Source organism: Kogia breviceps, chromosome 5, assembly GCF_026419965.1.
Source record: "Kogia breviceps isolate mKogBre1 chromosome 5, mKogBre1 haplotype 1, whole genome shotgun sequence".
NCBI classification, from domain to species: domain Eukaryota; kingdom Metazoa; phylum Chordata; class Mammalia; order Artiodactyla; family Physeteridae; genus Kogia; species Kogia breviceps.
In genome coordinates, this window is record NC_081314.1 from 23630500 (window position 1) to 23700919 (window position 70420).

Genomic DNA, 70420 nt, shown 5'->3' on the forward strand with positions numbered 1-70420 from the left:
TCCGTTTGAGAAACCAAGAGCCCGTTTCCTGCAGGGAAAAATGTCCGTTTTCCGTTCTTCATTGGCACACGGTGATGTGCCTTCAGGGCTGGTGTTAGCCCTTTACCCACTTGAGGGAGGGCAGCTTCCCATTCACTTTGGAGATGGCACTCCTGCAGCGCTGTGGGCCATGACTGTGCTTCGCAGACTGCAAACTACCCTCTTCATTCGAAGAGAACTCGCACGGATTGGGAAGTCTCTGTTCTCTGGGAGTTGTGTGTGGTGCTACTGCCCCGGTGTATGGGGTGGTTCACTGGCCACTAGCAATGTTTCTGCTCGCCACTTTGGGGCAAACGTTGTGCAGCTAAGCTCACTTGGGAAGTACAAGTGCCAGAGTTCCTTTCTGGGGCACCATCAAGAGATCACATTCGTAGCATGCGGGTACTGCTTTCCTCCTAAGCTGTGCATTCGCAGCCAGCGTCAAGGTGTTCCTTTTGTGGATAGACTCTGGTGGAGAGGCCGCTGGAGAAGGCTTCTGCTTCCATGCCCTTTGAGAAGGCTGCTTTGAGGAACCGCTTACACTAGCCTCTGCCAAGTACAGCCTTCTGCCTCTCTCCAATACTGACTTACTTCTGACAGCTTTTCTTTCCATTTGAGAAACCAAGAGCCCTTTTCCTGCAGGGTAAAATGTCCGTGTTCTGTTCTTCATTTGCACACGGTGACGTGCCTTCAGGGCTGTTGTTAGGACTTTACCCACTCAGGGAGGGCAGCTTCCCATTCACTTTGGAGATGGCACTCCTGCAGCGCTGTGGGTCATGACTGTGCCTCGCAGACTGCAAACTACCCTCTCCATTGGAAGAGAACACCCACGGATTGGGAAGTCTCTGTTCTCTGGGAGATGTGTGTGGTGCTACTGCCCCGGTGTATGCCGTGGCTCAATGACCACTAGCAATGTTTCTGCTCGCCACTGTGGGGCAAACTGTGTGCAGCTAAGCTCACTTGGGAAGTACAAGTGCCAGAGTTCCTTTCTGGGGCACCATCAAGAGATAAAATTCGTAGCATGCGGGTACTGTTTTCCTCCTAAGCTGTGCACTCGCAGTCAGCTTCAAGGTGTTCCTTTTGTGTATAGACCCTGGTGGAGAGGCCGCTGGAGAAGGCCTCTGCTTCTATGCCCTTTGAGAAGGCTGCTTTGAGGAACCTCTTACCCTAGCCTCTGCCAAGGCCAGCCTTCTGCCTCTCTCCAATACTGACTTACGTCTGACAGCTTGTCTTTCCGTTTGAGAAAGCAAGAGCCCTTTTCCTGCAGGGAAAATTGTCCGTTTTCTCTTCTTTTTTTGCACACGGTGACGTGCCTTCAGGGCTGGTGTTAGGCTTTTACCCACTCGAGGGAGGACAGCTTCCCATTCACTTTGGAGTTGGCACTCCTGCAGCGCTGTGGGCCATGACTGTGCTTCGCAGACTGCAAACTACCCTCTCCATTCGAAGAGAACACGCACGGATTGGGAAGTCTGTGTTCTCTGGGAGATGTGTGTGGTGCTACTGCCCTGGTGTATGGGGTGGCTCACTGGCCACTAGCAATGTTTCTGCTCGCCACTGTGTGTCAAACTTTGCGCAGCTAAGCTCACTTGGGAAATACAAGTGCCAGAGTTCCTTTCTGGGGCACCATCAAGAGATAAAATTCGTAGCATGCGGGTACTGCTTTCCTCCTAAGCTGTGCATTCGCAGCCAGCTTCAAGGTGTTCCTTTTGTGGATAGACTGTGTTGCAGAAGCCCCTGGAGAAGGCCTCTGCTACTATTCCCTTTGAGAAGGCTGCTTTGAAAAACCTCTTACACTAGCCTCTGCCAAGTACAGCCTTCTGCCTCTCTCCAATACTGACTTAATTCTGACAGCTTGTCTTTCCGTTTGAGAAACCGAGAGCCCTTTCCCTGCAGGGAAAAATGTTCGTTTTCTGTTCTTCTTTTGCACACGGTGACGTGCCATCAGGGCTGGTGTTAGGCCTTTACCCACTCGAGGGACGGCAGCTTCCCATTCACTTTGGAGATGGCACTCCTGCAGCGCTGTGGGTCATGACTGTGCCTCGCAGACTGCAAACTACCCTCTCCATTCGAAGAGAACACGCACGGATTGGGAAGTCTGTGTTCTCTGGGAGATGTGTGTGGTGCTACTGCCCCGGTGTATGGGGTGGCTCACTGGCCACTAGCAATGTTTCTGCTCGCCACTGTGTGTCAAACTTTGTGCAGCTAAGCTCACTTGGCAAGTACAAGTGCCAGAGTTCCTTTCCTGGGCACCATCAAGAGATCGCATTTGTAGCATGCGGGTACTGCTTTCCTCCTAACCTGTGCATTCGCAGCCAGATTCAAGGTGTTCTTTTTTGGATAAACTCTGGTGGAGAGGCCGCTGGAGAAGGCCTCTGTTTCTATGCCCTTTGAGAAGGCTGCTTTGAGGAACCTCTTACCCCAGACTCTGCCAAGTAGAGCCTTCTGCCTCTCTCCAATACTGACTTACTTCTGACAGCTTGTCTTTCCGTTTGAGAAACCAAGAGCCCGTTTCCTGCAGGGAAAAATGTCCGTTTTCCGTTCTTCATTGGCAGACGGTGATGTGCCTTCAGGGCTGGTGTTAGCCCTTTACCGACTCGAGGGAGGGCAGCTTCCCATTCACTTTGGAGATGGCACTCCTGCAGCGCTGTGGGCCATGACTGTGCTTCGCAGACTGCAAACTACACTCTTCATTCGAAGAGAACACGCACGGATTGGGAAGTCTCTGTTCTCTGGGAGTTGTGTGTGGTGCTACTGCCCCGGTGTATGGGGTGGTTCACTGGCCACTAGCAATGTTTTTGCTCGCCACTTTGGGCAAACGTTGTGCAGCTAAGCTCACTTGGGAAGTACAAGTGCCAGAGTTCCTTTCTGGGGCACCATCAAGAGATCACATTCGTAGCATGCGGGTACTGTTTTCCTCCTAAGCTGTGCATTCGCAGCCAGCTTCAAGGTGTTCGTTTTGTGGATAGACACTGGTGGAGAGGCCGCTGGAGAAGGCTTCTGCTTCCATGCACTTTGAGAAGGCTGCTTTGCGGAAGCTCTTACCCTAGCCTCTGCCAAGTACAGCCTTCTGACTCTCTCCAATACTGACTTACTTCAGACAGCTTGTCTTTCCATTTGAGAAACCAAGAGCCCTTTTCCTGCAGGGTAAAATGTCCGTGTTCTGTTCTTCATTTGCACAACGTGACGTGCCTTCAGGGCTGTTGTTAGGACTTTACCCACTCAGGGACGGCAGCTTCCCATTCACTTTGGAGATGGCACTCCTGCAGCGCTCTGGGTCATGACTGTGCCTCGCAGACTGCAAACTACCCTCTCCATTGGAAGAGAACACGCACGGATTGGGAAGTCTCTGTTCTCTGGGAGATGTGTGTGGTGCTACTGCCCCGGTGTATGGCGTGGCTCACTGATCACTAGCAATGTTTCTGCTCACCTTTGTGGGGCAAACTGTGTGCAGCTAAGCTCACTTGGGAAGTACAAGTGCCAGAGTTCCTTTCTGGGGCACCATCAAGAGATCACATTCGTAGCATGCGGGTACTGCTCTCCTCTTAACCTGTGCATTCGCAGCCAACTTCAAGGTGTTCTTTTTGTGGATAGATTCTCGTGGAGAGGCCGCTGGAAAAGGCCTCTGCTTCTATGCCCTTTGAGAAGGCTGCTTTGAGGAACCTCTTACCCCAGCCTCTGCCAAGTACAGCCTTCTGCCTCTCTCCAATACTGACTTACTTCTGACAGCTTGTCTTTCCGTTTGAGAAACCATGAGCCCTTTTCTTGCAGGGAAAATTGTCCGTTTACTGTTCTTCTTTTGCACACGGTAAAGTGCCTTCACGGCTGGTGTTAGGCCTTTACCCACTCTAGGGAGGGAAGCTTCCCATTCACTTTGGAGATGGCACTCCTGCAGTGCTGTGGGCCATGACTGAGCTTCGCAGACTGCAAACTACCCTCTCCATTCGAAGAGAACACGCACGGATTGGGAAGTCACTGTTCTCTGGGAGATGTGTGTGGTGCTACTGCCCCGGTGTATGGCGTGGCTCACTGGCCACTAGCAATGTTTCTGCTCGCCACTGTTGGGCAAACGTTATGCAGCTAAGCTCACTTGGGAAGTACAAGTGCCAGAGTTCCTTTCTGGGGCACCATCAAAAGATCACATTCGTGGCATGCGGGTACTGCTTTCCTCCTAACCTGTGCATTCGCAGCCAGCTTCAAGGTGCTCCTTTTGTTTATAGACCCTGGTGGAGAGGCCGCTGGAGAAGGCCTCTGCTTCTATGCCCTTTGAGAAGGCTGCTTTGAGGAACCTCTTACCCTAGCCTCTGCCAAGTACAGCCTTCTGCCTCTCTCCAATACTGACTTACGTCTGACAGCTTGTCTTTCCGTTTGAGAAACCAAGAGCCCTTTTCCTACAGGGAAAATTGTCCGTTTTCTGTTCTTCTTTTGAACACGGTGGCGTGCCTTCAGGGCTGGTGTTAGGCTTTTACACACTCGAGGGAGGGCAGCTTCCCTTTCACTTTGGAGATGGCCCTCCTGCAGCGCTGTGGGCCATGACTGAGCTTCGCAGACTGCAAACTACCCTCTCCATTCGAAGAGAACACGCACGGATTGGGAGGTCTCTGTTCTCTCGGAGATGTGTGTGGTGCTACTGCCACGGTGTATGGCGTGGCTCACTGGCCACTAGCAATGTTTCTGCTCGCCACTGTGTGGCAAACGTTGTGCAGGTAAGCTCACTCGGGAAGTACATCTTCCAGAGTTCCTTTCTGGGGCACCATCAAGAGATCACATTCGTAGCATGCGGGTACTGCTTTCCTCCTAAGCTGTGCATTCGCAGCCGGCTTCAAGGTTTTCCTTTTGTGGACAGACTCTGGGGGAGAGGACGCTGGAGAAGCCTCTGCTTCTATGCCCTTTGAGAAGGATGCTTTGAGGAACCTCTTACCCTAGCCTCTGCCAAGTACAGGCTTCTGCCACTCTCCAATACTGACTTACGTCTGACAGCTTGTCTTTCCGTTTGAGAAATCAAGAGCCCTATTCCTGCAGGGAAAATTGTCCGTTTTCTGTTCTTCTTTTGCACACGTTGACTTGCCTTCAGGGCTGGTGTTAGGCTTTTACCCACTCGAGGGAGGGCAGCTTCCCATTCACTTTGGAGATGGTACTCCAGCAGCGCTGTGGGCCATGGCTGTGCTTCGCAGACTGCAAACTAGCCTCTACATTCGAAGAGAACACGCACGGATTGGGAAGTCTCTGTTCTCTGGGAGATGTGTCTGGTGCTACTGCCCCGGTGTATGGCGTGGCTCACTGGCCACTAGCAATGTTTCTGCTCGCCACTGTGTGTCAAACTTTGTGCAGCTAAGCTCACTTGGCAAGTACAAGTGCCAGAGTTCCTTTCTGGGGCACCATCAAGAGATCGCATTTGTAGCATGCGGGTACTGCTTTCCTCCTAACCTGTGCATTCGCATCCAGATTCAAGGTGTTCTTTTGTGGATAGACTCTGCTGGAGAGGCCGCTGGAGAAGGCCTCTGCTTCTATGCCCTTTGAGAAGGCTGCTTTGAGGAACCTCTTACCCTAGGCTCTGCCAAGTACAGCCTTCTGCCTATCCCCAATACTGACTTACTACTGACAGCTTGTCTTTCCGTTTGAGAAACCAAGAGCCCGTTTCCTGCAGGGAAAAATGTGCGTTTTCCGTTCTTCATTGGCACACGGTGACGTGCCATCAGGGCTGGTGTTAGGCCTTTACCCAATCGAGGGAGGGCAGCTTCCCATTCACTTTGGAGATGGCACTCCTGCAGCGCTGTGGGCCATGACTGTGCTTCGCAGAATGCAAACTACCCTCTCCATTTGAAGAGAACACGCACGGATTTGGAAGTCTCTGTTCTCTGGGAGATGTGTGTGGTGCTACTGCCCCGGTGTATGGGGTGGTTCACTGGCCACTAGCAATGTTTCTGCTCGCCACTGTTGGGCAAACGTTGTGCAGCTAAGCTCACTTGGGAAGTACAAGTGCCAGAGTTCCTTTCTGGGGCACCATCAAGAGATCACATTCGTAGCATGCGGGTACTGCTTTCCTCCTAAGCTGTGCATTCGCAGCCAGCTTCAAGGTGTTCCTTTTGTGGATAGACTCTGGTGGAGAGGCCGCTGGAGATGGCCTCTGCTTCTATGCCCTTTGAGAAGGCTGCTTTGAGGTACCTCTTATCCTAGCCTCTGCCAAGTACAGCCTTCTGCCTCTCTCCAATACTGACTTACTTCTGACATCTTGTCTTTCCGTTTGAGAAACAAAGAGCCCTTTTCTTGCAGGGAAAATTGTCCGTTTTCTGTTCTACTTTTGCACACGGTAAAGTGCCTTCAGGGCTGGTGTTCGGCTTTTACCCACTCGAGGGAGGGCAGCTTCCCATTCACTTTGGAGATGGCACTCCTGCAGCGCTGTGGGTCATGACTGTGCCTCACAGACTGCAAACTACCCTCTCCATTCGAAGAGAACACGCACGGATTGGGAAGTCTCTGTTCTCTGGGAGATGTGTGTGGTGCTAGTGCCCCGGTGTATGGCGTGGCTCACTGGCCACTAGCAATGTTTCTGCTCGCCACTGTGGGGCAAACGTTATGCAGATAAGCTCACTTGGGAAGTACAAGTGCCAGAGTTCCTTTCTGGGGCACCATCAAGAGATCACATTCGTAGCATGCGGGTACTGCTTTCCTCCTAACCTGTGCATTCGCAGCCAGCTTCAAGGTGCTCCTTTTGAGTATAGACCCTGGTGGAGGGGCCGCTGGAGAAGGCCTCTGCTTCTATGCCCTTTGAGAATGCTGCTTTGAGGAATCTCTTACCCTAGCCTCTGCCAAGTACAGCCTTCTGCCTCTCTCCAATACTGACTTACGTCTGACAGCTTGTCTTTCCGTTTGAGAAACCAAGAGCCCTTTTCCTGCTGGGAAAATTGTCCGTTTTCTGTTTTTCTTTGGCACACGGTGACGTGCCTTCAGGGCTGGTGTTATGCTTTTACACACTCGAGGGAGGGCTGCTTCCCATTCACTTGGGAGATGGCACTCCTGCAGCACTGTGGGCCATGACTGTGTGTCGCAGACTGCAAACTACCCTCTCCATTCGAAGAGAACACGCACGGATTGGGAAGTCTGTGTTCTCTGGGAGATATGTGTGGTGCTACTGCCCCGGTGTATGGGGTGGCTCACTGGCCACTAGCAATGTTTCTGCTCGCAACTGTGTGTCAAACTTTGTGCAGCTAAGCTGACTTGGGAAGTACAAGGGCCAGAGTTCCTTTCTGGGGCACCATCAAGAGATAAAATTCGTAGCATGCGGGTACTGCTTTCCTCCTAAGATGTGCATTCGCAGCCAGCTTCAAGGTGTTCCTTTTGTGGATAGACTCTGGTGGAGAAGCCGCTGGAGAAGGCCTCTGCTACTATTCCCTTTGAGAAGGCTGCTTTGAAAAACCTCTTACCCTAGCCACTGCCAAGTACAGCCTTCTGCCTCTCTCCAATACTGACTTACTTCGACATCTTGTCTTTCCATTTGAGAAACAAAGAGCCCTTTTCTTGCAGGGAAAAATGTCCGTTTTCTGTTCTTCTTTTGCACACGGTTAAGTGCCTTCACGGCTGGTGTTAGGCCTTTACCCACTCGAGGGAGGGCAGCTTCCCATTCACTTTGGAGATGGCACTCCTGCAGCGCTGTGGGCCATGACTGTGCTTCAGAGACTACAAACTACCCTCTCCATTCGAAGAGAACACGCACGGATTGGGAAGTCTCTGTTCTCTGGGAGATGTGTGTGGTGCTACTGCCCCGGTGTATGGCGTGGTTCACTGGCCACTAGTAATGTTTCTGCTCGCCACTGTGTGGCAAACGTTGTGCAGCTAAGCTCACTTGGGAAGTACAAGTGCCAGAGTTCCTTTCTGGGGCACCATCAAGAGATCACATTCGTAGCATGCGGGTACTGCTTTCCTCCTAAGCTGTGCATTCGCAGCCAGCTTCAAGGTGCTCCTTTTGTTTATAGACCCTGGTGGAGAGGCCGCTGGAGAAGGCCTCTGCTTCTATGCCCTTTGAGAAGGCTGCTTTGAGGAACCTCTTACCCTAGCCTCTGCCAAGTACAGCCTTCTGCCTCTCTCCAATACTGACTTACGTCTGACAGCTTGTCTTTCCGTTTGAGAAACCAAGAGCCCTTTTCCTACAGGGAAAATTGTCCGTTTTCTGTTCTTCTTTTGAACACGGTGGCGTGCCTTCAGGGCTGGTGTTAGGCTTTTACACACTCGAGGGAGGGCAGCTTCCCTTTCACTTTGGAGATGGCCCTCCTGCAGCGCTGTGGGCCATGACTGAGCTTCGCAGACTGCAAACTACCCTCTCCATTCGAAGAGAACACGCACGGATTGGGAGGTCTCTGTTCTCTCGGAGATGTGTGTGGTGCTACTGCCACGGTGTATGGCGTGGCTCACTGGCCACTAGCAATGTTTCTGCTCGCCACTGTGTGGCAAACGTTGTGCAGGTAAGCTCACTCGGGAAGTACATCTTCCAGAGTTCCTTTCTGGGGCACCATCAAGAGATCACATTCGTAGCATGCGGGTACTGCTTTCCTCCTAAGCTGTGCATTCGCAGCCGGCTTCAAAGTGTTCCTTTTGTGGACAGACTCTGGGGGAGAGGACGCTGGAGAAGCCTCTGCTTCTATGCCCTTTGAGAAGGATGCTTTGAGGAACCTCTTACCCTAGCCTCTGCCAAGTACAGGCTTCTGCCACTCTCCAATACTGACTTACGTCTGACAGCTTGTCTTTCCGTTTGAGAAATCAAGAGCCCTTTTCCTGCAGGGAAAATTGTCCGTTTTCTGTTCTTCTTTTGCACACGTTGACTTGCCTTCAGGGCTGGTGTTAGGCTTTTACCCACTCGAGGGAGGGCAGCTTCCCATTCACTTTGGAGATGGCACTCCAGCAGCGCTGTGGGCCATGGCTGTGCTTCGCAGACTGCAAACTAGCCTCTACATTCGAAGAGAACACGCACGGATTGGGAAGTCTCTGTTCTCTGGGAGATGTGTCTGGTGCTACTGCCCCGGTGTATGGCGTGGCTCACTGGCCACTAGCAATGTTTCTGCTCGCCACTGTGTGTCAAACTTTGTGCAGCTAAGCTCACTTGGCAAGTACAAGTGCCAGAGTTCCTTTCTGGGGCACCATCAAGAGATCGCATTTGTAGCATGCGGGTACTGCTTTCCTCCTAACCTGTGCATTCGCATCCAGATTCAAGGTGTTCTTTTGTGGATAGACTCTGCTGGAGAGGCCGCTGGAGAAGGCCTCTGCTTCTATGCCCTTTGAGAAGGTTGCTTTGAGGAACCTCTTACCCTAGGCTCTGCCAAGTACAGCCTTCTGCCTATCCCCAATACTGACTTACTACTGACAGCTTGTCTTTCCGTTTGAGAAACCAAGAGCCCGTTTCCTGCAGGGAAAAATGTGCGTTTTCCGTTCTTCATTGGCACACGGTGACGTGCCATCAGGGCTGGTGTTAGGCCTTTACCCAATCGAGGGAGGGCAGCTTCCCATTCACTTTGGAGATGGCACTCCTGCAGCGCTGTGGGCCATGACTGTGCTTCGCAGAATGCAAACTACCCTCTCCATTTGAAGAGAACACGCACGGATTTGGAAGTCTCTGTTCTCTGGGAGATGTGTGTGGTGCTACTGCCCCGGTGTATGGGGTGGTTCACTGGCCACTAGCAATGTGTCTGCTCGCCACTGTTGGGCAAACGTTGTGCAGCTAAGCTCACTTGGGAAGTACAAGTGCCAGAGTTCCTTTCTGGGGCACCATCAAGAGATCACATTCGTAGCATGCGGGTACTGCTTTCCTCCTAAGCTGTGCATTTGCAGCCAGCTTCAAGGTGTTCCTTTTGTGGATAGACTCTGGTGGAGAGGCCGCTGGAGATGGCCTCTGCTTCTATGCCCTTTGAGAAGGCTGCTTTGAGGTACCTCTTATCCTAGCCTCTGCCAAGTACAGCCTTCTGCCTCTCTCCAATACTGACTTACTTCTGACATCTTGTCTTTCCGTTTGAGAAACAAAGAGCCCTTTTCTTGCAGGGAAAATTGTCCGTTTTCTGTTCTACTTTTGCACACGGTAAAGTGCCTTCAGGGCTGGTGTTCGGCTTTTACCCACTCGAGGGAGGGCAGCTTCCCATTCACTTTGGAGATGGCACTCCTGCAGCGCTGTGGGTCATGACTGTGCCTCACAGACTGCAAACTACCCTCTCCATTCGAAGAGAACACGCACGGATTGGGAAGTCTCTGTTCTCTGGGAGATGTGTGTGGTGCTAGTGCCCCGGTGTATGGCGTGGCTCACTGGCCACTAGCAATGTTTCTGCTCGCCACTGTGGGGCAAACGTTATGCAGATAAGCTCACTTGGGAAGTACAAGTGCCAGAGTTCCTTTCTGGGGCACCATCAAGAGATCACATTCGTAGCATGCGGGTACTGCTTTCCTCCTAACCTGTGCATTCGCAGCCAGCTTCAAGGTGCTCCTTTTGAGTATAGACCCTGGTGGAGGGGCCGCTGGAGAAGGCCTCTGCTTCTATGCCCTTTGAGAATGCTGCTTTGAGGTACCTCTTATCCTAGCCTCTGCCAAGTACAGACTTCTGCCTCTCTCCAATACTGACTTACTTCTGACATCTTGTCTTTCCGTTTGAGAAACCAAGAGCCCTTTTCCTGCTGTGAAAATTGTCCGTTTTCTGTTCTTCTTTTGCACACGGTGACGTGCCTTCAGGGCTGGTGTTATGCTTTTACACACTCGAGGGAGGGCTGCTTCCCATTCACTTGGGAGATGGCACTCCTGCAGCACTGTGGGCCATGACTGTGTGTCGCAGACTGCAAACTACCCTCTCCATTCGAAGAGAACACGCACGGATTGGGAAGTCTGTGTTCTCTGGGAGATATGTGTGGTGCTACTGCCCCGGTGTATGGGGTGGCTCACTGGCCACTAGCAATGTTTCTGTTCGCCACTGTGGGGCAAACGTCGGGCAGCTAAGCTCACTTGGGAAGTAGTAGTGCCAGAGTTCCTTTCTGGGGCACCATCAAGAGATCACATTCGTAGCATGCGGGTACTGCTCTCCTCCTAAGCTGTGCATTCGCAGCCAGCTTCAAGGTGTTCCTTTTGTGTATAGACTCTGGTGGAGAGGCTGCTGGAGAAGGCCTCTGCTTCTATGCAATTTGAGAAGGCTGCTTTGAGGAAACTCTTACCCTAGCCTCTGCCAAGTACAGCCTTCTGCCTCTCTCCAATACTGACTTACTTCTGACAGCTTGTCTTTCCGTTTGAGAAACCATGAGCCCTTTTCCTGCAGGGAAAAATGTCCGTTTTCTGTTCTTCTTTTGCACACGGTGACGTGCCATCAGGGCTGGTGTTAGGCCTTTACCCACTCGAGGGAGGGCAGCTTCCCATTCACTTTGGAGATGGCACTCCTGCAGCGCTGTGGGCCATGACTGTGCTTCGCAGACTGCAAACTACCATCTCCATTCGAAGAGAACACGCACGGATTGGGAAGTCTCTGTTCTCTGGGAGATGTGTGTGGTGCTACTGCCCCGGTGTATGGGGTGGCTCACTGGCCACTAGCAATGTTTCTGTTCGCCACTGTGCGGCAAACGTCGGGCAGCTAAGCTCACTTGGGAAGTACAAGTGCCAGAGTTCCTTTCTGGGGCACCATAAAGAGATCACATTCGTAGCATGCGGGTACTGCTCTCCTCCTAAGCTGTGCATTCGCAGCCAGCTTCAAGGTGTTCCTTTGGTGGATAGACTCTGGTGGAGAGGCCGCTGGAGAAGGCCTCTGCTTCTGTGCCCTTTGAGAAGGCTGCTTTGAGGAACCTCTTACCCTAGCCTCTGCCAAAGCCAGCCTTCTGCCTCTCTCCAATACTGACTTACGTCTGACAGCTTGTCTTTCCGTTTGAGAAACCAAGAGCCCTTTTCCTGCTGGGAAAATTGTCCGTTTTCTGTTCTTCTTTTGCACACGGTGACGTGTCTTCAGGGCTGGTGTTAGGCTTTTACCCACTCGAGGGAGGGCAGCTTCCCATTCACTTTGGAGATGGCACTCCTGCAGCGCTGTGGGCCATGACTGTGCTTCGCAGACTGCAAACTAGCCTCTCCATTCGAAGAGAACTCGCACGGATTGGGAAGTCTGTGTTCTCTGGGAGATGTGTGTGGTGCTACTGCTCCGGTGTATGGGGTGGCTCACTGGCCACTAGCAAAGTTTCTGCTCGCAACTGTGTGTCAAACTTTGTGCAGCTAAGCTCACTTGGGAAGTACAAGTGCCAGAGTTCCTTTCTGGGGCACCATCAAGAGATAAAATTCGTAGCATGCGGGTACTGCTTTCCTCCTAAGCTGTGCATTCGCAGCCAGCTTCAAGGTGTTCATTTTGTGGACAGACTCTGGGGGAGAGGCCGCTGGAGAAGCCTCTGCTTCTATGCCCTTGGAGAAGGATGCTTTGAGGAACCTCTTACCCTAGCCTCTGCCAAGTACAGCCTTCTGCCACTCTCCAATACTGACTTACGTCTGACAGCTTGTCTTTCCATTTGAGAAACCAAGAGCCCTTTTCCTGCAGGGAAAATTGTCCGTTTTCTGTTCTTCTTTTGCACACGGTGACGTGCCTTCAGGGCTGGTGTTAGGCCTTTACCCACTCGAGGGAGGGCAGCTTCCCATTCACTTTGGAGATGGCACTCCTGCAGCGCTGTGTGTCATGACTGTGCTTCGCAGACTGCAAACTACCCCCTCCATTTGAAGAGAACACGCTCGGATTGGGAAGTCTGTGTTCTCTGGGAGATGTGTGTGGTGCTACTGCCCCGGTGTATCGGGTGGCTCACTGGACACTAGCAATGTTTCTGCTCGCCACTGTGGGGCAAACTCTGTTTAGCTAAGCTCACTTGGGAAGTACAAGTGCCAGAGTTCCTTTCTGGGGCACCATCAAAAGATCACATTCGTAGCATGCGGGTACTGCTTTCCTCCAAAGCTGTGCATTCGCAGCCAGCTTCAAGGTGTTCCTTTTGTGGACAAACTCTGGTGGAGAGGCCGCTGGAGAAGGCCTCTGCTTCTATGCCCTTTGAGAAGGCTGCTTTGAGGAACCTCTTACGCTAGCCTCTGGCAAGTACAGCCTTCTGCCTCTCTTCAATACTGACTTACTTCTTACAGCTTGTCTTTCCGTTTGAGAAACCGAGAGCCCTTTTCCTGCAGGGAAAAATGTTCGTTTTCTGTTCTTCTTTTGCATACGGTGACGTGCCTTCAGGGCTGGTGTTAGGCTTTTACCCACTCGAGGGAGGGCAGCTTCCCATTCACTTTGGAGATGGCACTCCTGCAGCACTGTGGGCCATAACTGTGCTTCGCAGACTGCAAACTACCATCTCCATTTGAAGAGAACACGCACGGATTGGGAAGTCTGTGTTCTCTGGGAGATGTGTGTGGTGCTACTGCCCCGGTGTATGGGGTGTCTCACTGGCCACTAGCAATGTTTCTACTCGCCACTGTGGGGCAAACGTTGTGCAGCTAAGCACACTTGGGAAGGACAAGTGCCAGAGTTCCTTTCTGGGGCACCATCAAGAGATCACATTCGTAGCATGCGGGTACTGCTTTCCTCCTAACCTGTGCATTCGCCGCCAGATTCAAGGTGTTCTTTTGTGGATAGACTCTGCTGGAGAGGCCGCTGGAGAAGGCCTCTGCTTCTATGCCCTTTGAGAAGGCTGCTTTGAGGAACTTCTTACCCTAGCCTCTGCCAAGTACAGCCTTCTGCCTCTCTCCAATACTGACTTACTTCTGACAGCTTGACTTTCCGTTTGAGAAACCGAGAGCCCTTTTCCTGCAGGGAAAAATGTTCGTTTTCTGTTCGTCTTTTGCACACGGTGACGTGCCATCAGGGCTGGTGTTAGGCCTTTACCCACTCGAGGGAGGGCAGCTTCCCATTCACTTTGGAGATGGCACTCCTGCCGCGCTGTGGGCCATGACTGTGCTTCACAGACTGCAAACTACCCTCTCCATTTGAAGAGAACACGCACGGATTGGGAAGTCTCTGTTCTCTGGGAGATGTGTGTGGTGCTACTGCCCCGGTGTATGGCGTGGTTCACTGGCCACTAGCAATGATTCTGTTCGCCACTGTGTGGCAAACGTTGTGCAGCTAAGCTCACTTGGGAAGTACAAGTACCAGAGTTCCTTTCTGGGGCACCATCAAGAGATCACATTCGTAGCATGCGGGTACTGCTTTCCTCCTACGCTGTGCATTCGCAGCCAGATTCAAGGTGTTCCTTTGGTGGATAGACTCGGGTGGAGAGGGCGCTGGTGAAGGCCTCTGCTTCTATGCCCTTTGAGAAGGCTGCTTTGAGGAAACTCTTACCCTAGCCTCTGCCAGGTACAGCCTTCTGCCTCTCTCCAATACTGACTTACTTCTGACAGCTTGTCTTTCCGTTTGAGAAACCATGAGCCCTTTTCCTGCAGGGAAAAATGTCCGTTTTCTGTTCTTCTTTTGCACACGGTGACGTGCCTTCACGGCTGGTGTTAGGCCTTTACCCTCTCCAGGGAGGGCAGCTTCCCATTCACTTTGGAGATGGCACTCCTGCAGCGCTGTGGGCCATGACTGTGCTTCGCAGACTGCAAACTACCCTCTACATTCGAAGAGAACACGCACGGATTGGGAAGTCTCTGTTCTCTGGGAGATGTGTGTGGTGCTACTGCCCCGGTGTATGTGGTGGCTCACTGGCCACTAGCAATGTTTCTGTTCGCCACTGTGCGGCAAACGTCGGACAGCTAAGCTCACTTGGGAAGTACAAGTGCCAGAGTTCCTTTCTGGGGCACCATAAAGAGATCACATTCGTAGCATGCGGGTACTGCTCTCCTCCTAAGCTGTGCATTCGCAGCCAGCTTCAAGGTGTTCCTTTGGTGGATAGACTCTGGTGGAGAGGCCGCTGGAGAAGGCCTCTGCTTCTATGCCCTTTGAGAAGGCTGATTTGAGGAACCTCTTACCCTAGGCTCTGCCAAGTACAGCCTTCTGCCTCTCTCCAATACTGACTTACTTCTGACAGCTTGTCTTTCCGTTTGAGAAACCGAGAACCCTTTTCCTGCAGGGAAAATTGTTCGTTTTCTGTTCTTCTTTTGCACACGGTGACGTGCCATCAGGGCTGGTGTTAGGCCTTTACCCACTCGAGGGAGGGCAGCTTCCCATTCACTTTGGAGATGGCACTCCTGCAGCGCTGTGGGCCATGACTGTGCTTCGCAGACTGCAAACTACCATCTCCATTCGAAGAGAACACGCACGGATTGGGAAGTCTCTGTTCTCTGGGAGATGTGTGTGGTGCTACTGCCCCGGTGTATGGGGTGGCTCACTGGCCACTAGCAATGTTTCTGTTCGCCACTGTGCGGCAAACGTTGGGCAGCTAAGCTCACTTGGGAAGTACAAGTGCCAGAGTTCCTTTCTGGGGCACCATCAAGAGATCACATTCGTAGCATGCGGGTACTGCTCTCCTCCTAACCTGTGCATTCGCAGCCAGCTTCAAGGGGTTCCTTTGGTGGATAGACTCTGGTGGAGAGGCCGCTGGAGAAGGCCTCTGCTTTTATGCCCTTTGAGAAGGCTTCTTTGAGGAACCTCTTACCCTAGCCTCTGCCAAGTACAGCCTTCTGCCTCTCTCCAATACTGACTTACTTCTGACAGCTTGTCTTTCCGTTTGAGAAACCGAGAGCCCTTTTCCTGCAGGGAAAAATGTCCGTTTTCTGTTCTTCTTTTGCACACGGTGACGTGCCATCAGGGCTGGTGTTAGGCCTTTACCCACTCGAGGGAGGGTAGCTTCCCATTCACTTTGGAGATGGCACTCCTGCAGCGCTGTGGGCCATGACTGTGCTTCGCAGACTGCAAACTACCCTCTCCATTCGAAGAGAACACGCACGGAATGGGAAGTCTCTGTTCTCTGGGAGATGTGTGTGGTGCTACTGCCCCGGTGTATGTGGTGGCTCACTGGCCACTAGCAATGTTTCTGTTCGCCACTGTGCGGCAAACGTCGGACAGCTAAGCTCACTTGGGAAGTACAAGTGCCAGAGTTCCTTTCTGGGGCACCATAAAGAGATCACATTCGTAGCATGCGGGTACTGCTCTCCTCCTAAGCTGTGCATTCGCAGCCAGCTTCAAGGTGTTCCTTTGGTGGATAGACTCTGGTGGAGAGGCCGCTGGAGAAGGCCTCTGCTTCTGTGCCCTTTGAGAAGGCTGCTTTGAGGAACCTCTTACCCTAGCCTCTGCCAAAGCCAGCCTTCTGCCTCTCTCCAATACTGACTTACGTCTGACAGCTTGTCTTTCCGTTTGAGAAACCAAGAGCCCTTTTCCTGCTGGGAAAATTGTCCGTTTTCTGTTCTTCTTTTGCACACGGTGACGTGCCTTCAGGGCTGGTGTTAGGCTTTTACCCACTCGAGGGAGGGCAGCTTCCCATTCACTTTGGAGATGGCACTCCTGCAGCGCTGTGGGCCATGACTGTGCTTCGCAGACTGCAAACTAGCCTCTCCATTCGAAGAGAACTCGCACGGATTGGGAAGTCTGTGTTCTCTGGGAGATGTGTGTGGTGCTACTGCCCCGGTGTATGGGGTTGCTCACTGGCCACTAGCAATGTTTCTGCTCGCCACTGTGGGGCAAACTTTGTGCAGCTAAGCTCACTTGGGAAGTACAAGTGCCAGAGTTCCTTTCTGGGGCACCATCAAGAGATCACATTTGTAGCATGCGGGTACTGCTTTCCTCCTAAGCTGTGCATTCGCAGCCAGCTTCAAAGTGTTCCTTTTGTGTATAGACTCTGGTGGAGAGGCAGCTGGAGAAGGCCTCTGCTTCTATGCCCTTTGAGAAGGCTGCTTTGAGGAACCTCTTACCCCAGCCTCTGCCAAGTACAGCCTTCTGCCTCTCTCCAATACTGACTTACTTCTGACAGCTTGTCTTTCCGTTTGAGAAACCAAGAGCCCTTTTACTGCAGGGAAAAATGTCCGTTTTCTGTTTTTCTTTGGCACACGTTGACGTGCCTTCAGGGCTGGTGTTAGGCTTTTACACACTCGAGGGAGGGCAGCTTCCCATTCACTTTGGAGATGGCCCTCCGGCAGCGCTGTTGGCCATGACTGTGCTTCGCAGACTGTAAACTACCCTCTCCATTCGAAGAGAACACGCAAGGATTGGGAAGTCTCTGTTCTCTGGGAGATGTGTGTGTGCTACTGCCCCGGTGTAAGGGGTGGCTCACTGGTCACTAGCCATGATTCTGCTCGCCACTGTGGGGCAAACTCTGTTCAGCTAAGCTCACTTGGGAAGTACAAGTGCCAGAGTTCCTTTCTGGGGCACCATCAAGAGATCACATTCGTAGCATGCGGGTACTTCTTTCGTCCTAAGCTGTGCATTCGCAGCCAGCTTCAAGGTGTTCCATTTGTGTATAGACTCTGGTGGAGAGGCCGCTGGAGAAGGCCTCTTCTTCTATGCCCTTTGAGAAGGCTGCTTTGAGGAACCTCTTACCCTAGCCTCTGCCAAGTACAGCCTTCTGCCTCTCTCCAATACTGACTTACCTCTGACAGCTTGTCTTTCCGTTTGAGAAACCGAGAGCCCTTTTCCTGCAGGGAAAAATGTTCGTTTTCTGTTCTTCTTTTGCACACGGTGACGTGCCATCAGGGCTGGTGTTAGGCCTTTACCCACTCGAGGGAGGGCAGCTTCCCATTCACTTTGGAGATGGCACTCCTGCAGCGCTGTGGGCCATGACTGTGCTTCGCAGACTGCAAACTACCCTCTCCATTTGAAGAGAACCCGCACGGATTGGGAAGTCTCTGTTCTCTGGGAGATGTGTGTGGTGCTACTGCCCCGGTGTATGGCGTGGCTCACTGGCCACTAGCAATGTTTCTGCTCGCCACTGTGGGGCAAACTCTGTTCAGCAAAGCTCACTTGGGAAGTACAAGTGCCAGAGTTCCTTTCTGGGGCACAATCAAGAGATCACATTTGTAGCATGCGGGTACTGCTTTCCTCTTAAGCTGTGCATTCGCAGCCAGCTTCAAGGTGTTCCTTTTGTGGATAGACTCTGGTGGAGAGGCCGCTGGAAAAGGCCTCTGCTTCTATGCCCTTTGAGAAGGCTGCTTTGAGGAACCTCTTAACCTAGCCTCTGCCAAGTACAGCCTTCTGCCTCTCTCAAATACTGACTTACGTCTGACAGCTTGTCTTTCCGTTTGAGAAACCAAGAGCTCTTTTCTTGCAGGGAAAAATGTCCGTTTTCTGTTCTTCTTTTGCACACGGTAAAGTGCCTTCACGGCTGGTGTTAGGCCTTTACCCACTCGAGGGAGGGCAGCTTCCCATTCACTTTGGAGATGGCACTCCTGCAGCGCTGTGGGCCATGACTGTGCTTCACAGACTGCAAACTACCCTCTCCATTCGAAGAGAACACGCACGGATTGGGAAGTCTCTGTTCTCTGGGAGATGTGTGTGGTGCTACTGCCCGGTGTATGGCGTGGTTCACTGGCCACTAGCAATGTTTCTGCTCGCCACTGTGTGGCAAACGTTGTGCAGCTAAGCTCACTTGGGAAGTACAAGTGCCAGAGTTCCTTTCTGGGGCACCATCAAGAGATCACATTCATAGCATGCAGGTACTGCTTTCCTCCTAAGCTGTGCATTCGCAGCCAGCTTCAAGGTGTTCCTTTTGTGTATAGACTCTGGTGGAGAGGCAGCTGGAGAAGGCCTCTGCTTCTATGCCCTTTGATAAGGCTGCTTTGAGGAACCTCTTAACCTAGCCTCTGCCAAGTACAGCATTCTGCCTCTCTCCAATACTGACTTACTTCTGACAGCTTGTCTTTCCGTTTGAGAAACCAAGAGCCCTTTTCCTGCAGGGAAAAATGTCCGTTTTCTGTTTTTCTTTGGCACACGGTGACGTGCCTTCAGGGCTGGTGTGAGGCTTTTACACACTCGAGGGAGGGCAGCTTCCCATTCACTTTGGAGATGGCCCTCCTGCAGCGCTGTGGGCCATGACTGTGCTTCGCAGACTGTAAACTACCCTCTCCATTCGAAGAGAACACGCACGGATTGGGAAGTCTCTGTTCTCTGGGAGATGTGTGTGTGCTACTGCCCCGGTGTAAGGGGTGGCTCACTGGCCACTAGCAATGTTTCTGCTTGCCACTGTAGGGCAAACGTTGTGCAGGTAAGCTCACTCGGGAAGTAGAAGTTCCAGAGTTCCTTTCTGGGGCACCATCAAGAGATCACATTCGTAGCATGCGGGACTGCTTTCCTCCTAAGCTGTGCATTCGCAGCCGGCTTTAAGGTGTTCCTTTTGTGGAAAGACTCTGGGTGAGAGGCCGCTGGAGAAGGCCTCTGCTTCTATGCCCTTTGAGAAGGCTGCTTTGAGGAACCTCTTACCCTAGCCTCTGACACGTACAGCCTTCTGCCTCTCTCCAATACTGACATACTTCTGAAATCTTGTCTTTCCGTTTGAGAAACAAAGAGCCCTTTTCTTGCAGGGAAAATTGTCCGTTTTCTGTTCTTTTTTGCACACGGTAAAGTGCCTTCAGGGCTGGTGTTAGGCTTTTACCCACTCGAGGGAGGGCAGCTTCCCATTCACTTTGGAGATGGCACTCCTGCAGCACTGTGGGCCATGACTGTGCTTCGCAGACTGCAAACTACCCTCTCCATTCGAAGAGAACACGCACGGATTGGGAAGTCTGTGTTCTCTGGGAGATGTGTGTGGTGCTACTGCCCCGGTGTATGGGGTGTCTCCCTGGCCACTAGCAATGTTTCTGCTCGCCACTGTGTGTCAAACTTTGTGCAGCTAAGCTCACTTGGGAAGTACAAGTGCCAGAGTTCCTTTCTGGGGCACCATCAAGAGATCACATTCGTAGCATGCGGGTACTGCTTTCCTCCTAAGCTGTGCATTCGCAGCCGGCTTCAAGGTGTTCCTTTTGTGGACAGACTCTGGGGGAGAGGCCGCTGGAGAAGGCCTCTGCTTCTATGCCCTTTGAGAAGGCTGCTTTGAGGAACCTCTTACCCTAGCCTCTGCCAAGTACAGCCTTCTGCCTCTCTCCAATACTGACTTACGTCTGACAGCTTGTCTTTCCGTTTGAGAAACCAAGAGCCCTTTTCCTGCAGGGAAAATTGTCCGTTTTCTGTTCTTCTTTTGCATACGGTGACGTGCCTTCAGGGCTGGTGTTAGGCTTTTACCCACTCGAGGGAGGGCAGATGCCCATTCACTTTGGAGATGGCACTCCTGCAGCACTGTGGGCCATGACTGTGCTTCGCAGACTGCAAACTACCATCTCCATTCGAAGAGAACATGCACGGATTGGGAAGTCTGTGTTCTCTGGGAGATGTGTGTGGTGCTACTGCCCCGGTGTATGGGGTTGCTCACTGGCCACTAGCAATGTTTCTGCTCGCCACTGTGTGTCAAACTTTGTGCAGCTAAGCTCACTTGGGAAGTACAAGCGCCAGAATTCCTTTCTAAGCACCATCAAGAGATCACATTCGTAGCATGCGGGTACTGCTTTCCTCCTAAGCTGTGCATTCGCAGCCAGCTTCAAGGTGTTCCTTTTGTGGATAGACTCTGGTGGAGAGGCAGCTGGAGAAGGCCTCTGCTTCTATGCCCTTTGAGAAGGCTGCTTTGAGGAACCTCTTACCCTAGCCTCTGCCAAGTACAGCCTTCTGCCTCTCTCCAATACTGACTTACTTCTGACAGCTTGTCTTTCCATTTGAGAAACCAAGAGCCCTTTTACTGTTGGTAAGATGTCCGCTTCCTGTTCTTCATTTGCACACGGTGACGTGCCTTCAGGGTTGTTGTTAGGACTTTACCAACTCCAGGGAGGGCAGCTTCCCATTCACTTTGGAGATGGCACTCCTGCAGCGCTGTGGGTCATGACTGTGCCTCGCAGACTGCAAACTACCCTCTCCATTCGAAGAGAACACGAATGGATTGGGAAGTCTCTGTTCTCTGGGAGATGTGTGTGGTGCTACTGCCCCGGTGTATGGGGTGTCTCACTGGTCACTAGCCATGATTCTGCTCGCCACTGTGGGGCAAACTCTGTTCAGCTAAGCTCACTTGGGAAGTACAAGTGCCAGAGTTCCTTTCTGGGCACCATCACGAGATCACATTTGTAGCATGCGGGTACTGCTTTCCTCCTAAGCTGTGCATTCGCAGCCAGCTTCAAGGTGTTCCTTTTATGTATAGACTCTGGTGGAGAGGCAGCTGGAGAAGGCCTCTGCTTCTATGCCCTTTGAGAAGGCTGCTTTGAGGAACTTCTTACCCTAGCCTCTGCCAAGTACAGCCTTCTGCCTCTCTCCAATACTGACTTACTTCTGACAGCTTGTCTTTCCGTTTGAGAAACCAAGAGCCCTTTTCCTGCAGGGAAAAATGTCCGTTTTCTGTTTTTCTTTGGCACACGGTGACGTGCCTTCAGGGCTGGTGTTAGGCTTTTACACACTCGAGGGAGGGCAGTTTCCCATTCACTTTGGAGTTGGCCCTCCTGCAGCGCTGTGGGCCATGACTGTGCTTCACAGACTGTAAACTACCCTCTCCATTCGAAGAGAACACGCACGGATGGGGAAGTCTCTGTTCTCTGGGAGATGTGTGTGGTGCTCCTGCCTCGGTGTATGGCGTGGCTCACTGACCACTAGCGATGTTTATGCTCGCCACTGTGGGGCAAACTGTGTGCAGATAAGCTCACTTGGGAAGTACAAATGCCAGAGTTCCTTTCTGGGGCACCATCAAGAGATCACATTCGTAGCATGCAGGTACTGCTCTCCTCCTAAGCTGTGCATTCGCAGCCAGCTTCAAGGTGTTCCTTTTGTGGATAAACTCTGGTGGAGAGGCCGCTGGAAAAGGCCTCTGCTTCTATGCCCATTGAGAAGGCTGCTTTGAGGAACCTCTTACCCCAGCCTCTGCCAAGTACAGCCTTCTGCCTCTCTCCAATACTGACTTACATCTGACAGCTTGTCTTTCCGTTTGAGAAACCAAGAGCCCTTTTCCTGCAGGGAAAAATGTTCGTTTTCTGTTCTTCTTTTGCACACGGTGACGTGCCATCAAGGCTGGTGTTAGGCCTTTACCCACTCGAGGGAGGGCAGCTTCCCATTCACTTTGGAGATGGCACTCCTGCAGCGCTGTGGGTCATGACTGTGCCTCGCAGACTGCAAACTACCCTCTCCATTCGAGGAGAACACGCACGGATTGGGAAGTCTCTGTTCTCTGGGAGATGTGTGTGGTGCTAGTGCCACGGTGCATGGGGTGGCTCACTGGCCACTAGCAATGTTTCTGCTCGCCACTGTGGGGCAAACGTTGTGCAGCTAAGCTGACTTGGGAAGTACAAGTGCCAGAGTTCCTTTCTGGGGCACCATCAAGAGATCACATTCGTAGCATGCGGGTACTTCTTTCGTCCTAAGCTGTGCATTCGCAGCCAGCTTCAAGGTGTTCCATTTGTGTATAGACTCTGGTGGAGAGGCCGCTGGAGAAGGCCTCTTCTTCTATGCCCTTTGAGAAGGCTGCTTTGAGGAACCTCTTACCCTAGCCTCTGCCAAGTACAGCCTTCTGCCTCTCTCCAATACTGACTTACCTCTGACAGCTTGTCTTTCCGTTTGAGAAACCGAGAGCCCTTTTCCTGCAGGGAAAAATGTTCGTTTTCTGTTCTTCTTTTGCACACGGTGACGTGCCATCAGGGCTGGTGTTAGGCCTTTACCCACTCGAGGGAGGGCAGCTTCCCATTCACTTTGGAGATGGCACTCCTGCAGCGCTGTGGGCCATGACTGTGCTTCGCAGACTGCAAACTACCCTCTCCATTTGAAGAGAACCCGCACGGATTGGGAAGTCTCTGTTCTCTGGGAGATGTGTGTGGTGCTACTGCCCCGGTGTATGGCGTGGCTCACTGGCCACTAGCAATGTTTCTGCTCGCCACTGTGGGGCAAACTCTGTTCAGCAAAGCTCACTTGGGAAGTACAAGTGCCAGAGTTCCTTTCTGGGGCACAATCAAGAGATCACATTTGTAGCATGCGGGTACTGCTTTCCTCTTAAGCTGTGCATTCGCAGCCAGCTTCAAGGTGTTCCTTTTGTGGATAGACTCTGGTGGAGAGGCCGCTGGAAAAGGCCTCTGCTTCTATGCCCTTTGAGAAGGCTGCGTTGAGGAACCTCTTAACCTAGCCTCTGCCAAGTACAGCCTTCTGTCTCTCTCAAATACTGACTTACGTCTGACAGCTTGTCTTTCCGTTTGAGAAACCAAGAGCTCTTTTCTTGCAGGGAAAAATGTCCGTTTTCTGTTCTTCTTTTGCACACGGTAAAGTGCCTTCACGGCTGGTGTTAGGCCTTTACCCACTCGAGGGAGGGCAGCTTCCCATTCACTTTGGAGATGGCACTCCTGCAGCGCTGTGGGCCATGACTGTGCTTCACAGACTGCAAACTACCCTCTCCATTCGAAGAGAACACGCACGGATTGGGAAGTCTCTGTTCTCTGGGAGATGTGTGTGGTGCTACTGCCCGGTGTATGGCGTGGTTCACTGGCCACTAGCAATGTTTCTGCTCGCCACTGTGTGGCAAACGTTGTGCAGCTAAGCTCACTTGGGAAGTACAAGTGCCAGAGTTCCTTTCTGGGGCACCATCAAGAGATCACATTCATAGCATGCAGGTACTGCTTTCCTCCTAAGCTGTGCATTCGCAGCCAGCTTCAAGGTGTTCCTTTTGTGTATAGACTCTGGTGGAGAGGCAGCTGGAGAAGGCCTCTGCTTCTATGCCCTTTGATAAGGCTGCTTTGAGGAACCTCTTAACCTAGCCTCTGCCAAGTACAGCATTCTGCCTCTCTCCAATACTGACTTACTTCTGACAGCTTGTCTTTCCGTTTGAGAAACCAAGAGCCCTTTTCCTGCAGGGAAAAATGTCCGTTTTCTGTTTTTCTTTGGCACACGGTGACGTGCCTTCAGGGCTGGTGTTAGGCTTTTACACACTCGAGGGAGGGCAGCTTCCCATTCACTTTGGAGATGGCCCTCCTGCAGCGCTGTGGGCCATGACTGTGCTTCGCAGACTGTAAACTACCCTCTCCATTCGAAGAGAACACGCACGGATTGGGAAGTCTCTGTTCTCTGGGAGATGTGTGTGTGCTACTGCCCCGGTGTAAGGGGTGGCTCACTGGCCACTAGCAATGTTTCTGCTTGCCACTGTAGGGCAAACGTTGTGCAGGTAAGCTCACTCGGGAAGTAGAAGTTCCAGAGTTCCTTTCTGGGGCACCATCAAGAGATCACATTCGTAGCATGCGGGTACTGCTTTCCTCCTAAGCTGTGCATTCGCAGCCGGCTTTAAGGTGTTCCTTTTGTGGAAAGACTCTGGGGGAGAGGCCGCTGGAGAAGGCCTCTGCTTCTATGCCCTTTGAGAAGGCTGCTTTGAGGAACCTCTTACCCTAGCCTCTGACACGTACAGCCTTCTGCCTCTCTCCAATACTGACATACTTCTGAAATCTTGTCTTTCCGTTTGAGAAACAAAGAGCCCTTTTCTTGCAGGGAAAATTGTCCGTTTTCTGTTCTTTTTTGCACACGGTAAAGTGCCTTCAGGGCTGGTGTTAGGCTTTTACCCACTCGAGGGAGGGCAGCTTCCCATTCACTTTGGAGATGGCACTCCTGCAGCACTGTGGGCCATGACTGTGCTTCGCAGACTGCAAACTACCCTCTCCATTCGAAGAGAACACGCACGGATTGGGAAGTCTGTGTTCTCTGGGAGATGTGTGTGGTGCTACTGCCCCGGTGTATGGGGTGTCTCCCTGGCCACTAGCAATGTTTCTGCTCGCCACTGTGTGTCAAACTTTGTGCAGCTAAGCTCACTTGGGAAGTACAAGTGCCAGAGTTCCTTTCTGGGGCACCATCAAGAGATCACATTCGTAGCATGCGGGTACTGCTTTCCTCCTAAGCTGTGCATTCGCAGCCGGCTTCAAGGTGTTCCTTTTGTGGACAGACTCTGGGGGAGAGGCCGCTGGAGAAGGCCTCTGCTTCTATGCCCTTTGAGAAGGCTGCTTTGAGGAACCTCTTACCCTAGCCTCTGCCAAGTACAGCCTTCTGCCTCTCTCCAATACTGACTTACGTCTGACAGCTTGTCTTTCCGTTTGAGAAACCAAGAGCCCTTTTCCTGCAGGGAAAATTGTCCGTTTTCTGTTCTTCTTTTGCATACGGTGACGTGCCTTCAGGGCTGGTGTTAGGCTTTTACCCACTCGAGGGAGGGCAGATGCCCATTCACTTTGGAGATGGCACTCCTGCAGCACTGTGGGCCATGACTGTGCTTCGCAGACTGCAAACTACCCTCTCCATTCGAAGAGAACACGCACGGATTGGGAAGTCTGTGTTCTCTGGGAGATGTGTGTGGTGCTACTGCCCCGGTGTATGGGGTGTCTCCCTGGCCACTAGCAATGTTTCTGCTCGCCACTGTGTGTCAAACTTTGTGCAGCTAAGCTCACTTGGGAAGTACAAGTGCCAGAGTTCCTTTCTGGGGCACCATCAAGAGATCACATTCGTAGCATGCGGGTACTGCTTTCCTCCTAAGCTGTGCATTCGCAGCCGGCTTCAAGGTGTTCCTTTTGTGGACAGACTCTGGGGGAGAGGCCGCTGGAGAAGGCCTCTGCTTCTATGCCCTTTGAGAAGGCTGCTTTGAGGAACCTCTTACCCTAGCCTCTGCCAAGTACAGCCTTCTGCCTCTCTCCAATACTGACTTACGTCTGACAGCTTGTCTTTCCGTTTGAGAAACCAAGAGCCCTTTTCCTGCAGGGAAAATTGTCCGTTTTCTGTTCTTCTTTTGCATACGGTGACGTGCCTTCAGGGCTGGTGTTAGGCTTTTACCCACTCGAGGGAGGGCAGATGCCCATTCACTTTGGAGATGGCACTCCTGCAGCACTGTGGGCCATGACTGTGCTTCGCAGACTGCAAACTACCATCTCCATTCGAAGAGAACATGCACGGATTGGGAAGTCTGTGTTCTCTGGGAGATGTGTGTGGTGCTACTGCCCCGGTGTATGGGGTTGCTCACTGGCCACTAGCAATGTTTCTGCTCGCCACTGTGTGTCAAACTTTGTGCAGCTAAGCTCACTTGGGAAGTACAAGCGCCAGAATTCCTTTCTAAGCACCATCAAGAGATCACATTCGTAGCATGCGGGTACTGCTTTCCTCCTAAGCTGTGCATTCGCAGCCAGCTTCAAGGTGTTCCTTTTGTGGATAGACTCTGGTGGAGAGGCAGCTGGAGAAGGCCTCTGCTTCTATGCCCTTTGAGAAGGCTGCTTTGAGGAACCTCTTACCCTAGCCTCTGCCAAGTACAGCCTTCTGCCTCTCTCCAATACTGACTTACTTCTGACAGCTTGTCTTTCCATTTGAGAAACCAAGAGCCCTTTTACTGTTGGTAAGATGTCCGTTTCCTGTTCTTCATTTGCACACGGTGACGTGCCTTCAGGGTTGTTGTTAGGACTTTACCAACTCCAGGGAGGGCAGCTTCCCATTCACTTTGGAGATGGCACTCCTGCAGCGCTGTGGGTCATGACTGTGCCTCGCAGACTGCAAACTACCCTCTCCATTCGAAGAGAACACGAATGGATTGGGAAGTCTCTGTTCTCTGGGAGATGTGTGTGGTGCTACTGCCCCGGTGTATGGGGTGTCTCACTGGTCACTAGCCATGATTCTGCTCGCCACTGTGGGGCAAACTCTGTTCAGCTAAGCTCACTTGGGAAGTACAAGTGCCAGAGTTCCTTTCTGGGCACCATCACGAGATCACATTTGTAGCATGCGGGTACTGCTTTCCTCCTAAGCTGTGCATTCGCAGCCAGCTTCAAGGTGTTCCTTTTGTGTATAGACTCTGGTGGAGAGGCAGCTGGAGAAGGCCTCTGCTTCTATGCCCTTTGAGAAGGCTGCTTTGAGGAACTTCTTACCCTAGCCTCTGCCAAGTACAGCCTTCTGCCTCTCTCCAATACTGACTTACTTCTGACAGCTTGTCTTTCCGTTTGAGAAACCAAGAGCCCTTTTCCTGCAGGGAAAAATGTCCGTTTTCTGTTTTTCTTTGGCACACGGTGACGTGCCTTCAGGGCTGGTGTTAGGCTTTTACACACTCGAGGGAGGGCAGTTTCCCATTCACTTTGGAGTTGGCCCTCCTGCAGCGCTGTGGGCCATGACTGTGCTTCACAGACTGTAAACTACCCTCTCCATTCGAAGAGAACACGCACGGATGGGGAAGTCTCTGTTCTCTGGGAGATGTGTGTGGTGCTCCTGCCTCGGTGTATGGCGTGGCTCACTGACCACTAGCAATGTTTATGCTCGCCACTGTGGGGCAAACTGTGTGCAGATAAGCTCACTTGGGAAGTACAAATGCCAGAGTTCCTTTCTGGGGCACCATCAAGAGATCACATTCGTAGCATGCAGGTACTGCTCTCCTCCTAAGCTGTGCATTCGCAGCCAGCTTCAAGGTGTTCCTTTTGTGGATAAACTCTGGTGGAGAGGCCGCTGGAAAAGGCCTCTGCTTCTATGCCCTTTGAGAAGGCTGCTTTGAGGAACCTCTTACCCCAGCCTCTGCCAAGTACAGCCTTCTGCCTCTATCCAATACTGACTTACATCTGACAGCTTGTCTTTCCGTTTGAGAAACCAAGAGCCCTTTTCCTGCAGGGAAAAATGTTCGTTTTCTGTTCTTCTTTTACACACGGTGACGTGCCATCAAGGCTGGTGTTAGGCCTTTACCCACTCGAGGGAGGGCAGCTTCCCATTCACTTTGGAGATGGCACTCCTGCAGCGCTGTGGGTCATGACTGTGCCTCGCAGACTGCAAACTACCCTCTCCATTCGAGGAGAACACGCACGGATTGGGAAGTCTCTGTTCTCTGGGAGATGTGTGTGGTGCTAGTGCCACGGTGCATGGGGTGGCTCACTGGCCACTAGCAATGTTTCTGCTCGCCACTGTGGGGCAAACGTTGTGCAGCTAAGCTGACTTGGGAAGTACAAGTGCCAGAGTTCCTTTCTGGGGCACCATCAAGAGATCACATTCGTAGCATGCGGGTACTTCTTTCGTCCTAAGCTGTGCATTCGCAGCCAGCTTCAAGGTGTTCCATTTGTGTATAGACTCTGGTGGAGAGGCCGCTGGAGAAGGCCTCTTCTTCTATGCCCTTTGAGAAGGCTGCTTTGAGGAACCTCTTACCCTAGCCTCTGCCAAGTACAGCCTTCTGCCTCTCTCCAATACTGACTTACCTCTGACAGCTTGTCTTTCCGTTTGAGAAACCGAGAGCCCTTTTCCTGCAGGGAAAAATGTTCGTTTTCTGTTCTTCTTTTGCACACGGTGACGTGCCATCAGGGCTGGTGTTAGGCCTTTACCCACTCGAGGGAGGGCAGCTTCCCATTCACTTTGGAGATGGCACTCCTGCAGCGCTGTGGGCCATGACTGTGCTTCGCAGACTGCAAACTACCCTCTCCATTTGAAGAGAACCCGCACGGATTGGGAAGTCTCTGTTCTCTGGGAGATGTGTGTGGTGCTACTGCCCCGGTGTATGGCGTGGCTCACTGGCCACTAGCAATGTTTCTGCTCGCCACTGTGGGGCAAACTCTGTTCAGCAAAGCTCACTTGGGAAGTACAAGTGCCAGAGTTCCTTTCTGGGGCACAATCAAGAGATCACATTTGTAGCATGCGGGTACTGCTTTCCTCTTAAGCTGTGCATTCGCAGCCAGCTTCAAGGTGTTCCTTTTGTGGATAGACTCTGGTGGAGAGGCCGCTGGAAAAGGACTCTGCTTCTATGCCCTTTGAGAAGGCTGCTTTGAGGAACCTCTTAACCTAGCCTCTGCCAAGTACAGCCTTCTGCCTCTCTCAAATACTGACTTACGTCTGACAGCTTGTCTTTCCGTTTGAGAAACCAAGAGCTCTTTTCTTGCAGGGAAAAATGTCCGTTTTCTGTTCTTCTTTTGCACACGGTAAAGTGCCTTCACGGCTGGTGTTAGGCCTTTACCCACTCGAGGGAGGGCAGCTTCCCATTCACTTTGGAGATGGCACTCCTGCAGCGCTGTGGGCCATGACTGTGCTTCACAGACTGCAAACTACCCTCTCCATTCGAAGAGAACACGCACGGATTGGGAAGTCTCTGTTCTCTGGGAGATGTGTGTGGTGCTACTGCCCGGTGTATGGCGTGGTTCACTGGCCACTAGCAATGTTTCTGCTCGCCACTGTGTGGCAAACGTTGTGCAGCTAAGCTCACTTGGGAAGTACAAGTGCCAGAGTTCCTTTCTGGGGCACCATCAAGAGATCACATTCATAGCATGCAGGTACTGCTTTCCTCCTAAGCTGTGCATTCGCAGCCAGCTTCAAGGTGTTCCTTTTGTGTATAGACTCTGGTGGAGAGGCAGCTGGAGAAGGCCTCTGCTTCTATGCCCTTTGATAAGGCTGCTTTGAGGAACCTCTTAACCTAGCCTCTGCCAAGTACAGCATTCTGCCTCTCTCCAATACTGACTTACTTCTGACAGCTTGTCTTTCCGTTTGAGAAACCAAGAGCCCTTTTCCTGCAGGGAAAAATGTCCGTTTTCTGTTTTTCTTTGGCACACGGTGACGTGCCTTCAGGGCTGGTGTTAGGCTTTTACACACTCGAGGGAGGGCAGCTTCCCATTCACTTTGGAGATGGCCCTCCTGCAGCGCTGTGGGCCATGACTGTGCTTCGCAGACTGTAAACTACCCTCTCCATTCGAAGAGAACACGCACGGATTGGGAAGTCTCTGTTCTCTGGGAGATGTGTGTGTGCTACTGCCCCGGTGTAAGGGGTGGCTCACTGGCCACTAGCAATGTTTCTGCTTGCCACTGTAGGGCAAACGTTGTGCAGGTAAGCTCACTCGGGAAGTAGAAGTTCCAGAGTTCCTTTCTGGGGCACCATCAAGAGATCACATTCGTAGCATGCGGGTACTGCTTTCCTCCTAAGCTGTGCATTCGCAGCCGGCTTTAAGGTGTTCCTTTTGTGGAAAGACTCTGGGGGAGAGGCCGCTGGAGAAGGCCTCTGCTTCTATGCCCTTTGAGAAGGCTGCTTTGAGGAACCTCTTACCCTAGCCTCTGACACGTACAGCCTTCTGCCTCTCTCCAATACTGACATACTTCTGAAATCTTGTCTTTCCGTTTGAGAAACAAAGAGCCCTTTTCTTGCAGGGAAAATTGTCCGTTTTCTGTTCTTTTTTGCACACGGTAAAGTGCCTTCAGGGCTGGTGTTAGGCTTTTACCCACTCGAGGGAGGGCAGCTTCCCATTCACTTTGGAGATGGCACTCCTGCAGCACTGTGGGCCATGACTGTGCTTCGCAGACTGCAAACTACCCTCTCCATTCGAAGAGAACACGCACGGATTGGGAAGTCTGTGTTCTCTGGGAGATGTGTGTGGTGCTACTGCCCCGGTGTATGGGGTGTCTCCCTGGCCACTAGCAATGTTTCTGCTCGCCACTGTGTGTCAAACTTTGTGCAGCTAAGCTCACTTGGGAAGTACAAGTGCCAGAGTTCCTTTCTGGGGCACCATCAAGAGATCACATTCGTAGCATGCGGGTACTGCTTTCCTCCTAAGCTGTGCATTCGCAGCCGGCTTCAAGGTGTTCCTTTTGTGGACAGACTCTGGGGGAGAGGCCGCTGGAGAAGGCCTCTGCTTCTATGCCCTTTGAGAAGGCTGCTTTGAGGAACCTCTTACCCTAGCCTCTGCCAAGTACAGCCTTCTGCCTCTCTCCAATACTGACTTACGTCTGACAGCTTGTCTTTCCGTTTGAGAAACCAAGAGCCCTTTTCCTGCAGGGAAAATTGTCCGTTTTCTGTTCTTCTTTTGCATACGGTGACGTGCCTTCAGGGCTGGTGTTAGGCTTTTACCCACTCGAGGGAGGGCAGATGCCCATTCAGTTTGGAGATGGCACTCCTGCAGCACTGTGGGCCATGACTGTGCTTCGCAGACTGCAAACTACCATCTCCATTCGAAGAGAACATGCACGGATTGGGAAGTCTGTGTTCTCTGGGAGATGTGTGTGGTGCTACTGCCCCGGTGTATGGGGTTGCTCACTGGCCACTAGCAATGTTTCTGCTCGCCACTGTGTGTCAAACTTTGTGCAGCTAAGCTCACTTGGGAAGTACAAGCGCCAGAATTCCTTTCTAAGCACCATCAAGAGATCACATTCGTAGCATGCGGGTACTGCTTTCCTCCTAAGCTGTGCATTCGCAGCCAGCTTCAAGGTGTTCCTTTTGTGGATAGACTCTGGTGGAGAGGCAGCTGGAGAAGGCCTCTGCTTCTATGCCCTTTGAGAAGGCTGCTTTGAGGAACCTCTTACCCTAGCCTCTGCCAAGTACAGCCTTCTGCCTCTCTCCAATACTGACTTACTTCTGACAGCTTGTCTTTCCATTTGAGAAACCAAGAGCCCTTTTACTGTTGGTAAGATGTCCGTTTCCTGTTCTTCATTTGCACACGGTGACGTGCCTTCAGGGTTGTTGTTAGGACTTTACCAACTCCAGGGAGGGCAGCTACCCATTCACTTTGGAGATGGCACTCCTGCAGCGCTGTGGGTCATGACTGTGCCTCGCAGACTGCAAACTACCCTCTCCATTCGAAGAGAACACGAATGGATTGGGAATTCTCTGTTCTCTGGGAGATGTGTGTGGTGCTACTGCCCCGGTGTATGGGGTGTCTCACTGGCCACTAGCAATGTTTCTGCTCGCCACTGTGGCGCAAACATTGTGCAGCTAAGCTCACTTGGGAAGTACAAGTGCCAGAGTTCCTTTCTGGGGCACCATCAAGAGATCACATTCGTAGCATGCGGGTACTGCTTTCCTCCTAAGCTGTGCATTCACAGCCAGGTTCAAGGTGTTCCTTTTGTGGATAAACTCTGGTGGAGAGGCCGCTGGAGAAGGCCTCTGCTTCTATGCCCTTTGAGAAGGCTGCTTTGAGGAACCTCTTACCCTAGCCTCTGCCAAGTACATCCTTCTGCCTCTCTCCAATACTGACTTACTTCTGACAGCTTGTGTTTCCGTTTGAGAAAACAAGAGCCGTTTTCCTGCAGGGAAAAATGTCCGTTTTCTGTTCTTCTTTTGCACACGGTGACGTGCCATCAGGGCTGGTGTTAGGCCTTTACCCACTCGAGGGAGGGCAGCTTCCCATTCACTTTGGAGATGGCACTCCTGCAGCGCTGTGGGTCATGACGGTGCTTCGCAGACTGCAAACTTCCCTCTCCATTCGAAGAGAACACGCACGGATTGGGAAGTCTCTGTTCTCTGGGAGATGTGTGTGGTGCTACTGCCCCGGTGTATGGGGTGGCTCACTGGCCACTAGCAATGTTTCTGCTTGCCACTGTGGGGCAAACGTTGTGCAGCTAAGCTCACTTGGGAAGTACAATTGCCAGAGTTCCTTTCTGGGGCACCATCAAGAGATCACATTCGTAGCATGCGGGTACTGCTCTCCTCCTAAGCTGTGCATTCGCAGCCAGCTTCAAGGTGTTCCTTTTGTGTATAGACTCTCGTGGAGAGGCCGCTGGAGAAGGCCTCTGCTTCTATGCCCTTTGAGAAGGCTGCTTTGAGGAATCTCTTTCCCTAGCCTCTGCCAAGTACAGCCTTCTGCCTCTCTCCAATACTGACTTACTTCTGACAGCTTGTGTTTCCGTTTGAGAAACCATGAGCCCTTTTCCTGCAGGGAAAAATGTCCGTTTTCTGTTTTTCTTTTGCACATGGTGACGTGCCTTCACGGCTGGTGTTAGGCCTTTACCAACTCGAGGGAGGGCAGCTTCCCATTCACTTTGGAGATGGCACTCCTGCAGCGCTGTGGTCCATGACTGTGCTTCGCAGACTGCAAACTACCATCTCCATTCGAAGAGAACACGCACGGATTGGGAAGTCTCTGTTCTCTGGGAGATGTGTGTGGTGCTACTGCCCCGGTGTATGGGGTGGCTCACTGGCCACTAGCAATGTTTCTGTTCGCCACTGTGCGGCAAACGTCGGGCAGCTAAGCTCACTTGGGAAGTACAAGTGCCAGAGTTCCTTTCTGGGGCACCATCAAGAGATCACATTCGTAGCATGCGGGTACTGCTCTCCTCCTAAGCTGTGCATTCGCAGCCAGCTTCAAGGTGTTCCTTTGGTGGATAGACTCTGGTGGAGAGGCCGCTGGAGAAGGCCTCTGCTTTTATGCCCTTTGAGAAGGCTGCTTTGAGGAACCTCTTACCCTAGCCTCTGCCAAGTACAGCCTTCTGCCTCTCTCCAATACTGACTTACTTCTGACAGCTTGTCTTTCCGTTTGAGAAACCGAGAGCCCTTTTCCTGCAGGGAAAAATGTTCGTTTTCTGTTCTTCTTTTGCAAACGGTGACGTGCCATCAGGGCTGGTGTTAGGCCTTTACCCACTCGAGGGAGGGCAGCTTCCCATTCACTTTGGAGATGGCACTCCTGCAGCGCTGTGGGCCATGACTGTGCTTCGCAGACTGCAAACTACCCTCTCCATTCGAAGAGAACACGCACGGAATGGGAAGTCTCTGTTCTCTGGGAGATGTGTGTGGTGCTACTGCCCCGGTGTATGGGGTGGCTCACTGGCCACTAGCAATGTTTCTGTTCGCCACTGTGGGGCAAACGTCGGGCAGCTAAGCTCACTTGGGAAGTAGTAGTGCCAGAGTTCCTTTCTGGGGCACCATCAAGAGATCACATTCGTAGCATGCGGGTACTGCTCTCCTCCTAAGCTGTGCATTCGCAGCCAGCTTCAAGGTGTTCCTTTTGTGTATAGACTCTCGTGGAGAGGCCGCTGGAGAAGGCCTCTGCTTCTATGCCCTTTGAGAAGGCTGCTTTGAGGAAACTCTTACCCTAGCCTCTGCCAAGTACAGCCTTCTGCCTCTCTCCAATACTGACTTACTTCTGACAGCTTGTCTTTCCGTTTGAGAAACCATGAGCCCTTTTCCTGCAGGGAAAAATGTCCGTTTTCTGTTCTTCTTTTGCACACGGTGACGTGCCATCAGGGCTGGTGTTAGGCCTTTACCCACTCGAGGGAGGGCAGCTTCCCATTCACTTTGGAGATGGCACTCCTGCAGCGCTGTGGGCCATGACTGTGCTTCGCAGACTGCAAACTACCATCTCCATTCGAACAGAACACGCACGGATTGGGAAGTCTCTGTTCTCTGGGAGATGTGTGTGGTGCTACTGCCCCGGTGTATGGGGTGGCTCACTGGCCACTAGCAATGATTCTGCTCGCCACTGTGGGGCAAACATTGTGCAGCTAAGCTCACTTGGGAAGTACAAGTGCCAGAGTTCCTTTCTGGGGCACCATCAAGAGATCACATTCGTAGCATGCGGGTACTGCTTTCCTCCTAAGCTGTGCATTCGCAGCCAGCTTCAAGGTGTTCCATTTGTGGATAGACTCTGGTGGAGAGGCCGCTGGAGATGGCCTCTGCTTGTATGCCCTTTGAGAAGGCTGCTTTGAGGAACCTCTTATCCTAGCCTCTGCCAAGTACAGCCTTCTGCCTCTCTCCAATACTGACAAACTTCTGACATCTTGTCTTTCCGTTTGAGAAACAAAGAGCCCTTTTCTTGCAAGGAAAATTGTCCGTTTTCTGTTCTTCTTTTGCACACGGTGACGTGCCTTCAGGGCTGGTGTTAGGCTTTTACCCACTCGAGGGAGGGCAGCTTCCCATTCACTTTGGAGATGGCACTCCTGCAGCACTGTGGGCCATGGCTGTGTTTCGCAGACTGCAAACTAGCCTCTCCATTCGAAGAGAACACGCACGGATTGGGAAGTCTGTGTTCTCTGGGAGATGTGTGTGGTGCTACTGCCCCGGTGTATGGGGTGTCTCACTGGCCACTAGCAATGTTTCTACTCGCCACTGTGGGGCAAACGTTGTGCAGCTAAGCACACTTGGGAAGGACAAGTGCCAGAGTTCCTTTCTGGGGCACCATCAAGAGATCACATTCGTAGCATGCGGGTACTGCTTTCCTCCTAACCTGTGCATTCGCCGCCAGATTCAAGGTGTTCTTTTGTGGATAGACTCTGCTGGAGAGGCCGCTGGAGAAGGCCTCTGCTTCTATGCCCTTTGACAAGGCTGCTTTGAGGAACTTCTTACCCTAGCCTCTGCCAAGTACAGCCTTCTGCCTCTCTCCAATACTGACTTACTTCTGACAGCTTGACTTTCCGTTTGAGAAACCGAGAGCCCTTTTCCTGCAGGGAAAAATGTTCGTTTTCTGTTCTTCTTTTGCACACGGTGACGTGCCATCAGGGCTGGTATTAGGCCTTTACCCACCTGAGGGAGGGCAGCTACCCATTCACTTTGGAGATGGCACTCCTGCAGCGCTGTGGGCCATGACTGTGCTTCGCCGACTGCAAACTACCCTCTGCATTCGAAGAGAACACGCACGGATTGGGAAGTCTCTGTTCTCTGGGAGATGTGTGTGGTGCTACTGCCCCGGTGTATGGCGTGGCTCACTGGCCACTAGCAATGTATCTGCTCGCCACTGTGTGTCAAACTTTGTGCAGCTAAGCTCACTAGGGAAGTACAAGTGCCAGAGCTCCTTTCTGGGGCACCATCAAGAGATCACATTCGTAGCATGCGGGTACTGCTTTCCTCCTAACCTGTGCATTCGCAGCCAGCTTCAAGGTGTTCCTTTTGTGGATTGACTGTGGTGGCGAGGTCGCTTGAGTAGGCGTCGGCTTCTATGCCCGTTGAGAAGGCTGCTTTGAGTAACCTCTTACCCCAGCCTCTGCCAAGTACAGCCTTCTGCCTCTCTCCAATACTGACTTACTTCTGATAGCTTGTCTTTCCGTTTGAGAAACCGAGAGCCCTTTTCCTGCAGGGAAAAATGTCCGTTTTCTGTTCTTTTGCACACGGTGGCGTGCCATCAGGGCTGGTGTTAGGCCTTTACCCACTCGAGGGAGGGCAGCTTCCCATTCACTTTGGAGATGGCACTGCTGCAGCGCTGTGGGTCATGACTGTTCCTCGCAGACTGCAATCTACCCTCTCCATTAGAAGAGAACACGCACGGATGGTGAAGTCTCTGTTCTCTGGGAGATCTGTGTGGTGCTACTGCCCCGGTGTATGGCGTGGCTCACTGACCACTAGCAATGTTTCTGCTCGCCACTGTGGGGCAAACTGTGGGCAGGTAAGCTCACTTGGGAAGTACAAGTGCCAGAGTTCCTTTCTGGGGCACCATCAAGAGATCACATTCGTAGCATGCGGGTACTGCTTTCCTCCTAAGCTGTGCATTCGCAGCCAGCTTCAAGGTCTTCCTTTTGTGAATAGACTCGGGTGGAGAGGCCGCTGGAGATGGCCTCTGCTTGTATGCCCTTTGAGAAGGCTGCTTTGAGGAACCTCTTATCCTAGCCTCTGCCAAGTACAGCCTTCTGCCTCTCTCCAATACTGACTTACTTCTGACAGCTTGTCTTTCCGTTTGAGAAACCAAGAGCCCTTTTCCTGCAGGGAAAAATGTCCGTTTTCTGTTTTTCTTTGGCACACGGTGACGTGCCTTCAGGGCTGGTGTTAGGCTTTTACACACTCGAGGGAGGGCAGCTTCCCATTCACTTTGGAGATGGCCCTCCTGCAGCGCTGTGGGCCATGACTGTGCTTCGCAGACTGTAAACTACCCTCTCCATTCGAAGAGAACACGCACGGATTGGGAAGTCTCTGTTCTCTGGGAGATGTGTGTGTGCTACTGCCCCGGTGTAAGGGGTGGCTCACTGGCCACTAGCAATGTTTCTGCTTGCCACTGTAGGGCAAACGTTGTGCAGGTAAGCTCACTCGGGAAGTAGAAGTTCCAGAGTTCCTTTCTGGGGCACCATCAAGAGATCACATTCGTAGCATGCGGGTACTGCTTTCCTCCTAAGCTGTGCATTCGCAGCCGGCTTTAAGGTGTTCCTTTTGTGGACAGACTCTGGGGGAGAGGCCGCTGGAGAAGGCCTCTGCTTCTATGCCCTTTCAGAAGGCTGCTTTGAGGAACCTCTTACCCTAGCCTCTGACAAGTACAGGCTTCTGCCACTCTCCAATACTGACTTACGTCTGACAGCTGGTCTTTCCGTTTGAGAAACCAAGAGCCCTTTTCCTGCAGGGAAAATTGTCCTTTTTCTGTTCTTCTTTTGCACACGGTGACGTGCCTTCAGGGCAAGTGTTAGGCTTTTACCCACTCGAGGGAGGGCAGCTTCCCATTCACTTTGTAGATGGCACGCCTGCAGCGCTGTGGGCCATGACTGTGCTTCGCAGACTGCAGACTACCCTCTCCATTTGAAGAGAACACGCACGGATTGGGAAGTCTCTGTTCTCTGGGAGATGTGTGTGGTGCTACTGCCCCTTTGTATGGGGTGGCTCACTGGCCACTAGCCATGATTCTGCTCGCCACTGTGGGGCAAACTCTGTTCAGCTAAGCTCACTTGGGAAGTACAAGTGCCAGAGTTCCTTTCTGGGGCACCATCAAGAGATCATATTTGTAGCATGCGGGTACTGCTTTCCTCCTAAGCTGTGCTTTCGCAGCCAGCTTCAAGGTGTTCCTTTTGTGTATAGACTCTCGTGGAGAGGCCGCTAGAGAACGCCTCTGCTTCTATGCCCTTTGAGAAGGCTGCTTTGAGGAACCTCTTAACCTAGCCTCTGCCAAGTACAGCCTTCTGCCTCTCTCCAATACTGACATACTTCTGAAATCTTGTCTTTCCGTTTGAGAATCAAAGAGCCCTTTTCTTGCAGGGAAAATTGTCCGTTTTCTGTTCTTTTTTGCACACGGTAAAGTGCCTTCAGGGCTGGTGTTAGGCTTTTACCCACTCGAGGGAGGGCAGCTTCCCATTCACTTTGGAGATGGCACTCCTGCAGCACTGTGGGCCATGACTGTGCTTCGCAGACTGCAAACTACCCTCTCCATTCGAAGAGAACATGCACGGATTGGGAAGTCTGTGTTCTCTGGGAGATGTGTGTGGTGCTACTGCCCCGGTGTATGGGGTTGCTCACTGGCCACTAGCAATGTTTCTGCTCGCCACTGTGTGTCAAACTTTGTGCAGCTAAGCTCACTTGGGAAGTACAAGTGCCAGAATTCCTTTCTAAGCACCATCAAGAGATCACATTCGTAGCATGCGGGTACTGCTTTCCTCCTAAGCTGTGCATTCGCAGCCAGCTTCAAGGTGTTCCTTTTGTGGATAGACTCTGGTGGAGAGGCCGCTGGAGAAGGCCTCTGCTTCTATGCCCTTTGAGAAGGCTGCTTTGAGGAACCTCTTACCCTAGCCTCTGCCAAGTACAGCCTTCTGCCTCTCTCCAATACTGACTTACTTCTGACAGCTTGTCTTTCCATTTGAGAAACCCTTTTACTGTTGGTAAGATGTCCGTTTCCTGTTCTTCATTTGCACACGGTGACGTGCCTTCAGGGTTGTTGTTAGGACTCTACCAACTCCAGGGAGGGCAGCTTCCCATTCACTTTGGAGATGGCACTCCTGCAGCGCTGTGGGTTATGACTGTGCCTCGCAGACTGCAAACTACCCTCTCCATTAGAAGAGAACACGCACGGATGGGGAAGTCTCTGTTCTCTGGGAGATGTGTGTGGTGCTCCTGCCCCGGTGTATGGCGTGGCTCACTGACCACTAGCAATGTTTCTGCTCGCCACTGTGGGGCAAACTGTGTGCAGATAAGCTCACGTGGGAAGTACAAGTGCCAGAGTTCCTTTCTGGGGCACCATCAAGAGATCACATTCGTAGCATGCGGGTACTGCTCTCCTCTTAACCTGTGCATTCGCAGCCAGCATCAAGGTGTTCCTATTGTGGATAGACTCTGGTGGAGAGGCCGCTGGAAAAGGCCTCTGCTTCTATGCCCTTTGAGAAGGCTGCTTTGAGGAACCTCTTACCCCAGCCTCTGCCAAGTACAGCCTTCTGCCTCTCTCCAATACTGACTTACTTCTGACAGCTTGTCTTTCCGTTTGAGAAACCAAGAGCCCTTTTCCTGCAGGGAAAATTGTCCGTTTTCTGTTCTTCTTTTGCACACGGTGACGTGCCATCAGGGCTGGTGTTAGGCCTTTACCCACTCGAGGGAGGGCAGCTTCCCATTCACTTTGGAGATGGCCCTCCTGCAGCGCTGTGGGCCATGACTGTGCTTCGCAGACTGTAAACTACCCTCTCCATTCGAAGAGAACACGCACGGATTGGGAAGTCTCTGTTCTCTGGGAGATGTGTGTGTGCTACTGCCCCGGTGTAAGGGGTGGCTCACTGGCCACTAGCAATGTTTCTGCTTGCCACTGTAGGGCAAACGTTGTGCAGGTAAGCTCACTCGGGAAGTAGAAGTTCCAGAGTTCCTTTCTGGGGCACCATCAAGAGATCACATTCGTAGCATGCGGGTACTGCTTTCCTCCTAAGCTGTGCATTCGCAGCCGGCTTTAAGGTGTTCCTTTTGTGGAAAGACTCTGGGGGAGAGGCCGCTGGAGAAGGCCTCTGCTTCTATGCCCTTTGAGAAGGCTGCTTTGAGGAACCTCTTACCCTAGCCTCTGACACGTACAGCCTTCTGCCTCTCTCCAATACTGACATACTTCTGAAATCTTGTCTTTCCGTTTGAGAAACAAAGAGCCCTTTTCTTGCAGGGAAAATTGTCCGTTTTCTGTTCTTTTTTGCACACGGTAAAGTGCCTTCAGGGCTGGTGTTAGGCTTTTACCCACTCGAGGGAGGGCAGCTTCCCATTCACTTTGGAGATGGCACTCCTGCAGCACTGTGGGCCATGACTGTGCTTCGCAGACTGCAAACTACCCTCTCCATTCGAAGAGAACACGCACGGATTGGGAAGTCTGTGTTCTCTGGGAGATGTGTGTGGTGCTACTGCCCCGGTGTATGGGGTGTCTCCCTGGCCACTAGCAATGTTTCTGCTCGCCACTGTGTGTCAAACTTTGTGCAGCTAAGCTCACTTGGGAAGTACAAGTGCCAGAGTTCCTTTCTGGGGCACCATCAAGAGATCACATTCGTAGCATGCGGGTACTGCTTTCCTCCTAAGCTGTGCATTCGCAGCCGGCTTCAAGGTGTTCCTTTTGTGGACAGACTCTGGGGGAGAGGCCGCTGGAGAAGGCCTCTGCTTCTATGCCCTTTGAGAAGGCTGCTTTGAGGAACCTCTTACCCTAGCCTCTGCCAAGTACAGCCTTCTGCCTCTCTCCAATACTGACTTACGTCTGACAGCTTGTCTTTCCGTTTGAGAAACCAAGAGCCCTTTTCCTGCAGGGAAAATTGTCCGTTTTCTGTTCTTCTTTTGCATACGGTGACGTGCCTTCAGGGCTGGTGTTAGGCTTTTACCCACTCGAGGGAGGGCAGATGCCCATTCAGTTTGGAGATGGCACTCCTGCAGCACTGTGGGCCATGACTGTGCTTCGCAGACTGCAAACTACCATCTCCATTCGAAGAGAACATGCACGGATTGGGAAGTCTGTGTTCTCTGGGAGATGTGTGTGGTGCTACTGCCCCGGTGTATGGGGTTGCTCACTGGCCACTAGCAATGTTTCTGCTCGCCACTGTGTGTCAAACTTTGTGCAGCTAAGCTCACTTGGGAAGTACAAGCGCCAGAATTCCTTTCTAAGCACCATCAAGAGATCACATTCGTAGCATGCGGGTACTGCTTTCCTCCTAAGCTGTGCATTCGCAGCCAGCTTCAAGGTGTTCCTTTTGTGGATAGACTCTGGTGGAGAGGCAGCTGGAGAAGGCCTCTGCTTCTATGCCCTTTGAGAAGGCTGCTTTGAGGAACCTCTTACCCTAGCCTCTGCCAAGTACAGCCTTCTGCCTCTCTCCAATACTGACTTACTTCTGACAGCTTGTCTTTCCATTTGAGAAACCAAGAGCCCTTTTACTGTTGGTAAGATGTCCGTTTCCTGTTCTTCATTTGCACACGGTGACGTGCCTTCAGGGTTGTTGTTAGGACTTTACCAACTCCAGGGAGGGCAGCTTCCCATTCACTTTGGAGATGGCACTCCTGCAGCGCTGTGGGTCATGACTGTGCCTCGCAGACTGCAAACTACCCTCTCCATTCGAAGAGAACACGAATGGATTGGGAAGTCTCTGTTCTCTGGGAGATGTGTGTGGTGCTACTGCCCCGGTGTATGGGGTGTCTCACTGGCCACTAGCAATGTTTCTGCTCGCCACTGTGGCGCAAACATTGTGCAGCTAAGCTCACTTGGGAAGTACAAGTGCCAGAGTTCCTTTCTGGGGCACCATCAAGAGATCACATTCGTAGCATGCGGGTACTGCTTTCCTCCTAAGCTGTGCATTCACAGCCAGGTTCAAGGTGTTCCTTTTGTGGATAAACTCTGGTGGAGAGGCCGCTGGAGAAGGCCTCTGCTTCTATGCCCTTTGAGAAGGCTGCTTTGAGGAACCTCTTACCCTAGCCTCTGCCAAGTACATCCTTCTGCCTCTCTCCAATACTGACTTACTTCTGACAGCTTGTGTTTCCGTTTGAGAAAACAAGAGCCGTTTTCCTGCAGGGAAAAATGTCCGTTTTCTGTTCTTCTTTTGCACACGTGACGTGCCATCAGGGCTGGTGTTAGGCCTTTACCCACTCGAGGGAGGGCAGCTTCCCATTCACTTTGGAGATGGCACTCCTGCAGCGCTGTGGGTCATGACGGTGCTTCGCAGACTGCAAACTTCCCTCTCCATTCGAAGAGAACACGCACGGATTGGGAAGTCTCTGTTCTCTGGGAGATGTGTGTGGTGCTACTGCCCCGGTGTATGGGGTGGCTCACTGGCCACTAGCAATGTTTCTGCTTGCCACTGTGGGGCAAACGTTGTGCAGCTAAGCTCACTTGGGAAGTACAAGTGCCAGAGTTCCTTTCTGGGGCACCATCAAGAGATCACATTCGTAGCATGCGGGTACTGCTCTCCTCCTAAGCTGTGCATTCGCAGCCAGCTTCAAGGTGTTCCTTTTGTGTATAGACTCTCGTGGAGAGGCCGCTGGAGAAGGCCTCTGCTTCTATGCCCTTTGAGAAGGCTGCTTTGAGGAATCTCTTTCCCTAGCCTCTGCCAAGTACAGCCTTCTGCCTCTCTCCAATACTGACTTACTTCTGACAGCTTGTGTTTCCGTTTGAGAAACCATGAGCCCTTTTCCTGCAGGGAAAAATGTCCGTTTTCTGTTCTTCTTTTGCACACGGTGACGTGCCATCAGGGCTGGTGTTAGGCCTTTACCCACTCGAGGGAGGGCAGCTTCCCATTCACTTTGGAGATGGCACTCCTGCAGCGCTGTGGGCCATGACTGTGCTTCGCAGACTGCAAACTACCATCTCCATTCGAACAGAACACGCACGGATTGGGAAGTCTCTGTTCTCTGGGAGATGTGTGTGGTGCTACTGCCCCGGTGTATGGGGTGGCTCACTGGCCACTAGCAATGATTCTGCTCGCCACTGTGGGGCAAACATTGTGCAGCTAAGCTCACTTGGGAAGTACAAGTGCCAGAGTTCCTTTCTGGGGCACCATCAAGAGATCACATTCGTAGCATGCGGGTACTGCTTTCCTCCTAAGCTGTGCATTCGCAGCCAGCTTCAAGGTGTTCCATTTGTGGATAGACTCTGGTGGAGAGGCCGCTGGAGATGGCCTCTGCTTGTATGCCCTTTGAGAAGGCTGCTTTGAGGAACCTCTTATCCTAGCCTCTGCCAAGTACAGCCTTCTGCCTCTCTCCAATACTGACATACTTCTGACATCTTGTCTTTCCGTTTGAGAAACAAAGAGCCCTTTTCTTGCAAGGAAAATTGTCCGTTTTCTGTTCTTCTTTTGCACACGGTGACGTGCCTTCAGGGCTGGTGTTAGGCTTTTACCCACTCGAGGGAGGGCAGCTTCCCATTCACTTTGGAGATGGCACTCCTGCAGCACTGTGGGCCATGGCTGTGTTTCGCAGACTGCAAACTAGCCTCTCCATTCGAAGAGAACACGCACGGATTGGGAAGTCTGTGTTCTCTGGGAGATGTGTGTGGTGCTACTGCCCCGGTGTATGGGGTGTCTCACTGGCCACTAGCAATGTTTCTACTCGCCACTGTGGGGCAAACGTTGTGCAGCTAAGCACACTTGGGAAGGACAAGTGCCAGAGTTCCTTTCTGGGGCACCATCAAGAGATCACATTCGTAGCATGCGGGTACTGCTTTCCTCCTAACCTGTGCATTCGCCGCCAGATTCAAGGTGTTCTTTTGTGGATAGACTCTGCTGGAGAGGCCGCTGGAGAAGGCCTCTGCTTCTATGCCCTTTGACAAGGCTGCTTTGAGGAACTTCTTACCCTAGGCTCTGCCAAGTACAGCCTTCTGCCTCTCTCCAATACTGACTTACTTCTGACAGCTTGACTTTCCGTTTGAGAAACCGAGAGCCCTTTTCCTGCAGGGAAAAATGTTCGTTTTCTGTTCTTCTTTTGCACACGGTGACGTGCCATCAGGGCTGGTATTAGGCCTTTACCCACCTGAGGGAGGGCAGCTACCCATTCACTTTGGAGATGGCACTCCTGCAGCGCTGTGGGCCATGACTGTGCTTCGCCGACTGCAAACTACCCTCTGCATTCGAAGAGAACACGCACGGATTGGGAAGTCTCTGTTCTCTGGGAGATGTGTGTGGTGCTACTGCCCCGGTGTATGGCGTGGCTCACTGGCCACTAGCAATGTATCTGCTCGCCACTGTGTGTCAAACTTTGTGCAGCTAAGCTCACTTGGGAAGTACAAGTGCCAGAGCTCCTTTCTGGGGCACCATCAAGAGATCACATTCGTAGCATGCGGGTACTGCTTTCCTCCTAACCTGTGCATTCGCAGCCAGCTTCAAGGTGTTCCTTTTGTGGATTGACTGTGGTGGCGAGGTCGCTTGAGTAGGCGTCGGCTTCTATGCCCGTTGAGAAGGCTGCTTTGAGTAACCTCTTACCCCAGCCTCTGCCAAGTACAGCCTTCTGCCTCTCTCCAATACTGACTTACTTCTGATAGCTTGTCTTTCCGTTTGAGAAACCGAGAGCCCTTTTCCTGCAGGGAAAAATGTCCGTATTCTGTTCTTTTGCACACGGTGGCATGCCATCAGGGCTGGTGTTAGGCCTTTACCCACTCGAGGGAGGGCAGCTTCCCATTCACTTTGGAGATGGCACTGCTGCAGCGCTGTGGGTCATGACTGTTCCTCGCAGACTGCAATCTACCCTCTCCATTAGAAGAGAACACGCACGGATGGTGAAGTCTCTGTTCTCTGGGAGATCTGTGTGGTGCTACTGCCCCGGTGTATGGCGTGGCTCACTGACCACTAGCAATGTTTCTGCTCGCCACTGTGGGGCAAACTGTGGGCAGCTAAGCTCACTTGGGAAGTACAAGTGCCAGAGTTCCTTTCTGGGGCACCATCAAGAGATCACATTCGTAGCATGCGGGTACTGCTTTCCTCCTAAGCTGTGCATTCGCAGCCAGCTTCAAGGTGTTCCTTTTGTGAATAGACTCTGGTGGAGAGGCCGCTGGAGATGGCCTCTGCTTGTATGCCCTTTGAGAAGGCTGCTTTGAGGAACCTCTTATCCTAGCCTCTGCCAAGTACAGCCTTCTGCCTCTCTCCAATACTGACTTACTTCTGACAGCTTGTCTTTCCGTTTGAGAAACCAAGAGCCCTTTTCCTGCAGGGAAAAATGTCCGTTTTCTGTTTTTCTTTGGCACACGGTGACGTGCCTTCAGGGCTGGTGTTAGGCTTTTACACACTCGAGGGAGGGCAGCTTCCCATTCACTTTGGAGATGGCCCTCCTGCAGCGCTGTGGGCCATGACTGTGCTTCGCAGACTGTAAACTACCCTCTCCATTCGAAGAGAACACGCACGGATTGGGAAGTCTCTGTTCTCTGGGAGATGTGTGTGTGCTACTGCCCCGGTGTAAGGGGTGGCTCACTGGCCACTAGCAATGTTTCTGCTTGCCACTGTAGGGCAAACGTTGTGCAGGTAAGCTCACTCGGGAAGTAGAAGTTCCAGAGTTCCTTTCTGGGGCACCATCAAGAGATCACATTCGTAGCATGCGGGTACTGCTTTCCTCCTAAGCTGTGCATTCGCAGCCGGCTTTAAGGTGTTCCTTTTGTGGACAGACTCTGGGGGAGAGGCCGCTGGAGAAGGCCTCTGCTTCTATGCCCTTTCAGAAGGCTGCTTTGAGGAACCTCTTACCCTAGCCTCTGACAAGTACAGGCTTCTGCCACTCTCCAATACTGACTTACGTCTGACAGCTGGTCTTTCCGTTTGAGAAACCAAGAGCCCTTTTCCTGCAGGGAAAATTGTCCTTTTTCTGTTCTTCTTTTGCACACGGTGACGTGCCTTCAGGGCAAGTGTTAGGCTTTTACCCACTCGAGGGAGGGCAGCTTCCCATTCACTTTGTAGATGGCACGCCTGCAGCGCTGTGGGCCATGACTGTGCTTCGCAGACTGCAGACTACCCTCTCCATTTGAAGAGAACACGCACGGATTGGGAAGTCTCTGTTCTCTGGGAGATGTGTGTGGTGCTACTGCCCCTTTGTATGGGGTGGCTCACTGGCCACTAGCCATGATTCTGCTCGCCACTGTGGGGCAAACTCTGTTCAGCTAAGCTCACTTGGGAAGTACAAGTGCCAGAGTTCCTTTCTGGGGCACCATCAAGAGATCACATTTGTAGCATGCGGGTACTGCTTTCCTCCTAAGCTGTGCATTCGCAGCCAGCTTCAAGGTGTTCCTTTTGTGTATAGACTCTCGTGGAGAGGCCGCTAGAGAACGCCTCTGCTTCTATGCCCTTTGAGAAGGCTGCTTTGAGGAACCTCTTACCCTAGCCTCTGCCAAGTACAGCCTTCTGCCTCTCTCCAATACTGACATACTTCTGAAATCTTGTCTTTCCGTTTGAGAATCAAAGAGCCCTTTTCTTGCAGGGAAAATTGTCCGTTTTCTGTTCTTTTTTGCACACGGTAAAGTGCCTTCAGGGCTGGTGTTAGGCTTTTACCCACTCGAGGGAGGGCAGCTTCCCATTCACTTTGGAGATGGCACTCCTGCAGCACTGTGGGCCATGACTGTGCTTCGCAGACTGCAAACTACCCTCTCCATTCGAAGAGAACATGCACGGATTGGGAAGTCTGTGTTCTCTGGGAGATGTGTGTGGTGCTACTGCCCCGGTGTATGGGGTTGCTCACTGGCCACTAGCAATGTTTCTGCTCGCCACTGTGTGTCAAACTTTGTGCAGCTAAGCTCACTTGGGAAGTACAAGTGCCAGAATTCCTTTCTAAGCACCATCAAGAGATCACATTCGTAGCATGCGGGTACTGCTTTCCTCCTAAGCTGTGCATTCGCAGCCAGCTTCAAGGTGTTCCTTTTGTGGATAGACTCTGGTGGAGAGGCCGCTGGAGAAGGCCTCTGCTTCTATGCCCTTTGAGAAGGCTGCTTTGAGGAACCTCTTACCCTAGCCTCTGCCAAGTACAGCCTTCTGCCTCTCTCCAATACTGACTTACTTCTGACAGCTTGTCTTTCCATTTGAGAAACCCTTTTACTGTTGGTAAGATGTCCGTTTCCTGTTCTTCATTTGCACACGGTGACGTGCCTTCAGGGTTGTTGTTAGGACTCTACCAACTCCAGGGAGGGCAGCTTCCCATTCACTTTGGAGATGGCACTCCTGCAGCGCTGTGGGTTATGACTGTGCCTCGCAGACTGCAAACTACCCTCTCCATTAGAAGAGAACACGCACGGATGGGGAAGTCTCTGTTCTCTGGGAGATGTGTGTGGTGCTCCTGCCCCGGTGTATGGCGTGGCTCACTGACCACTAGCAATGTTTCTGTTCGCCACTGTGGGGCAAACTGTGTGCAGATAAGCTCACGTGGGAAGTACAAGTGCCAGAGTTCCTTTCTGGGGCACCATCAAGAGATCACATTCGTAGCATGCGGGTACTGCTCTCCTCTTAACCTGTGCATTCGCAGCCAGCATCAAGGTGTTCCATTTGTGGATAGACTCTGGTGGAGAGGCCGCTGGAGATGGCCTCTGCTTGTATGCCCTTTGAGAAGGCTGCTGTGAGGAACCTCTTATCCTAGCCTCTGCCAAGTACATCCTTCTGCCTCTCTCCAATACTGACATACTTCTGACATCTTGTCTTTCCGTTTGAGAAACAAAGAGCCCTTTTCTTGCAGGGAAAATTGTCCGTTTTCTGTTCTTCTTTTGCACACGGTAAAGTGCTTTCACGGCTGGTGTTATGCTTTTACCCACTCGAGGGAGGGCAGCTTCCCATTCACTTTGGAGATGGCACTCCTGCAGCACTGTGGGCCATGACTGTGCTTCGCAGACTGCAAACTACCCTCTCCATTCGAAGAGAACACGCACGGATTGGGAAGTCTGTGTTCTCTGGGAGATGTGTGTGGTGCTACTGCCCCGGTGTATGGGGTGGCTCACTGGCCACTAGCAATGTTTCTGCTCGCCACTGTGTGTCAAACTTTGTGCAGCTAAGCTCACTTGGGAAGTACAAGTGCCAGAGTTCCTTTCTGGGGCACCATCAATAGATCACATTCGTAGCATGCGGGTACTGCTTTCCTCCGAAGCTGTGCATTCGCAGCCAGCTTCAAGGTGTTCCTTTTGTGGATAGACTGTGTTGGAGAAGCCGCTGGAGAAGGCCTCTGCTACTATTCCCTTTGAGAAGGCTGCTTTGAAAAACCTCTTACCCTAGCCTCTGCCAAGTACAGCCTTCTGCCTCTCTCCAATACTGACTTACTTCTGACCGCTTGTCTTTCCGTTTGAGAAACTAAGAGCCCTTTTCCTGCAGGGAAAAATGTCCGATTTCTGTTTTTCTTTGGCACACGGTGACGTGCCTTCAGGGCTGGTGTTAGGCTTTTACACATTCGAGGGAGGGCATCTTCCCATTCACTTTGGAGATGGCCCTCCTGCAGCGCTGTGGGCCATGACTGTGCTTCGCAGACTGTAAACTACCCTCTCCATTCGAAGAGAACAAGCACGGATTGGGAAGTCTCTGTTCTCTGGGAGATGTGTGTTTGCTACTGCCCCCGTGTAAGGGGTGGCTCACTGGCCACTAGCAATGTTTCTGCTTGCCACTGTAGGGCAAACGTTGTGCAGGTAAGCTCACTCGGGAAGTACAATTTCCAGAGTTCCTTTCTGGGGCACCATCAAGAGATCACATTCGTAGCATGCGGGTACTGCTTTACTCCTAAGCTGTGCATTCGCAGCCGGCTTCAAGGTGTTGCTTTTGTGGACAGACTCTGGTGGAGAGGCCGCTGGAAAAGGCCTCTGCTTCTATGCCCTTTGAGAAGGCTGCTTTGAGGAACCTCTTACCCCAGCCTCTGCCAAGTACAGCCTTCTGCCTCTCTCCAATACTGACTTACTTCTGACAGCTTGTCTTTCCGTTTGAGAAACCAAGAGCCCGTATCCTGCAGGGAAAAATGTCCGTTTTCTGTTCTTCATTGGCACACGGTGACGTGCCTTCAGGGCTGGTGTTAGCCCTTTACCCACTCGAGGGAGGGCAGCTTCCCATTCACTTTGGAGATGGCACTCCTGCAGTGCTGTGGGCCATGACTGAGCTTCGGAGACTGCAAACTACCCTCTTCATTCGAAGAGAACACGCACGGATTGGGAAGTCTCTGTTCTCTGGGAGATGTGTGTGGTGCTACTGCCCCGGTGTATGGCGTGGCTCACTGGCCACTAGCAATGTTTCTGCTCGCCACTGTGGGGCAAACGTTGTGCAGCTAAGCTCACTTGGGAAGTACAAGTGCCAGAGTTCCTTTCTGGGGCACCATCAAGAGATCACATTCGTAGCATGCGGGTACTGCTTTCCTCCTAAGCTGTGCATTCGCAGCCAGCTTCAAGGTGTTCCGTTTGTGTATAGACCCTGGTGGAGAGGCCGCTGGAGAAGGCCTCTGCTTCTATGCCCTTTGAGAAGGCTGCTTTGAGGAACCTCTTACCCTAGCCTCTACCAAGTACAGCCTTCTGCGTCTCTCCAATACTGACTTACTTCTGACAGCTTGTCTTTCCGTTTGAGAACCCGAGAACCCTTTTCCTGCAGGGAAAAATGTTCCTTTTCTGTTCTTCTTTTGCACACGGCGACGTGCCATCAGGGCTGCTGTTTGGCTTTTACCCACTCGAGGGAGGGCAGCGTCCCATTCACTTTGGAGATGGCACTCCTGCAGCGCTGTGGGCCATGACTGTGCTTCGCAGACTGCAAACTACCCTCTCCATTCGAAGACAACACGCACGGATTGGGAAGTCTCTGTTCTCTGGGAGATGTGTGTGGTGCTACTGCCCCGGTGTATGGGGTGTCTCACTGCCCACTAGCAATGTTTCTGCTCGCCACAGTGTGTCAAACTTTGTGCAGCTAAGCTCACTTGGGAAGTACAAGTGGCAGAGTTCCTTATTGGGGCACCATCAAGAGATCACATTCGTAGCATGCGGGTACTTATTTCCTCCTAAGCTGTGCATTCGCAGCCAGCTTCAAGGTGTTCCTTTTGTGGATAGACTCTGGTGGAGAAGCCGCTGGAGGAGGCCTCTGCTACTATTCCCTTTGAGAAGCTGCTTTGAAGAACCTCTTACCATAGCCTCTGCCAAATACAGGCTTCTGCCTCTCTCCAATACTGACTTACTTCTGACATCTTGTCTTTCCGTTTGAGAAACAAAGAGCCCTTTTCTTGCAGGGAAAAATGTCCGTTTTCTGTTCTTCTTTTGCACACGGTAAAGTGCCTTCACGGCTGGTGTTAGGCCTTTACCCACTCTAGGGTGGGCAGCTTCCCATTCACTTTGGAGATGGCACTCCTGCAGCGCTGTGGGCCATGACTGTGCTTCACAGACTGCAAACTACCCTCTCCATTTGAAGAGAACACGCACGGATTGGGAAGTCTCTGTTCTCTGGGAGATGTGTGTGGTGCTACTGCCCCGGTGTATGGCGTGGTTCACTGGCCACTAGCAATGATTCTGTTCGCCACTGTGTGGCAAACGTTGTGCAGCTAAGCTCACTTGGGAAGTACAAGTACCAGAGTTCCTTTCTGGGGCACCATCAAGAGATCACATTCGTAGCATGCGGGTACTGCTTTCCTCCTACGCTGTGCATTCGCAGCCAGATTCAAGGTGTTCCTTTGGTGGATAGACTCTGGTGGAGAGGGCGCTGGTGAAGGCCTCTGCTTCTTTGCCCTTTGAGAAGGCTGCTTTGAGGAAACTCTTACCCTAGCCTCTGCCAGGTACAGCCTTCTGCCTCTCTCCAATACTGACTTACTTCTGACAGCTTGTCTTTCCGTTTGAGAAACCATGAGCCCTTTTCCTGCAGGGAAAAATGTCCGTTTTCTGTTCTTCTTTTGCACACGGTGACGTGCCTTCACGGCTGGTGTTAGGCCTTTACCCTCTCCAGGGAGGGCAGCTTCCCATTCACTTTGGAGATGGCACTCCTGAAGCGCTGTGGGCCATGACTGTGCTTCGCAGACTGCAAACTACCCTCTACATTCGAACAGAACACGCACGGATTGGGAAGTCTCTGTTCTCTGGGAGATGTGTGTGGTGCTACTGCCCCGGTGTATGTGGTGGCTCACTGGCCACTAGCAATGTTTCTGTTCGCCACTGTGCGGCAAACGTCGGACAGCTAAGCTCACTTGGGAAGTACAAGTGCCAGAGTTCCTTTCTGGGGCACCATAAAGAGATCACATTCGTAGCATGCGGGTACTGCTCTCCTCCTAAGCTGTGCATTCGCAGCCAGCTTCAAGGTGTTCCTTTGGTGGATAGACTCTGGTGGAGAGGCCGCTGGAGAAGGCCTCTGCTTCTATGCCCTTTGAGAAGGCTGATTTGAGGAACCTCTTACCCTAGGCTCTGCCAAGTACAGCCTTCTGCCTCTCTCCAATACTGACTTACTTCTGACAGCTTGTCTTTCCGTTTGAGAAACCGAGAACCCTTTTCCTGCAGGGAAAATTGTTCGTTTTCTGTTCTTCTTTTGCACACGGTGACGTGCCATCAGGGCTGGTGTTAGGCCTTTACCCACTCGAGGGAGGGCAGCTTCCCATTCACTTTGTAGATGGCACTCCTGCAGCGCTGTGGGCCATGACTGTGCTTCGCAGACTGCAAACTACCCTCTCCATTCGAAGAGAACACGCACGGAATGGGAAGTCTCTGTTCTCTGGGAGATGTGTGTGGTGCTACTGCCCCGGTGTATGGGGTGGCTCACTGGCCACTAGCAATGTTTCTGTTCGCCACTGTGGGGCAAACGTCGGGCAGCTAAGCTCACTTGGGAAGTAGTAGTGCCAGAGTTCCTTTCTGGGGCACCATCAAGAGATCACATTCGTAGCATGCGGGTACTGCTCTCCTCCTAAGCTGTGCATTCGCAGCCAGCTTCAAGGTGTTCCTTTTGTGTATAGACTCTGGTGGAGAGGCCGCTGCAGAAGGCCTCTGCTTCTATGCCCTTTGAGAAGGCTGCTTTGAGGAACCTCTTACCCTAGCCTCTGCCAAGTACAGCCTTCTGCCTCTCTCCAATACTGACTTACTTCTGACAGCTTGTCTTTCCGTTTGAGAAACCATGAGCCCTTTTCCTGCAGGGAAAAATGTCCGTTTTCTGTTCTTCTTTTGCACACGGTGACGTGCCATCAGGGCTGGTGTTAGGCCTTTACCCACTCGAGGGAGGGCAGCTTCCCATTCACTTTGGAGATGGCACTCCTGCAGCGCTGTGGGCCATGACTGTGCTTCGCAGACTGCAAACTACCATCTCCATTCGAAGAGAACACGCACGGATTGGGAAGTCTCTGTTCTCTGGGAGATGTGTGTGGTGCTACTGCCCCGGTGTATGGGGTGGCTCACTGGCCACTAGCAATGTTTCTGTTCGCCACTGTGCGGCAAACGTCGGGCAGCTAAGCTCACTTGGGACGTACAAGTGCCAGAGTTCCTTTCTGGGGCACCATCAAGAGATCACATTCGTAGCATGCGGGTACTGCTCTCCTCCTAAGCTGTGCATTCGCAGCCAGCTTCAAGGGGTTCCTTTGGTGGATAGACTCTGGTGGAGAGGCCGCTGGAGAAGGCCTCTGCTTTTATGCCCTTTGAGAAGGCTTCTTTGAGGAACCTCTTACCCTAGCCTCTGCCAAGTACAGCCTTCTGCCTCTCTCCAATACTGACTTACTTCTGACAGCTTGTCTTTCCGTTTGAGAAACCGAGAGCCCTTTTCCTGCAGGGAAAAATGTCCGTTTTCTGTTCTTCTTTTGCACACGGTGACGTGCCATCAGGGCTGGTGTTAGGCCTTTACCCACTCGAGGGAGGGTAGCTTCCCATTCACTTTGGAGATGTCACTCCTGCAGCGCTGTGGGCCATGACTGTGCTTCGCAGACTGCAAACTACCCTCTCCATTCGAAGAGAACACGCACGGAATGGGAAGTCTCTGTTCTCTGGGAGATGTGTGTGGTGCTACTGCCCCGGTGTATGGGGTGGCTCACTGGCCACTAGCAATGTTTCTTTTCGCCACTGTGGGGCAAACTTTGTGCAGCTAAGCTCACTTGGGAAGTACAAGTGCCAGAGTTCCTTTCTGGGGCACCATCAAGAGATCACATTCGTAGCATGCGGGTACTGCTCTCCTCCTAAGCTGTGCATTCGCAGCCAGCTTCAAGGTGTTCCTTTTGTGTATAGACTCTGGTGGAGAGGCCGCTGGAGAAGGCCTCTGCTTCTATGCCCTTTGAGAAGGCTGCTTTGAGGAACCTCTTACCCTAGCCTCTGCCAAGTACAGCCTTCTGCCTCTCTCCAATACTGACTTACTTCTGACAGCTTTTCTTTCCATTTGAGAAACCATGAGCCCTTTTCCTGCAGGGAAAAATGTCCGTTTTCTGTTCTTCTTTTGCACACGGTGACGTGCCATCAGGGCTGGTGTTAGGCATTTACCCACTCGAGGGAGGGCAGCTTCCCATTCACTTTGGAGATGGCACTCCTGCAGCGCTGTGGGCCATGACTGTGCTTCGCAGACTGCAAACTACCCTCTCCATTTGAAGAGAACACGCACGGATTGGGAAGTCTCTGTTCTCTGGGAGATGTGTGTGGTGCTACTGCCCCGGTGTATGGGGTGGCTCACTGGCCACCAGCAATGTTTCTGTTCGCCACTGTGCGGCAAACGTCGGACAGCTAAGCTCACTTGGGAAGTACAAGTGCCAGAGTTCCTTTCTGGGGCACCATCAAGAGATCACATTCGTAGCATGCGGGTACTGCTCTCCTCCTAAGCTGTGCATTCGCAGCCAGCTTCAAGGTGTTCCTTTGGTGGATAGACTCTGGTGGAGAGACCGCTGGAGAAGGCCTCTGCTTCTATGCCCTTTGAGAAGGCTGATTTGAGGAACCTCTTACCCTAGGCTCTGCCAAGTACAGCCTTCTGCCTCTCTACAATACTGACGTACTTCTGACAGCTTGTCTTTCCGTTTGAGAAACCGATAGCCCTTTTCCTGCAGGGAAAATTGTTCGTTTTCTGTTCTTCTTTTGCACACGGTGACGTGCCACCAGGGCTGCTGTTAGGCCTTTACCCACTCGAGGGAGGGCAGCTTCCCATTCACTTTGGAGATGGCACTCCTGCAGCGCTGTGGGCCATGACTGTGCTTCGCAGACTGCAAACTACCCTCTCCTTTTGAAGAAAACACGCACGGATTGGGAAGTCTCTGTTCTCTGGGAGATGTGTGTGGTGCTACTGCCCCGGTGTATGAGGTGGCTCACTGGCCACTAGCAATGTTTCTGCTCGCCACTGTGGGGCAAACTCTGTTTAGCTAAGCTCACTTGGGAAGTACAAGTGCCAGAGTTCCTTTCTGGGGCACCATCAAGAGATCACATTCGTAGCATGCGGGTACTGCTTTCCTTCTAAGCTGTGCATTCGCAGCCAGCTTCAAGGTGTTCCTTTTGTGTATAGACTCTGGTGGAGAGGCCGCTGGAGAAGGCCTCTGCTTCTATGCCCTTTGAGAAGGCTGCTTTGAGGAACCTCTTACCCTAGGCTCTGCCAAGTACAGCCTTCTGCCTCTCTCCAATACTGACTTACTTCTGACAGCTTGTCTTTCCGTTTGAGAAACCGATAGCCCTTTTCCTGCAGGGAAAATTGTTCGTTTTCTGTTCTTCTTTTGCACACGGTGACGTGCCACCAGGGCTGCTGTTAGGCCTTTACCCACTCGAGGGAGGGCAGCTTCCCATTCACTTTGGAGATGGCACTCCTGCAGCGCTGTGGGCCATGACTGTTCTTCGCAGACTGCAAACTACCCTCTCCATTCGAAGAGAACACGCACGGATTGGGAAGTCTCTGTTCTCTGGGAGATGTGTGTGGTGCTACTGCCCCGGTGTATCGGGTGGCTCACTGGCCACTAGCAATGTTTCTGCTCGCCACTGTGGGGCAAACTTTGTGCAGCTAAGCTCACTTGGGAAGTCCAAGTGCCAGAGTTCCTTTCTGGGGCACCATCAAGAGATCACATTCGTAGCATGCCGCTACTGCTCTCCTCCTAAGCTGTGCATTCGCAGCCAGCTTCAAGGTGTTCCTTTTGTGTATAGACTCTCGTGGAGAGGCCGCTGGAGAAGGCCTCTGCTTCTATGCCCTTTGAGAAGGCTGCTTTGAGGAAACTCTTACCCTAGCCTCTGCCAAGTACAGCCTTCTGCCTCTCTCCAATACTGACTTACTTCTGACAGCTTGTCTTTCCGTATGAGAAACCATGAGCCCTTTTCCTGTAGGGAAAAATGTCCGTTTTGTGTTCTTCTTTTGCACACGGTGACGTGCCTTCACGGCTGGTGTTAGGCCTTTACCCACTCGAGGGAGGGCAGCTTCCCATTCACTTTGGAGATGGCACTCCTGCAGCACTGTGGGCCATGACTGTGCTTCGCAGACTGCAAACTACCATCTCCATTCGAAGAGAACACGCACGGATTGGGAAGTCTCTGTTCTCTGGGAGATGTGTGTGGTGCTACTGCCCCGGTGTATGGGGTGGCTCACTGGCCACTAATAATGTTTCTGTTCGCCACTGTGCGGCAAACGTCGGGCAGCTAAGCTCACTTGGGAAGTACAAGTGCCAGAGTTCCTTTCTGGGGCACCATCAAGAGATCACATTCGTAGCATGCGGGTACTGCTCTCCTCCTAAGCTGTGCATTCACAGCCAGCTTCAAGGTGTTCCTTTGGTGGATAGACTCTGGTGGAGAGGCCGCTGGAGAAGGCCTCTGCTTCTATGCCCTTTGAGAAGGCTGCTTTGAGGAACCTCTTACCCTAGCCTCTGCAAGTACAGCCTTCTGCCTCTCTCCAATACTGACATACTTCTGACAGCTTGTCTTTCCGTTTGAGAAAACAAGAGCCCTTTTCCTGCAGGGAAAAATGTCCGTTTTCTGTTCTTCTTTTGCACACGGTGACGTGCCATCAGGGTTAGTGTTAGGCCTTTACCCACTCGAGGGAGGACAGCTTCCCATTCACTTTGGAGATGGCACTCCTGCAGCGCTGTGGGCCATGACTGTGCTTCGCAGATTGCAAACTACCCTCTCCATTAGAAGAGAACCCGCACGGATTGGGAAGTCTCTCTTCTCTGGGAGATGTGTGTGGTGCTACTGCCCCGGTGTATGGGGTGGCTCACTGGCCACTAGCAATGTTTCTGCTCGCCACTGTGGGGCAAACGTTGTGCAGCTAAGCTCACTTGGGAAGTACAAGTGCCAGAGTTCCTTTCTGGGGCACCATCAAGAGATCACATTCGTAGCATGCGGGTACTCCTTTCCTCCTAAGCTGTGCATTCGCAGCCAGCTTCAAGTTGTTCCTTTTGTGGATAGACTCTGGTGGAGAGGCCGCTGGAGAAGGCCTCTGCTTCTATGCCCTTTGAGAAGGCTGCTTTGAGGAACCTCTTACCCTAGCCTCTGCCAAGTACATCCTTCTGCCTCTCTCTAATACTGACTTACTTTTGACAGCTTGTCTTTCCGTTTGAGAAAACAAGAGCCCTTTTCCTGAAGGGAAAAATGTCCGTTTTCTGTTCTTCTTTTGCACACGGTGACGTGCCATCAGGGCTGGTGTTAGGCCTTTACCCACTCGAGGGAGGGCAGCTTCCCATTCACTTTGGAGATGGCACTCCTGCAGCGCTGTGGGTCATGACTGTGCTTCGCAGAATGCAAACTACCCTCTCCATTCGAAGAGAACACGCACGGATTGGGAAATCTCTGTTCTCTGGGAGATGTGTGTGGTGCTACTGCCCCGGTGTATCGGGTGGCTCACTGGCCACTAGCAATGTTTCTGCTCGCCACTGTGGGTCAAACTTTGTGCAGCTAAGCTCACTTGGGAAGTACAAGTGCCAGAGTTCCTTTCTGGGGCACCATCAAGAGATCACATTCGTAGCATGCGGGTACTGCTTTCCTCCTAAGCTGTGCATTCGCAGCCAGCTTCAAGGTCTTCCTTTTGTGTACAGGCTCTCGTGGAGAGGCCGCTGCAGAAGGCCTCTGCTTCTATACGCTTCGAGAAGGCTGCTTTGAGGAAACTCTTACCCTAGCCTCTGCCAAGTACAGCTTTCTGCCTCTCTCCAATAATGACTTACTTCTGACAGCTTGTCTTTCCGTTTGAGAAACCATGAGCCCTTTTCCTGCAGGGAAAAATGTCCGTTTTCTGTTCTTCTTTTGCACACGGTGACGTGCCATCAGGGCTGGTGTTAGGCCTTTACCCACTCGAGGGAGGGCAGCTTCCCATTCACTTTGGAGATGGCACTCCTGCAGCGCTGTGGGTCATGACTGTGCTTCGCACACTGCAAACTACCCTCTCCATTCGAAGAGAACACGCACGGATTGGGAAGTCTCTGTTCTCTGGGAGATGTGTGTGGTCCTACTGCCCCGGTGTATGGGGTGGCTCACTGGCCACTAGCAATGTTTCTGTTCGCCACTGTGCGGCAAACGTCGGGCAGCTAAGCTCACTTGAGAAGTACAAGTGCCAGAGTTCCTTTCTGGGGCCCCATCAAGAGATCATATTCGTAGCATGCGGGTACTGCTCTCCTCCTAAGCTGTGCATTCCCAGCCAGCTTCAAGGTGTTCCTTTGGTGGATAGACTCTGGTGGAGAGGCCGCTGGAGAAGGCCTCTGCTTCTATGCCCTTTGAGAAGGCTGATTTGAGGAACCTCTTACCCTAGCCTCTGCCAAGTACAGCCTTCTGCCTCTCTCCAATACTGACTTACTTCTGACAGCTTGTCTTTCCGTTTGAGAAACCGAGAGCCCTTTTCCTGCAGGGAAAAATGTTCGTTTTCTGTTCTTCTTTTGCACACGGTGACGTGCCATCAGGGCTGGTGTTAGGCCTTTACCTACTCGAGGGAGGGCTGCTTCCCATTCACTTTTGAGATGGCCCTCCTGCAGCGCTGTGGGCCATGACTGTGCTTCGCAGACTGTAAACTACCCTCTCCATTCGAAGAGAACACGCACGGATTGGGAAGTCTCTGTTCTCTGGGAGATGTGTGTGTGCTACTGCCCCGGTGTAAGGGGTGGCTCACTGGCCACTAACAATGTTTCTGCTTGCCACTGTAGGGCAAACGTTGTGCAGGTAAGCTCACTCGGGAAGTACAAGAGCCAGAGTTCCTTTCTGGGGCACCATCAAGAGATCACATTCGTAGCATGCGGGTACTGCTTTCCTCCTAAGCTGTGCATTCGCAGCCAGCTTCAAGGTGTTCCTTTTGTGGATAGACTCTGGTGGAGAGGCAGCTGGAGAAGGCCTCTGCTTCTATGCCCTTTGAGAAGGCTGCTTTGAGGAACCTCTTACCCTAGACTCTGCCAAGTACAGCCTTCTGCCTCTCTCCAATACTGACTTACTTCTGACAGCTTGTCTTTCCTTTTGAGAAAACAAGAGCCCTTTTCCTGCAGGGAAAAATGTCCGTTTTCTGTTCTTCTTTTGAACACGGTGACGTGCCATCAGGGCTGGTGTTAGGCCTTTACCCACTCGAGGGAGGGCTGCTTCCCATTCACTTTTGAGATCGCCCTCCTGCAGCGCTGTGGGCCATGACTGTGCTTCGCAGACTGCAAACTACCCTCTCCATTCGAAGAGAACACGCACGGATTGGGAAGTCTCTGTTCTCTGGGAGATGTGTGTGGTGCTACTGCCCCAGTGTATGGGGTGGCTCACTGGCCACTAGCAATGTTTCTGTTCGCCACTGTGGGGCAAACTTTGTGCAGCTAAGCTCACTTGGGAAGTACAAGTGCCAGAGTTCCTTTCTGGGGCACCATCAAGAGATCACATTCGTAGCATGCGGGTACTGCTCTCCTCCTAAGCTGTGCATTCGCAGCCAGCTTCAAGGTGTTTCTTTTGTGTATAGACTCTCGTGGAGAGGCCGCTGGAGAAGGCCTCTGCTTCTATGCTCTTTGAGAAGGCTGCTTTGAGGAAACTCTTACCCTAGACTCTGCCAAGTACAGCCTTCTGCCTCTCTCCAATACTGACTTACTTCTGACAGCTTGTCTTTCCGTTTGAGAAACCATGAGCCCTTTTCCTGCATGGAAAAATGTCCGTTTTCTGTTCTTCTTTTGCACACGGTGACGTGCCATCAGGGCTGGTGTTAGGCCTTTACCCACTCGAGGGAGGGCAGCTTCCCATTCACTTTGGAGATGGCACTCCTGCCGCGCTGTGGGCCATGACTGTGCTTCGCAGACTGCAAACTACCATCTCCATTCGAGGAGAACACGCACGGATTGGGAAGTCTCTCTTCTCTGGGAGATGTGTGTGGTGCTACTGCCCCGGTGTATGGGGTGGCTCACTGGCCACTAGCAATGTTTCTGTTCGCCACTGTGCGGCAAACGATGGGCAGCTAAGCTCACTTGGGAAGTACAAGTGCCAGAGTTCCTTTCTGGGGCACCATCAAGAGATCACATTCGTAGCATGCGGGTACTGCTATCCTCCTAAGCTGTGCATTCGCAGCCAGCTTCAAGGTGTTCCTTTGGTGGATAGACTGTGTTGGAGAAGCCGCTGGAGAAGGCCTCTGCTACTATTCCCTTTGAGAAGGCTGCTTTGAAAAACCTCTTACCCTAGCCTCTGCCAAGTACAGCCTTCTGCCTCTCTCCAATACTGACTTACTTCTGACAGCTTGTCTTTCCGTTTGAGAAACCGAGAGCCCTTTTCCTGCAGGGAAAAATGTTCGTTTTCTGTTCTTCTTTTGCACACGGTGACGTGCCATCAGGGCTGGTGTTAGGCCTTTACCCACTCGAGGGAGGGCAGCTTCCCATTCACTTTGGAGATGGCACTCCTGCAGCGCTGTGGGCCATGACTGTGCTTCGCAGACTGCAAACTACCCTCTCCATTTGAAGAGAACACGCACGGATTGGGAAGTCTCTGTTCTCTGGGAGATGTGTGTGGTGCTACTGCCCCGGTGTATGGCGTGGCTCACTGGCAACTAGCAATGTTTCTGCTCGCCACTGTGGGGCAAACTCTGTTCAGCAAAGCTCACTTGGGAAGTACAAGTGCCAGAGTTCCTTTCTGGGGCACCATCAAGAGATCACATTTGTAGCATGCGGGGACTGCTTTCCTCCTAAGCTGTGCATTCGGAGCCAGCTTCAAGGTGTTCCTTTTGTGTATAGACTTTGGTGGAGATGCCGCTGGAAAAGGTCTCTGCTTCTATGCCCTTTGAGAAGGCTGCTTTGAGGAACCTCTTACCCTAGCCTCTGCCAAGTACAGCCTTCTGCCTCTCTCTAATACTGACTTACGTCTGACAGCTTGTCTTTCCGTTTGAGAAACCAAGAGCCCTTTTCCTGCAGGGAAAATTGTCCGTTTTCTGTTCTTCTTTTGCATACGGTGACGTGCCTTCAGGGCTGCTGTTAGGCTTTTACCCACTCGAGGGAGGGCAGCTTCCCATTCAGTTTGGAGATGGCACTCCTGCAGCACTGTGGGCCATGACTGTGCTTCGCAGACTGCAAACTACCCTCTCCATTCGAAGAGAACACGCACGGATTGAGAAGTCTGTGTTCTCTGGGAGATGTGTGTGGTGCTACTGCCCCGGTGTATGGGGTGGCTCACTGGCCACTAGCAATGTTTCTGCTCGCCACTGTGGGTCAAACTTTGTGCAGCTAAGCTCACTTGGGAAGTACAAGTGCCAGAGTTCCTTTCTCGGGCACCATCAAGAGATCACATTCGTAGCATGCGGGTACTGCTTTCCTCCTAAGCTGTGCATTCGCAGCCAGCTTCAACGTGTTCCTTTTGTGGATAGACTGTGGTGGCGAGGTCGCTTGAGAAGGCCTCGGCTTCTATGCCCGTTGAGAAGGCTGCTTTGAGGAACCTCTTACCCCAGCCTCTGCCAAGTACAGCCTTCTGCCTCTCTCCAATAGTGACTTACTTCTGACAGCTTGTCTTTCCGTTTGAGAAACCGAGAGCCCTTTTCCTGCAGGGAAAAATGTCCGTTTTCTGTTCTTCTTTTGCACACGGTGGCGTGCCTTCAGGGCTGGTGTTATGCTTTTACCCACTCGACGGAGGGCAGCTTCCCATTCACTTTGGAGAAGGCACTCCTGCAGCACTTTGTCCATGACTGTGCTTCGTAGACTGAAAACTACCCTCTCCATTAGAAGAGAACACGCACGGATGGGGAAGTCTGTGTTCTCTGGGAGATGTGTGTGGTGCTACTGCCCCGGTGTATGGGGTGGCTCACTGGCCACTAGCAATGTTTCTGCTCGCCACTGTGTGTCAAACTTTGTGCAGCTAAGCTCACGTGGGAAGTACAAGTGCCAGAGTTCCTTTCTGGGGCACCATCAAGAGATAAAATTCGTAGAATGCGGGTACTGCTTTCCTCCTAAGCTGTGCATTCGCAGCCAGCTTCAAGGTGTTCCTTTTGTGGATAGACTGTGTTGGAAAAGCCGTTGGAGAAGGCCTCTGCTACTATTCCCTTTGAGAAGGCTGCTTTGAAAAGCCTCTTATCCTAGCCTCTGCCAAATACAGCCTTCTGCCTCTCTCCAATACTGACTTAATTCTGAGAGCTTGTCTTTCTGTTTGAGAAACCTAGAGCCCTTTTCCTGCAGGGAAAAATGTCCGTTTTCTGTTCTTCTTTTGCACACGGTGACGTGCCATCAGGGCTGGTGTTAGGCCTTTACCCACTCGAGGGAGGGCAGCTTCCCATTCACTTTGGAGATGGCACTCCTGCAGCGCTGTGGGTCATGACTGTGCTTCGCAGAATGCAAACTACCCTCTCCATTCGAAGAGAACACGCACGGATTGGGAAGTCTCTGTTTTCTGGGAGATGTGTGTGGTGCTACTGCCCCGGTGTATCGGGTGGCTCACTGGCCACTAGCAAAGTTTCTGCTCGCCACTGTGGGTCAAACTTTGTGCAGCTAAGCTCACTTGGGAAGTACAAGTGCCAGAGTTCCTTTCTGGGGCACCATCAAGAGATCACATTCGTAGCATGCGGGTACTGCTCACCTCCTAAGCTGTGCATTCGCAGCCAGCTTCAAGGTATTCCTTTTGTGTACAGACTCTCGTGGAGAGGCCGCTGGAGAAGGCCTCTGCTTCTATGCCCTTTGAGAAGGCTGATTTGAGGAACCTCTTACCCTAGCCTCTGCCAAGTACAGCCTTCTGCCTCTCTCCAATACTGACTTACTTCTGACAGCTTGTCTTTCCGTTTGAGAAACCGAGAGCCCTTTTCCTGCAGGGAAAAATGTCCGTTTTCTGTTCTTCTTTTGCACACGGTGACGTGCCATCAGGGGTGGTGTTAGGCCTTTACCCACTCGAGGGAGGGCTGCTTCCCATTCACTTTTGAGATGGCCCTCCTGCAGCGCTGTGGGCCATGACTGTGCTTCGCAGACTGTAAACTACCCTCTCCATTCGAAGAGAACACGCACGGATTGGGAAGTTTCTGTTCTGTGGGAGATGTGTGTGTGCTACTGCCCCGGTGTAAGGGGTGGCTCACTGGCCACTAACAATGTTTCTGCTTGCCACTGTAGGGCAAACGTTGTGCAGGTAAGCTCACTCGGGAAGTAGAAGAGCCAGAGTTCCTTTCTGGGGCACCATCAAGAGATCACATTCGTAGCATGCGGGTACTGCTTTCCTCCGAAGCTGTGCATTCGCAGCCAGCTTCAAGGTGTTCCTTTTGTGGATAGACTCTGGTGGAGAGGCAGCTGGAGAAGGCCTCTGCTTCTATGCCCTTTGAGAAGGCTGCTTTGAGGAACCTCTTACCCTAGACTCTGCCAAGTACAGCCTTCTGCCTCTCTCCAATACTGACTTACTTCTGACAGCTTGTCTTTCCTTTTGAGAAAACAGGAGCCCTTTTCCTGCAGGGAAAAATGTCCGTTTTCTGTTCTTCTTTTGAACACGGTGACGTGCCATCAGGGCTGGTGTTAGGTCTTTACCCACTCGAGGGAGGGCAGCTTCCCATTAACTTTGGAGATGGCACTCCTGCAGCGCTGTGGGCCATGACTGTGCTTCGCAGACTGCAAACTACCCTCTCCATTCGAAGAGAACACGCACGGATTGGGAAGTCTCTGTTCTCTAGGAGATGTGTGTGGTGCTACTGCCCCAGTGTATGGGGTGGCTCACTGGCCACTAGCAATGTTTCTGCTCGCCACGGTGGGGCAAACTTTGTGCATGTAAGCTCACTTGGGAAGTACAAGTGCCAGAGTTCCTTTCTGGGGCACCATCAAGAGATCACATTCGTAGCATGCGGGTACTGCTCTCCTCCTAAGCTGTGCATTCGCAGCCAGCTTCAAGGTGTTTCTTTTGTGTATAGACTCTCGTGGAGAGGCCGCTGGAGAAGGCCTCTGCTTCTATGCTCTTTGAGAAGGCTGCTTTGAGGAAACTCTTACCCTAGACTCTGCCAAGTACAGCCTTCTGCCTCTCTCCAATACTGACTTACTTCTGACAGCTTGTCTTTCCGTTTGAGAAACCATGAGCCCTTTTCCTGCATGGAAAAATGTCCGTTTTCTGTTCTTCTTTTGCACACGGTGACGTGCCATCAGGGCTGGTGTTAGGCCTTTACCCACTCGAGGGAGGGCAGCTTCCCATTCACTTTGGAGATGGCACTCCTGCCGCGCTGTGGGCCATGACTGTGCTTCGCAGACTGCAAACTACCATCTCCATTCGAGGAGAACACGCACGGATTGGGAAGTCTCTCTTCTCTGGGAGATGTGTGTGGTGCTACTGCCCCGGTGTATGGGGTGGCTCACTGGCCACTAGCAATGTTTCTGTTCGCCACTGTGCGGCAAACGATGGGCAGCTAAGCTCACTTGGGAAGTACAAGTGCCAGAGTTCCTTTCTGGGGCACCATCAAGAGATCACATTCGTAGCATGCGGGTACTGCTATCCTCCTAAGCTGTGCATTCGCAGCCAGCTTCAAGGTGTTCCTTTGGTGGATAGACTGTGTTGGAGAAGCCGCTGGAGAAGGCCTCTGCTACTATTCCCTTTGAGAAGGCTGCTTTGAAAAACCTCTTACCCTAGCCTCTGCCAAGTACAGCCTTCTGCCTCTCTCCAATACTGACTTACTTCTGACAGCTTGTCTTTCCGTTTGAGAAACCGAGAGCCCTTTTCCTGCAGGGAAAAATGTTCGTTTTCTGTTCTTCTTTTGCACACGGTGACGTGCCATCAGGGCTGGTGTTAGGCCTTTACCCACTCGAGAGAGGGCAGCTTCCCATTCACTTTGGAGATGGCACTCCTGCAGCGCTGTGGGCCATGACTGTGCTTCGCAGACTGCAAACTACCCTCTCCATTTGAAGAGAACACGCACGGATTGGGAAGTCTCTGTTCTCTGGGAGATGTGTGTGGTGCTACTGCCCCGGTGTATGGCGTGGCTCACTGGCAACTAGCAATGTTTCTGCTCGCCACTGTGGGGCAAACTCTATTCAGCAAAGCTCACTTGGGAAGTACAAGTGCCAGAGTTCCTTTCTGGGGCACCATCAAGAGATCACATTTGTAGCATGCGGGGACTGCTTTCCTCCTAAGCTGTGCATTCGCAGCCAGCTTCAAGGTGTTCCTTTTGTGTATAGACTTTGGTGGAGATGCCGCTGGAAAAGGTCTCTGCTTCTATGCCCTTTGAGAAGGCTGCTTTGAGGAACCTCTTACCCTAGCCTCTGCCAAGTACAGCCTTCTGCCTCTCTCCAATACTGACTTACGTCTGACAGCTTGTCTTTCCGTTTGAGAAACCAAGAGCCCTTTTCCTGCAGGGAAAATTGTCCGTTTTCTGTTCTTCTTTTGCATACGGTGACGTGCCTTCAGGGCTGGTGTTAGGCTTTTAACCACTCGAGGGAGGGCAGCTTCCCATTCACTTTGGAGATGGCACTCCTGCAGCACTGTGGGCCATGACTGTGCTTCGCAGACTGCAAACTACCCTCTCGATTCGAAGAGAACACGCACGGATTGAGAAGTCTGTGTTCTCTGGGAGATGTGTGTGGTGCTACTGCCCCGGTGTATGGGGTGGCTCACTGGCCACTAGCAATGTTTCTGCTCGCCACTGTGTGTCAAACTTTGTGCAGCTAAGCTCACTTGGGAAGTACAAGTGCCAGAGTTCCTTTCTAAGCACCATCAAGAGATCACATTCGTAGCATGCGGGTACTGCTTTCCTCCTAAGCTGTGCATTCGCAGCCAGCTTCAACGTGTTCCTTTTGTGGATAGACTGTGGTGGCGAGGTCGCTTGAGAAGGCCTCGGCTTCTATGCCCGTTGAGAAGGCTGCTTTGAGGAACCTCTTACCCCAGCCTCTGCCAAGTACAGCCTTCTGCCTCTCTCCAATACTGACTTACTTCTGACAGCTTGTCTTTCCGTTTGAGAAACCGAGAGCCCTTTTCCTGCAGGGAAAAATGTCCGTTTTCTGTTCTTCTTTTGCACACGGTGACGTGCCATCAGGGCTGGTGTTAGGCCTTTACCCACTCGAGGGAGGGCAGCTTCCCATTCACTTTGGAGATGGCACTCCTGCAGCGCTGTGGGTCATGACTGTGCCTCGCAGACTGCAAACTACCCTCTCCATTAGAAGAGAACACGCACGGATGGGGAAGTCTCTTCTCTGGGAGATGTGTGTGGTGCTACTGCCCCGGTGTATGGCGTGGCTCACTGACCAGAAGCAATGTTTCTGCTCGCCACTGTGGGGCAAACTGTGGGCAGCTAAGCTCACTTGGGAAGTACAAGTGCCAGAGTTCCTTTCTGGGGCACCATCAAGAGATCACATTCGTAGCATGCGGGTACTGCTCTCCTCTTAACCTGTGCATTCGCAGCCAGCTTCAAGGTGTTCCTTTTGTGGATAGACTCTGGTGGAGAGGCCGCTGGAAAAGGCCTCTGCTTCTATGCTCTTTGAGAAGGCTGCTTTGAGGAACCTCTTACCCCAGCCTGTGCCAAGTACAGCCTTCTGCCTCTCTCCAATACTGACTTACTTCTGACAGCTTGTCTTTCCGTTTGAGAAACCAAGAGACCTTTTCCTGCAGGGAAAAATGTTCGTTTTCTGTTCTTCTTTTGCACACGGTGACGTGCCATCAGGGCTGGTGTTAGGCCTTTACCCACTCGAGGGAGGGCAGCTTCCCATTCACTTTGGAGATGGCACTCCTGCAGCGCTGTGGGCCATGACTGTGCTTCGCAGAATGCAAACTACCCTCTCCATTTGAAGAGAACACGCACGGATTGGGAAGTCTCTGTTCTCTGGGAGATGTGTGTGGTGCTCCTGCCCCCGTGTATGGAGTGGCTCACTGACCACTAGCATGTTTCTGCTCGCCACTGTGGGGCAAACTGTGTGCAGCTAAGCTCACTTGGGAAGTACAAGTGCCAGCGTTCCTTTCTGGGGCACCATAAAGAGATCACATTCGTAGCATGCGGGTACTGCTCTCCTCTTAACCTGTGCATTCGCAGCCAGCTTCAAGGTGTTCCTTTTGTGGATAGACTCTCGTGGAGAGGACGCTGGAAAAGGCCTCTGCTTCTATGCCCTTTGAGAAGGCTGCTTTGAGGAACCTCTTACCCTAGCCTCTGCCAAGTACAGCCTTCTGCCTCTCTCCTATACTGACTTACTTCTGACAGCTTGTCTTTCCGTTTGAGAACCCGAGAGCCCTTTTCCTGCAGGGAAAAATGTTCGTTTTCTGTTCTTCTTTTGCACACGGTGACGTGCCATCAGGGCTGCTGTTAGGCTTTTACCCACTCGAGGGAGGGCAGTTTCCCATTCACTTTGGAGATGGCACTCCTGCAGCGCTGTGGGCCATGACTGTGCTTCGCAGACTGCAAACTACCCTCTCCATTCGAAGAGAACACGCACGGATTGGGAAGTCTATGTTCTCTGGGAGATGTGTGTGGTGCTACTGCCCCGGTGTATGGGGTGTCTCACTGGCCACTAGAAATGTTTCTGCTCGCCACTGTGGGGCAAACGTTGTGCAACTAAGCTGACTTGGGAAGTACAAGTGCCAGAGTTCCTTTCTGGGGCACCATCAAGAGATCATATTCGTAGCATGCGGGTACTGCTCTCCTCCTAAGCTGTGCATTCGCAGCCAGCTTCAAGGTGTTCCTTTTGTGTATAGACCCTGGTGGAGAGGCCGCTGGAGAAGGCCTCTGCTTCTATGCCCCTTGAGAAGGCTGCTTTGAGGAACCTCTTACCCTAGCCTCTGCCAAGTACAGCCTTCTGCCTCTCTCCAATACTGACTTACTTCTGACAGCTTGTCTTTCCGTTTGAGAACCCGAGAGCCCTTTTCCTGCAGGGAAAAATGTTCGTTTTCTGTTCTTCTTTTGCACACGGTGACGTGCCATCAGGGCTGCTGTTAGGCTTTTACCCACTCGAGGGAGGGCAGTTTCCCATTCACTTTGGAGATGGCACTCCTGCAGCGCTGTGGGCCATGACTGTGCTTCGCAGACTGCAAACTACCCTCTCCATTCGAAGAGAACACGCACGGATTGGGAAGTCTCTGTTCTCTGGGAGATGTGTGTGGTGCTACTGCCCCGGTGTATGGGGTGTCTCACTGGCCACTAGAAATGTTTCTGCTCGCCACTGTGGGGCAAACGTTGTGCAGCTAAGCTGACTTGGGAAGTACAAGTGCCAGAGTTCCTTTCTGGGGCACCATCAAGAGATCATATTCGTAGCATGCGGGTACTGCTCTCCTCCTAAGCTGTGCATTCGCAGCCAGTTTCAAGGTGTTGCTTTTGTGTATAGACTCTGGTGGAGAGGCCGCTGGAGAAGGCCTCTGCTTCTATGCCCTTTGAGAAGGCTGTTTTGAGGAACCTCTTACCCTAGCCTCTGCCAAGAACAGCCTTCTGCCTCTCTCCAATACTGACTTATTTCTGACAGCTTGTCTTTCCGTATGAGAAACCGAGAGCCCTTTTCCTGCAGGGAAAAATGTTCGTTTTCTGTTCTTCTTTTGCACACGGTGACGTGCCATCAGGGCTGGTGTTAGGCCTTTACCCACTCGAGGGAGGGCAGCTTCCCATTCACTTTGGAGATGGCACTCCTGCAGCGCTGTGGGCCATGACTGTGCTTCGCAGACTGCAAACTACCCTCTCCTTTTGAAGAGAACACGCAAGGATTGGGAAGTCTCTCTTCTCTGGGAGATGTGTGTGGTGCTACTGCCCCGGTGTATGGGGTGGCTCACTGGCCACTAGCAATGTTTCTGTTCGCCACTGTGCGGCAAACGATGGGCAGCTAAGCTCACTTGGGAAGTACAAGTGCCAGAGTTCCTTTCTGGGGCACCATCAAGAGATCACATTCGTAGCATGCGGGTACTGCTATCCTCCTAAGCTGTGCATTCGCAGCCAGCTTCAAGGTGTTCCTTTGGTGGATAGACTGTGTTGGAGAAGCCGCTGGAGAAGGCCTCTGCTACTATTCCCTTTGAGAAGGCTGCTTTGAAAAACCTCTTACCCTAGCCTCTGCCAAGTACAGCCTTCTGCCTCTCTCCAATACTGACTTACTTCTGACAGCTTGTCTTTCCGTTTGAGAAACCGAGAGCCCTTTTCCTGCAGGGAAAAATGTTCGTTTTCTGTTCTTCTTTTGCACACGGTGACGTGCCATCAGGGCTGGTGTTAGGCCTTTACCCACTCGAGGGAGGGCAGCTTCCCATTCACTTTGGAGATGGCACTCCTGCAGCGCTGTGGGCCATGACTGTGCTTCGCAGACTGCAAACTACCCTCTCCATTTGAAGAGAACACGCACGGATTGGGAAGTCTCTGTTCTCTGGGAGATGTGTGTGGTGCTACTGCCCCGGTGTATGGCGTGGCTCACTGGCAACTAGCAATGTTTCTGCTCGCCACTGTGGGGCAAACTCTGTTCAGCAAAGCTCACTTGGGAAGTACAAGTGCCAGAGTTCCTTTCTGGGGCACCATCAAGAGATCACATTTGTAGCATGCGGGGACTGCTTTCCTCCTAAGCTGTGCATTCGGAGCCAGCTTCAAGGTGTTCCTTTTGTGTATAGACTTTGGTGGAGATGCCGCTGGAAAAGGTCTCTGCTTCTATGCCCTTTGAGAAGGCTGCTTTGAGGAACCTCTTACCCTAGCCTCTGCCAAGTACAGCCTTCTGCCTCTCTCTAATACTGACTTACGTCTGACAGCTTGTCTTTCCGTTTGAGAAACCAAGAGCCCTTTTCCTGCAGGGAAAATTGTCCGTTTTCTGTTCTTCTTTTGCATACGGTGACGTGCCTTCAGGGCTGGTGTTAGGCTTTTACCCACTCGAGGGAGGGCAGCTTCCCATTCAGTTTGGAGATGGCACTCCTGCAGCACTGTGGGCCATGACTGTGCTTCGCAGACTGCAAACTACCCTCTCCATTCGAAGAGAACACGCACGGATTGAGAAGTCTGTGTTCTCTGGGAGATGTGTGTGGTGCTACTGCCCCGGTGTATGGGGTGGCTCACTGGCCACTAGCAATGTTTCTGCTCGCCACTGTGGGTCAAACTTTGTGCAGCTAAGCTCACTTGGGAAGTACAAGTGCCAGAGTTCCTTTCTGGGGCACCATCAAGAGATCACATTCGTAGCATGCGGGTACTGCTTTCCTCCTAAGCTGTGCATTCGCAGCCAGCTTCAACGTGTTCCTTTTGTGGATAGACTGTGGTGGCGAGGTCGCTTGAGAAGGCCTCGGCTTCTATGCCCGTTGAGAAGGCTGCTTTGAGGAACCTCTTACCCCAGCCTCTGCCAAGTACAGCCTTCTGCCTCTCTCCAATAGTGACTTACTTCTGACAGCTTGTCTTTCCGTTTGAGAAACCGAGAGCCCTTTTCCTGCAGGGAAAAATGTCCGTTTTCTGTTCTTCTTTTGCACACGGTGGCGTGCCTTCAGGGCTGGTGTTATGCTTTTACCCACTCGACGGAGGGCAGCTTCCCATTCACTTTGGAGAAGGCACTCCTGCAGCACTTTGTCCATGACTGTGCTTCGTAGACTGAAAACTACCCTCTCCATTAGAAGAGAACACGCACGGATGGGGAAGTCTGTGTTCTCTGGGAGATGTGTGTGGTGCTACTGCCCCGGTGTATGGGGTGGCTCACTGGCCACTAGCAATGTTTCTGCTCGCCACTGTGTGTCAAACTTTGTGCAGCTAAGCTCACGTGGGAAGTACAAGTGCCAGAGTTCCTTTCTGGGGCACCATCAAGAGATAAAATTCGTAGAATGCGGGTACTGCTTTCCTCCTAAGCTGTGCATTCGCAGCCAGCTTCAAGGTGTTCCTTTTGTGGATAGACTGTGTTGGAGAAGCCGTTGGAGAAGGCCTCTGCTACTATTCCCTTTGAGAAGGCTGCTTTGAAAAGCCTCTTATCCTAGCCTCTGCCAAATACAGCCTTCTGCCTCTCTCCAATACTGACTTAATTCTGAGAGCTTGTCTTTCCGTTTGAGAAACCTAGAGCCCTTTTCCTGCAGGGAAAAATGTCCGTTTTCTGTTCTTCTTTTGCACACGGTGACGTGCCATCAGGGCTGGTGTTAGGCCTTTACCCACTCGAGGGAGGGCAGCTTCCCATTCACTTTGGAGATGGCACTCCTGCAGCGCTGTGGGTCATGACTGTGCTTCGCAGAATGCAAACTACCCTCTCCATTCGAAGAGAACACGCACGGATTGGGAAGTCTCTGTTCTCTGGGAGATGTGTGTGGTGCTACTGCCCCGGTGTATCGGGTGGCTCACTGGCCACTAGCAAAGTTTCTGCTCGCCACTGTGGGTCAAACTTTGTGCAGCTAAGCTCACTTGGGAAGTACAAGTGCCAGAGTTCCTTTCTGGGGCACCATCAAGAGATCACATTCGTAGCATGCGGGTACTGCTCACCTCCTAAGCTGTGCATTCGCAGCCAGCTTCAAGGTATTCCTTTTGTGTACAGACTCTCGTGGAGAGGCCGCTGGAGAAGGCCTCTGCTTCTATGCCCTTTGAGAAGGCTGATTTGAGGAACCTCTTACCCTAGCCTCTGCCAAGTACAGCCTTCTGCCTCTCTCCAATACTGACTTACTTCTGACAGCTTGTCTTTCCGTTTGAGAAACCGAGAGCCCTTTTCCTGCAGGGAAAAATGTCCGTTTTCTGTTCTTCTTTTGCACACGGTGACGTGCCATCAGGGGTGGTGTTAGGCCTTTACCCACTCGAGGGAGGGCTGCTTCCCATTCACTTTTGAGATGGCCCTCCTGCAGCGCTGTGGGCCATGACTGTGCTTCGCAGACTGTAAACTACCCTCTCCATTCGAAGAGAACACGCACGGATTGGGAAGTTTCTGTTCTCTGGGAGATGTGTGTGTGCTACTGCCCCGGTGTAAGGGGTGGCTCACTGGCCACTAACAATGTTTCTGCTTGCCACTGTAGGGCAAACGTTGTGCAGGTAAGCTCACTCGGGAAGTAGAAGAGCCAGAGTTCCTTTCTG